The 70025-nt window shown below is 52.8% G+C and overlaps 2 protein-coding genes and 1 non-coding gene across 4 annotated transcripts in view; 1 reads left to right on the forward strand and 2 right to left on the reverse strand.

Annotated features, from left to right (window-relative positions):
* The first annotated feature begins 150 nt into the window (after window positions 1-150).
* Window positions 151-336, forward strand: LOC120390778. The gene has a single exon (XR_005591141.1). It is a non-coding gene; the product is annotated as a U2 spliceosomal RNA (small nuclear RNA).
* Window positions 337-21427: 21091 nt separating this feature from the next.
* CFAP45 (cilia and flagella associated protein 45) lies at window positions 21428-44912 on the reverse strand. 2 transcript variants are annotated; one of them, XM_039513041.1, is made up of 12 exons: window positions 44763-44912; window positions 44177-44302; window positions 35524-35666; window positions 30844-30988; window positions 28728-28898; window positions 27950-28128; window positions 27611-27740; window positions 27042-27188; window positions 26303-26416; window positions 24198-24391; window positions 23221-23445; window positions 21428-21640 (listed from the first exon to the last, which is right to left on the reverse strand). In XM_039513041.1, exons 1-12 carry the CDS (start codon window positions 44763-44765, stop codon window positions 21565-21567), a joined length of 1653 nt encoding a protein of 550 aa, XP_039368975.1. In that variant the 5' UTR covers window positions 44766-44912; the 3' UTR covers window positions 21428-21564. The 2 variants fall into 2 exon arrangements, with proteins under 2 accessions (XP_039368975.1, XP_039368976.1); XM_039513042.1 differs by having other exon boundaries at window positions 44177-44252; window positions 44763-44877.
* A 20173-nt stretch (window positions 44913-65085) lies between these two features.
* The window catches only part of TAGLN2 (transgelin 2), a 14610-nt gene continuing 9670 nt past the window's right edge, over window positions 65086-70025 (reverse strand). The window contains exons 2-5 of the mRNA XM_039512973.1: window positions 68081-68273; window positions 67502-67676; window positions 66767-66869; window positions 65086-66279 (exon numbers count right to left, since the gene is read on the reverse strand). Of these exons, the coding sequence (XP_039368907.1) occupies window positions 66138-66279; window positions 66767-66869; window positions 67502-67676; window positions 68081-68257 (597 nt within the window). The 5' untranslated portion in view covers window positions 68258-68273 and the 3' untranslated portion in view covers window positions 65086-66137. The remainder of the gene's footprint in view (window positions 66280-66766; window positions 66870-67501; window positions 67677-68080; window positions 68274-70025) is intronic.

Genomic DNA, 70025 nt, shown 5'->3' on the forward strand with positions numbered 1-70025 from the left:
TCTCTCATTAGACTGACCTAACATTTGGTAAAGCAACCCCCATCCTTTCATGTATTTATACCTGCTCCTGTATTTTTTACTTCATACATCTGATGAAGTGGGTTCTAGCCCATGAAAGTTTATGCCCAAATAAATTTGTTAGTCTCTAAGGTGCCACTCGGCCTTCTGGCTAAGATAAGTGTAGTGTCTGTTCTTATCAGCTTAATATCTGATAGGTCCTTTATTTGAGGACTGTATATTAAATTGATTTTTGAAACAAGGGGAGGTGGTGGAATCTCCTTCCTTAGACATTTTTAAGGTCAGGTTTGACAAAGCCCTGGCTGGGATGATTTAGTTGGGGTTTGGTCCTGCTTTGAGCAGCATGTTAGACTAGATGACCTCCTGAGGTCCCTTCCAACCCTGATATTCTATGTACATTGGCCAATCCGGACAGTCTCTACGCAAAAGAATAAATGGACACGGATCTGACATCAGGAATCATTACATTAAAAAAACAGTAGGAGAACACTTCAGTCTCTCAATAACAGACCTCAAAGTGGCAATTCTTCAACAAAAAAACTTCAAAAACAGATTCCAACCTGAAGCTGCAGAACTGGAATTAATTTGCAAACTAGATACCATCAGATTTGGCCTGAATAAAGACTGGGAGTGGTTAAGTCATTACAAAACCTAAACTTAATTTCCCCAATACTAATTTCTCCCAATTATTATTTACACTTTCTTGTCAACTGTCTGTAACGGGCTACTCTCTTACCACTTCAAAAGTTATTTTTCCTCCCTTGGTATCCTGCTGTTAATTGATTTCTCTCATTAGACTGACCTAACATTTGGTAAAGCAACCCCCATCCTTTCATGTATTTATACCTGCTCCTGTATTTTTTACTTCATACATCTGATGAAGTGGGTTCTAGCCCATGAAAGTTTATGCCCAAATAAATTTGTTAGTCTCTAAGGTGCCACAAGGACTTTTTTTTATGATAACATAACTATCAGTGATGCCTGGTGCCATTGCCTGCTCAATGCTGAAGGTACCAAATGCCTAGATACTGATGACTGGGCACAAGGCATAGGTACTGATAGCTGGGTAGAACACAATGGTACCGAGGGCTGGGCCAGACTTGACAGTGCCCATCCTGAGGGTCTATGCTTGCCCTCCTTGCTTAAAGATGGTACCAAGGTCTTATCAGAGCCGCGTCCTTTTCCCTTGGCACCCCAGGACTTCATGGTCCTGCCAGTACAGAGGAGGAGTCCTTCGACTCAACAGTACCCAGCTGAGAAGTCAAAGCTTTGGAGACTGTAGATCTCACCAGCGACCTGGTCTTTTTTAGAGCTGGCTCCTTAAGGTGAGAATCCACACTCCTCTTTTTGGAAGCTTTCCTTGATGCTTCCAAAGTCTCCCCTTTCTTAGTAGAAGGTTGCAGTGAAGTAGAGGGGGTGCTCGATCTATCCAGAGACAAATGTGGTTTGCGTGGCAGGGTCTCTCCTGACCTGGCTCAGATGCTGGTCGAATGGAGCACTCCATCATAAACAGTCTGAGCTTAATCTTGCAGTTCTTCCTTGCCCTGAATTGAGACGGCCGCTTCTGGGGGATGTAGGACCCTCCCAAGCGACAGATGCACTTAGAGTGGCCATTGCTCACCAGTACGGCCTTTTGGCAGGAGAGGCAAGGTTTGAAGCCTGGAGAGCCAGGGATGCCCTGCCAGAAGAAAACAAGTCCCCGAGAGGGAAAGAGAAGAGAAAATTATCCTCTCCCTACTCTATTAACTAACCATAATAACACTCAACCTAACTAACTACTCCACAGGCACTGGGTTTCTCGGGGCCCCGGGGTGCTCAATCCCCTGCCCTGCCCTAGGCCCTGCCCCCAGACGCCCCCTTCCCCCAAGCCCCTGCCCTGCCCTGCCTCTTCCCACCCAGTTCCGCCCCAGGCCCCACACCCACCTCATCCCTTTTCCCAAGCCCCCACCGCCGCCTCACCTCTTCCCACCCAGTTCTGCCCTCTCCCCTAAGCGTGCCCCATCCCCATTCCCCCCTCGCCCCACCCCAGCCAAGCCAAGAGGTGCCGGGGCTCTGAACTGCCAGGCTCAAAGGTGCTGGGGCTCTGACCTGCCAAGTCCAGAGGTGCCGGGGCTATAAACTGCCAAGCCCAGAGGTGGTGGTGCTATGAATGACCAGGCCCAGAGCCAGCGTCCCCCCTCTCCTGTGTGCAGGGGGGCGGGGAGCATCTCTCCCTCCCACTCAGCCCCAGGGGTCTGGTTACAGGTAGGCAGATATCCTGAGCCCAGCAGCCCCTCCCTCCTGCCAGCCAAGTTATTTGCATTTTCGCTGACCATTTCCATCCCAGCCAATTGGTTCCCTGGATTCAAATTCAAATCCTCGGCCATTACAGGAGCAGGGCCCAGATCCTGTCCCAAAGAGACACAGTCACTCCCCAACAGGACCTCACAGCCGATATCCTGGAGAGCCCCAACTACCAGCCAGCCCGATCCTTCCTGTGTCTGCACAGGGATCTGGGCCATAGGTAGGGTGAGGGCCTTTATCCCGGGGACCTTCACCCAGGTCACTCAGCCCCTCAGCGTCTGCGGCTGCACCACCACAGTTCTCTCTGTCCCTGGGTCTTGCCACCCCAGGCAGGTCCCCCCATTGACCACCACCTTCCACTCCCCCTGGGAGTCCGAGGGGCCTGAGCCCAGGAGACTCCACGTAGACATATAGGCCGGGGCCAGGATTGGGAGCCTGTCCACCACCCCACCCATCTGGCTGACAGCGTCTATGGCCTTGGGACCCAGCAAGGGAGCTAGATACCGGGGCTTTTCCGCAGGGTCCTCTGGGTTCAAATTGCCAGCCTGCTCAAAGGCAGTGTGGTGGGCATCCACATCCCCTCCCTCCTTAACCGGGGCAGTAATTTAGTGTCAAGGTTCCCTGCGGAACTGGCAGCCCAGGGTCTATCCCCACTCATCCCTGGGAAGTCCCCTATGCCTCTCCGTTCCAACATTGCCAGTCCAGGCTGCTGCTTCTCCTGCTGCTCTTTCTCGGGCTCTCACTGTCTCTCACAGTCCTTTCGCTCTCTCGGACTCAGCTCCAATCCCATCCATCTCCGATCCCTGCAAGAAGGGTGCAGTACATCCCACCACTACCACCAGTTGTCACAGAGTCCCCGGGTGATGCTTTGGAACTGCTCCCCACAAAGCCAGTCAGGACTTTGGGGAGCATCCTCTCCCTTGGAGCAGACTGTCTTCCGGGCAAGAAGCTCACACGGCTTCACCTTCCTGGGTCTGACCTTGGAGCATTCTGCATATGCCCCTCCGTGCACTTCCCACAGCGAGTCCGCCCAGGCGGGGTCTTGGGGAAGCCAGAGGGTCCTGCACTCCCACTTCACAGTCAGACATGATTCTCAGCCAGCCAGTAAAACAGAGGTTTATTAGATGACAAGAACACAGTCTAAAACAGAGCTTGTAGTTACAGAAAACGGGACCCCTCAGCCAGGTCCATTCTGGGGCCCAGCGAGCCAGACAACCCCATCTGCCCTCACTTCCCATCCCCAGCCAGCTCCAAACTGAACCCCCCTCCAGCCCCTCCTCTCTGGCCTTTGTCCCAACATCATGGGGCTTTTCTAACTCCCATAGAAAGAGCTAGACATCAAAGGGCAGGTCCACACTCGAAAATGACATCGGTGCAGCTGCAGTGATGTAGCTGTGCCCAGGGCCAACCTTAATGAAAATGGTGCCCTGGGCGAAGTTGTATTTTGGCACTCCTGGCCCCACGGGCACACCCCTCATTGTCCCTGAACCCCAGAGCTCCCCCCCATTGCCCCTGATCCCCACGGCTCCCCCCATCACCCCCAGGCCCCACTGCCTCCCCCCAGTGCTTAATTGGTATTTAAAGAGATGCCAGGGCTGAGCCCCCCTACAAACTCGGCACTGGCTGGGCAGCTGGTGCTGCCCGAGTGCCCAGCCCTGAGTTTGGGGGGGGGGGTGATGGGGGGAGTGTGTGTTGTATGTTGTAGGGTAACCATATGTCCCGTTTTGGCCGGGACAGTCCCTTTTTTAAGCCCTGTCCAGGCTGTTCCGACTTTTTGGGGAAAAGTGGGCATTTGTCCCGTTTGCTCTTGCCAATTTGATCAGTTGGAAAGAGCACACGGGAGAAATCCCCACCTTTAAAAACCAGGGGGGTGTGGAGGAACATGTGTGGGGGCGAGCGGCGATGCCAGCCCTGTGCAGGGCAGAAGGCAGGACTCCGGCAGGGGGCAGGCAGGGCTGAGGTGAGCAGCAATGCCATCCCCAGCCTTGGGGAAATATGGGCACCCGAATCCGGCCTGCACCCTGCGCAGGGACGGAGGCTCAGGTGAGCAGCTTGAGCCAGCCCCGCGTGGGCGGGGGTGCTCGGATGAGTGGTCACCCTTGTGCATTGGGAGTCTGTGTGTGTGTTGGGGGGAGTGTGTGTGAGAGAGAGTGTGTGTGTTGGGGGGGTGTTAGGGGAGTGTGTGTGTGTGTTAGGGGGAGTGTGTGTGAGGGAGAGAGTGTGTGTGTGTTGGGAATATGCATGTGTGTGTGTGTTGTGTGTGTGTGTGTTAGGGGAGTGTGTGTGTGTTGGGGGAGTGTGTGTGTCACAGTGAGTGTGTCAGCACGCCATCTGTTTAAGAAGAGCGTTAGGAGCCTGAACAGCAGCGCCGGCAGCTCCCACTCCAGGTACAGAGGCACCAGCACAGACACGCTCCCCCTCGCCCCCACCCCAGCTCAGCAGAGCCCGGGTACACAGGTGGGAGGGAGGGGGACACCCTGACATCAGCAAACCTCCTCCCCAGCACACAGGAGCCAGGCTCCAGGTCCTGAGCTTGGCCAGGGCAGCTCCATGGGTGGGAGCAGAGGGGGGGCAGGAGCAGCATGGGGGAGAGGCTCCCCCATTTCAGCGGAGTTACCTGGCTGCTCCAGCTTGCCCTCTCCCCCTTGCTCAGTCCGTCCACCCTCTCCAGATGCTGCCACACCTGGCTGGCTGCCCCTAAGCCCCGCTGTCGGCAGGTCAGGTGGGTGGGATGGATCAGAACGGCGCCCTCTTGAATATCCACCCTGGGCTGCCCAGCCCGCCCACTCCTAGGGCCGGCCCTGGCTGCGCCGCTGTAGCACGTCTGGGGAGGATGCGTTAAGCCGATGGGAGAGAGAAACCTTCCCACCAACGCAGTGCTGTCTACACGGCGGGTTAGGGTCGCTATAACTACATTGCTCGGGGGTGAATTTGTCACACCCCTCAGTACTATGTTACCGCAGTGTGTGTGTAGTGTAGACCTTACCAGCGACTCCTATTGACTTCAAGGGAATTAAAGCAAGCATCCTGAGAAATTACTCTAAAAAGCTATAGCACAGATACAATTTTCTATTGGATGTTATAGGATGATGCAAAACACCTATGGAAAAGTGACTCTGTGACCTTTAAAAGTTTTAACTTCAGTAAAATATGACTCTGTTTTAACTTAGATCCATCAAATTATTGTACTGTAGCTAAACCCAAGGACAGTTAACCGTAGGGAAAGACGATTGCTTCTACATTAAGATAAATACAGTATTTCTATACTAAGACAATCTTTATGCAACTCTCAGACCAGGGAGACATGATTCATAGTTACATGGAAGTGCTCAGTTCTGTTTATTCAGTAATTTGTTCTTAAGCTAATGCTGATGTTTTAAGTGGTAGCTGGTAAACATGGTAAATAATTAAGTTACATTAAAAAAGGGTGATTAAATAATGAATGTAGACTGTATTTGTGATTTGGGTACATTGTAACGTAACCACCACTAACAATCGGTAGATCTACATGTATGATTAAGCCCCTTCCCTCCCACCCCTTACACCCCCAATAGAGAAGTCAAACTATGCCTATGCCTAGGGTGCAATTTGCTTGTTAATTACAGTCTTGTGCTTGGTGCTCAGGGCCTGACTCGGGTGGCCCCACATGTGCTGATGTTCCCAGCACACCCATGCAGTTTAGTTAGTGCCTCCATGGCCTTGGCTTCTCCTTGTCAAGGCTCAGGGCGCTTGTATTTAATGCCCATGTTGGTTTATTTAAGCATTGCAGAATTCACCTGATGGCCACCAAAGCCTGGCGCTGCAGCTGAGTGCAGCCCTCCGTCCCCGCTCCCATGGCCTTCCAAGATGGCATCTGATTGTTAATCTCTGCAGCCACCCTCAGCTACAGCAGCTTCCCTCCATGATGGGCCCCACTGCAGTCCTGAGAGCCCCCTTCCCCCTCATTTTGCTTCCTCCCTGTTTCTGGGCTAGGACAATAGGGATCCCTCTTCAGTGCTGGCTTGGGGGGGGGCGGTGATCAGGGCTGACCTAACCCTAGGCTAAGAATGCCTGTCATTTAACCCTCAGAGTGCTGTACAGGGGTAAATGAGAGTTGATCAGGGGCTGTGTCATCTGTCATTCTGTAGCTGTGGGGTTAATCACAGAATCTCAGCTCCTCCACAATAACTCCAGCCCTCCTGGTCACAAAACCCCCTTAGAAATGTGAGCAGAATGAGACCAAGCAGCAGGGTCAGCCTGAGTCTGCAGAGAGCCTGAAACAAAAGAGGTGAAAAGAGCCCTGTTCATTTAAATGGGGGGTTGGCTCTGAAACCTAAGGATAATTAAATGACAGTTGTTAACTGCTTCACAGCTGAACATTTAGCAGAAACATCCAGCTAGCGTGCTTATCCCACAAGCCTAACCCACTCCTCTGGGAACCAACCCCCCAAGGGTCCCTTCCCAGCTACCAAGCTCCATCTCCAGCTTAGCCTGTCTGCCATTTCCACGCTGCAGTTCTGAGTCTGGGATACAAAGATCCTCAGCATGTTGAAAGCTGAGCATGTGGGGAGATAAATTGACCCCATTTGCATCGCAAGATAAACCGCGGGGGTGCAGCCTTTGTTTGTACCTCCGATCCAGTAAAAACCTCCTGCAGCTGCTGCAGAATCTCCCCCAGCAGGGGCCCCTGAATCCAAGGATTTGGCTCCAGCCCTGAGACCCTGCTGCCACACAGCACTGGGCATTAACTAACTGGCCATGAATTCCAGCCCCTGCCAATCCAGGCCATGGCAGCACCATCCACCCGCCTTGTCAGCTGCAGGGAGACCAGCCTCCTGCTCAGTAAAAGCGTCTGCCCTGGGCATTGGGCACAGCCTGGGTCTGTGGTTTCCCAGATGGGCCCCACGCCCAGGTTGTGAGTGATGCGGAACCAGCCCCTTCAGTGCTGCCCAGCCTGTTCCTCCAGCCAGACTCAGCTGCAGCCTGGTTATTAACACTCTGCTGGGCCACCTGCTGCTCCAGTTACTGACCCAGCATGGAGCTCATTTTTCTGATTTAACCCTTAGAGGGCTGGATCCACGTGAAGGCTCTGAGCCAGCCACATGATCTGCAGCGTCTGTGATTTATCCAGCCCAGAATAGATCTGGTTTGATGAGAAGTGGCTTGTGGGGAAGCCAGAATGACTGTTGGGAGGCACGCCATGCCCAGCTCCGATGCCCTGGCAGCTCCTTGGCTCCACACTCCTCCTCACGGCTCACGCTCATGGGGCTTCACTCTCTGGGGGGCAGCTGACAATGTCTCATCACAGCGTTCTTCCTTGTTGCACCACAAGGCTGAGCAGCTTCTGGATCCTGAGCTCAGCAACAATCTGTCCTGGCCTCCTGCCCTCACCAGAACCCCCCATGGAGCCCCCCAGCAGCTGCAGACACAAAGAAATCCCCAAGGTCCTTGCAGCCAGGCCTGGGGGCACAGACCACCATGACCCAAGGTGCTCCAGAGCCAGGCACAGCATTGAGTTGCGTTACTGCAGAGCAATGGGCCCCCAACTTTTCATGTCATGTCCCCCTTACTCCTGTTCCCCCCAGGAGCTGGGGCCGGGAGTAGAACCGTGGCTGGGGGCAGGGCTGAGCGGGGTGGGGCTGGGGCCAGGGGCGGGGCTGTGAGCAGAGCCTGAGGGAGGGGCCGGAGTAGATCTAGGGGCAGAGCTGGGCTGGGTGGTGCTCCCTCCCCAACCCTGTGGGGCTGGCCCAAGCCCCCCTATACCCCACAAACTTTCCTCCATGCTCCCATAAGGGTGCATGCCCCACAAGGTGGGGACCACTGCCATAGAGCTTAGAGGCCGAGTGCTGGGCTGGGATCACACTGTGCTAGGCACTGTTCAGACATAGAACAAAGAGACGGTGCCTGCCCTGCCCCCGTACAATCCGTGTGTGACAGACCAACAATAGACTGAAGGCACTTTATTGAATTAAGTTAAATGTTATTGAGTTAGGCTTAATTCCTTGGGGGTCCATTGTGTTAACAATGCAGCTGGGGATGTGTTATTGTGCAATTCTATGCAGCTACCTTCTCTAGGACACTAATGTCATCTCTAGAGGGACAAGGTGGATGAGGTAATAGCTTTTATTGGACCAACTTCTGAAGTTTCAAGATACTCTATTACCTCACCCGCAGTCTCTGGGGGGATTAGGAATGTCAATGGGCTTAATGGAACAATACTGTGAAGCAGATTTCCTTGGAAGTACCCGGGGGTAAGGGGAATAATGGAAATCCCCACTTAGACTCCCTGTTGAAGCTATGCTGCGGGGAGGAAAACCCACTGTCTAATTCTCTGCTCCCTGACCTGGCTAAGGAGAGGACTAAACGCATGTGCTTGTTCCGAGCTGAAGCTGTGATGAGCTTGTGACCAGCAAGGGGAGCGCATGGATGGGGTGCGGAAGGGCTGGGGGCCCTCACATACCTGTAGGGTCTGTACTGCTTTTACTTTAAGAATCAAACAGGTTTGCACAGAAAGAGCTCTGTCATTACTTAGAATTGCTGACAATCGCTCAGTTCTTTGTCGGTCTCCGAAGAGGAAGCCAGCAGGTCTCCTTGGGCAGGCTGGCTCTGCTGGGAATAACACAGGACTTGGTTTACAATGGCGGCAATGGCGCCATGACACCAAGCCTACACTGGGAAGAGGCCCGTTACAGACCCATCCAAACGGCCGGGTCAGGCCCCTCACCCAGGGCAGTCCGGCGCCCAGGCTTTGCTGTGTGAGTGGTGCCCAGTCAGCAGGTCCTGCTCTCCTGTAGGGGCCTCATCGCCCAGCAGCAGGGCCAGTGGGTGCTGCCGGGCCGAGCAGGCTCTCGGGGGTTGTGTCCCAGGGGTCTGCCCCGCTCCCCAGCGCAGCGAGAGGTGCAGTGAGAGGCCAGGCCAGTCTTGGCCAGTCTTGGCAGGCCCCGCTCCCACTCCAGCCTTCTCCACCCGGCTGAGCCCGGTGAACGCAGTCACTCCAGGTGGGACCGGTGAGTGTGGCCGGGGGGCAGGGCACAGGGAGTGGGTCTCTGGGGGGTGTATGGGGGGCAGTGAGGGGGTGGTGGGCACTGGGCAGTGGAGGAGGTTTGTGTGTTCTGGGATGCTGGGCAGTTGGGGGGTGGGGGAGGTCTGTGTGTCTTGGGGTGCTGGGGAGTGGGGGGTCTGTGGGGTGCTATGCAGTAGTGGTGGGGAGGCTGTGGGGGGAACTGGGCATAGGGGTCTGTGGGGTCTAGTGGGGGAGCACTGTGCATAGTGGGTCTGCGGGGTCACTAGGCATAGGGGTCTGTGGGGGTTTCAGTGGGGGGTCACTAGGCATAGGGGTCTGTGTGGGGTCTCTGGGGGGGGTGGCAGTGTGTCATGGCTCACAGCGTGGGCCTGCCCCAAGGGGAAGGGACATGCTGGCACCACAGGATTGGACGGGCCAGTGTGTGTCTGGTGGCTGCCAGTTTGTAAATAGTGCCCTCGCTGTGCCATGCCCCATTGCCCCTGGCTGGCCCCTCTCTCCGGGGACCCCATCCCCCTGTGCCATGACCCATTGCCCCCAGGGGGCCCACAAATATGGTTGGTGCCGGGCCCACAAAAGGTTAATCCGGCCGTGTCTAGGGCCCATCTTGCTTAACCCTTTGCGATATATTGGGGGAACTTATCTAGCTAGATAGCGTGAGCCCTTCTCTGGCCCCTGTCACTGTTATGCTTGGGCACCTCACAGTCTTTAATGTGTTTATCCTCACAACCCCCTGGGAGGCAGGTCAGGGCTGTTATCCCCATTGCACAGCTGGGGAACTGAGGCACAAAGAGCCCATGGGCAAGCTCCACAAAGGGATTTGGGTACCTGCCTCTCTGTAGGCACCTAAATCCAACAGTTAGGTGCCAATGAGATCCTGCAGAACCCTCGCTCAGCTGCCACCCAGCCCTGGGGGGTGCCCACATTTCTATCGGTAAAGCCTCCTAGGCACCTACATTTCTGCCAGTGCCTGTGTGCAAAACCACCTATGTCCTGGTGCCACCCCACCTCTAATGAGCTGCTCCGCACCCTCGCTCGTGCCCCACTGGGATTAAGAACATAAGAGCGGCCACACTGGGTCAGACCAAAGGTCCATCAAGCCCAGTATCCTGTCCTCTGACAGTGGCCAGTGCCAGGTGCCCCAGAGGGAGTGAACAGAACAGGTAATCATCAAGTGATCCATGCCCTGTCACCCAATCCCAGCTTCTGGCAAACAGAAGCTAGGGACACCATCCCTGCCCATCCTGGCTAATAGCCATTGATGGACCTATCTTCCATGAATCTATCTAGCTCCCTTGTGAACCCCGTTATAGTATTGGCCTTCACAACACCCTCTGGCAAGGAGTTCCACAGGTTGACAGTGTGTTGCGTGAAAAAATACTTTCTTGTGTTTGCTTTAAACCTGCTGCCTATTAATTTCATTTGTGGCCCCTTGTTTTTGTATTATGAGATGGAGTAAATAACACTTCCTTATTTACTTTCTCTATACCACTCATGATTTTACAGATCTCTATCATATCCCCCCTTAGTTGCCTCTTTTCCAAGCTGAAAAGTCCCAGTCTTATTAATCTCTCCTCATACGGAAGCCGTTCTATACCCCTAATCATTTTTGTTGCCCTTTTCTGAACCTTTTCCAATGCCAATATATCTTTTTTGAGATGGGACGACCACACCTGCACGCAGTATTCAAGGTGTGGGTGTACCAGGGATTTCTATAAAGGCAGTATGATATTTTCTGCTCAATGGTTTGAGCATTGGCCTGCTAAACCCAGGGTTGTGTGAGTTCAGTCCTTGAGGGGGGCCACCTAGGGTTCTGGGGCAAAATCAGTACTTGGTCCTGCTAGTGAAGGCAGGGGGCTGGACTCAATGACCTTTCAGGGTCCCTTTCAGTTCTAGGAGATAGGTATATCTCCATGTATTATTATTTGTATTATCTATCCCTTTCTTGATGATTCCCAACATTCTGTTCGCTTTTTTGGCTGCCGCTGCACATTGAGTGGATGTTTTCAGAGAACTATCCACAACGACTCCAAGATGTCTTTCTTGAGTGGTAACAGCTAATTTAGATCCCATCATTGTATATGTATAGTTAGGATTATGTTTTCCAATGTGCATTACTTTGCATTTATCAACATTGAATTTCATCTGCCATTTTGTTGCCCAGTCACCTAGTTTTGTAAGATCCTTTTGTAGCTCTTCGCAGTCTGCCTGGGATTTAACTATTTTGAGTAGTTTTGCATCATCTGCAAATTTTGCCACCTCACTGTTTCCCACTTTTCCCAGATTGTTTAAATATGTGAATATGTTAAATGGGACTGGGCCCAGTACAGATCCCTGGGGGGCACAACTATTTACCTCTCTCCATTCTAAAAACTGACCATTTATTCCTACCCTTTGTTTCCTATCTTTTAACCAGTTACCAATCCAGGAAAGAACCTTCCCTCTTATCCCATGACTGCTTATTTTGCTTAAGAGCCTTTGGTGAGGGACCTTGTCAAAGGCTGTCTGAAACTCTAAATACACTATATCCACTGGATCTCCTTTGTCCGCATGCTTGTTGACCCCCTCAAAGAATTCTAGTAGATTGGTGAGGCATATTTCCTTTTACAAAAACCATGTTGACAATTTCCCAACAAATTATGTTCATCTATGTGTCTGACAATTTTGTTCTTTACGATAGTTTCAACCAATTTGCCCGGTACTGAAGTGAAGCTTACTGGCCTGTAGTTACCAGGGTCACCTCTGGAGCCCTTTTAAAAATTGGTGTCACATTAGCTATCCTCCAGTCATGTGGTACAGAATCTGATTTAAATGATAGGTTACAGACTACAGTTAGTAGTTTTGTAATTTCACATTTCAGTTCCTTCAGAACTCTTGGGTAATACCATCAGGTCCTGGAGACTTATTATTATTTAGTTTGTCAATTTGTTCCAAAACCTCCTCTAATGCCACCTCAATTTGGGACAGTTCCTCAGATCTGTCACCCAAAAAGAATGGCTCAGGTTTGGGAATCTCCCTCACATCCTCAACAGCAGGGGTTCCCAAACTGGGGGTCGGGACCCCTCGGGTGGTCACGAGGTTATTACATGGGGGGGTCGTGAGCTGTCAGCCTCCACCCCAAGCCCCACATTGCCTCCAGCATTTATAATGGTGTTAAACATATTAAAAAGTGCTTTAATTTATAAGGGGGTGGGGGTCGCACTCAGAGGCTTGCTATGTGAAAGGGGTCGCCAGTACAAAAGTTTGGGAACCACTGCTCAACAGTGAAGACCGATACAAAGAATTCACTTAGTTTTTCCGCGATGACCTTATCGTCTTTGAGTGCTCTTTTAGCATCTGCATCGTCCAGTGGCCCCACTGGTTGTTTAGCAGGCTTCCTGCTTCTGATGTATTTAAAAATAATACTTTTTTTTACTTTTGAAGTCTTTCACTAGCTGTCCTTCAAATTCTTGGTTTTTCTAATTATATTTTTACACTTCATTTGCCAGAGTTTATGCTCTTTTCTATTTTCCTCGTTAGGGTTTATCTTCCACTTTTTAAAGGATGCCTTTTTGCCTCTCACCACTTCTTTTACTTTGTTGTTTAACCACGGTGGCTCTTTTTTGGTTCTCTTAGTATGTTTTTTAACTTGGGGTGTACATTGCAGTTGAGCCTCTATTATGGGGTCTTTCAAAAGTTTCCACGCAGCTTGCAGGGATTTCACTTTTGGTGCTGTACCTTTTAATTTCTGTTTCACTGACCTCCTCCTTTTTGTGTAGTTCCCCTTTCGGAAATTAAATGCTCCAGTGTTGGGCCGCTGTGGAGATTTCCCCGCCACAGGGATGTTACATTTAATTATGGTCACTATTACCAAGTGGTCCAGCTATAGTCACCTCTTGGGCCTGATCCTGTGCTCCACTTAGAACTAAATCAAGAACTGCCTCTTCTCTTGTGGGTTCCAGGACTAGCTGCTCCAAGCAGCAGGCATTTAAGGTGTCAAACCAGCTTCTCAAACCAGGCAACCCCTCCCCACCACATCTCGCCTGTAGGCCGGCTCTGAGCACACCTGACCCACATAAAAGACAGCCGTGGGCAGCAGAGTGGGAATGTTTCAGGCAAGCAGCCTGGGGTATGGCAGAATAGCCGGATACCCAGGGGTCAGGGCGCTCCCGTTTCAAATCCCCACCCCTCCAGGAGAGGGTTCACAGCTGTGAATCCCAAGAGGGCTCTGAACTCCTGTTGAGGGGAGGGGCTTAGGCCTCTTGATATTGGCAAACTTGGGCAGCTCCCTGCTCTCGTGCTGGTTTCTGTGAATCGCAGCCTGTACAGGGAGCCTGGCGGCTCAGGCAGGCAGGCACCTGAACGCCAGGCACTGCAACATCTAAGTCCCTCTGTGGATTTAGCCCTGAGTGACTCAGCGCAGGTGGTGCAGTGCGGCTGTGGCAGAGCAGGGATGCGAATGCAGCTCTCCCCATGGCGAGGGCCCTCTAACCACTGCACCCTCCTGCCTCCCCAGTGAGGGTAGATAGATTCATCCTTGGAGGTCTCTCCCTGTCACCCCAGTCTGTCTGTCCCCCCTCCCCGCCGCATGTGGGAGGCTGTGGCTGCTGGGGGAGTAGGAGGGGTCTGGACTGTAGTGCTGCTGCTAGCCGGATGACGCTCAGCTCTGCAGATCCTGGTGTCTGGGGCCTGGGCAGCCTGGCTGAGTCCGGGATGGATGGCGTGAGCTGGCTCAGCTGGTGTTGGGCATGGCAGAGGTTGGTTGGCTCCCTCAGGCACCCCGTGGCTATCTCAGATGGGGATCTGCACCCAGCCGCAGGTAGCGGCAGGGGTTTGGGAGGCTGCGTGTCTCCTCTCCTGAGGCTGTGATGGGAACCTCAGAGCTTTCCTATGGCTTTGTCTCATGGAGGCAGGACTCCTGTCACGTGGAAGCACATGGATAAATAAATCTAAGCTCAGTGGCAGAGGCAAGAATAGAACCCCAAGCCTTGGAGCCCAATTCCCCCTCAGCACCACTCAGCAATATGTCCCATGTCATGGGGTCTGCGGAGAGGCGCAGCGTCCTTTAGGGTGGCTGGATCCAGTAACCCAGTGTTCCTGTAAACCCTAAACCGAGATTCAGCGTCTTTGTCCCTTAGGTCTGGTCTCACCCACAGACAGCAGCACTATTCCCCCAGCTCAGCGCTGTCCTTGGGACCTGGGCTGGCAGAGGCCTCTCATTCCAGCCAGGAGTGTCCCTTCCCTGAGCAGCCGGATCCCCTGTTCCCAGGCCGACGGGAGCAGGAGTGGGTGCGAAATGCTCTTGACTCAGCGTGGGGACGCTGCAGCCAGTGCACTGGTATAACTGGCTGGGCTGGGCGCAGAGAATTGGCACCAGCATGACAGGTGCCTTAGGAGCACCAGAGAAAGGCAGCAATTACTCAGAGCAAACTGCCGAGCAGCAGATTCACTGCTTTTCTCTCTCCCCCGTGGGCAGGTCAGCCGTCAGCAGGGGTGGGGGAGCAGATCCACGGCTCTCCTGGGCTGCAGAAGGATAAGGCTAAAGAAGGGGTTCTCTGCACCCCAGCAGCAGGAGAGGACTGGAGCTGCAGCAGTAGGACACAGGCTGGCGGGCCAGCAGGCAAGGCACAGAGCCTGGGGGGAGCAGAGACTGGACAGCTGAGCAGAGGGGCCAGGAGCATGGGCTGGCAGCTCCCCAAAGGGCAGGGCCCAAGAATCAGCTGTTGCCCCCCTGGTGTTGCAGCCTGGGAATGGGGCAGGTGCAGGGTACACATAATGAGGCTGGGGGTGGAAGTTGCAGCCTAAGAGTGGCTTACAGGGCAAACAGCCTGGGCAAGAGCTGCGGGAGAGTCCCTATGAGGCAGCAGTGTGGGAACAGACCCCGCCCAGCGGGAACCTGCAGGCCAGGACGTAGGGGAACAGGGGGCTCCCTATGGGGCAGGGCTGGGCATATGGATGATTATGGGGGTGTGCGTGGGGGCAAGAACACAGTGTGCGCACTGTGGGGGCGCATATGAGTGAAGCCAGAAGTGGTGGCCACTCTAGAGGCCTGTCTGAGGAACAATGGTGGAGCCCCCCCTTCCCTTTGCTGCCTGAGCTGGGCCTGCTGCCGCAAGACGGTGCTTGTTTCCGGCTGGGGTTGCCAGTGCTGGTTGGATGTATTCCTGGAGATTTCATCACGCAACATAACCTTTAATTAAAGGTTCATCTTTACTCCTGGAGACTCCAGGACGATCCTGGAGACTGGCAGTCCTATTTCCGGATGCTGCTGTCTGCCTCCCCTAGGCCAGGGCGGGTTACCAAAGGCCCCAGCCAATTTGATGGCACCCCACAAAAGCACCAAAACTCTGGCCCCTATCCCTGCTCCTCCTCTTCCTCTGAGGCCCCACACCTTGGCCAGGCCAGAAGCCTGAGCCCAGCTGTGGTAGGATGACCATATTCGCCCACCCCACCATGAGGAGCTGGCCCAAGCCACTCACCCAAGCCCCTCCCCATGCCCTGAGCAGAGCTGGCCCACTGGGGTGACCAGATGTCTCGATTTTATAGGGAGAGTCCCAATTTTGGGGTCTTTTTGTTATATAGGCTCCTATGACCACCCACCTCTTGTCCCAATTTTTCACATTTGCTGTCTGGTCACCCTATGGCCCAAGCCCCCTTGCTTCCCTATGTGGGGTTGGCCCAAGCCCCACTGCTTGCCCCCCTTCAATCCCCACCGCTCACCCCACTCCCGCAACCAAGCCCTGCCACTCACCCCCCTGAACCCCTTTTTGGCAAAACTGGGCATTTGTCTCACTTGCTCTTGCCAACTGATTATCAAGTTGGCAAGAGGCCAAACTGGGGCCAAAATAGGACATATGGTCACCCTAGGCCAGTGGTCCCCAAACTCCTTTGGTCACCACCCCCCCTTACCCAGGCTGGATCCCCTGTTCCCAGGCCGAAGGGAGCAGGAGTGGGTGCGAAATGCTCTGGACTCAGTTTGGGGACGCTGCACCCAGTGCACTGGTATAATTGGCTGGGCTGGGTGCTCCCCTGGTCCAGAGCCGGGAGTGGGCCAGGAGTGAGGCTGTAGCTGCAGCTGGGGGCATGGTCAGGAGCGAAGCCATGGCTGGAGCTAGGCTGCGCTCCCTTCCCACTCCCCATGGAGGCTGACCCAGGCCCTGCCATGTTCCTCTGTGCCCCCTTAGGGGGCATGACACACATATTGGGGACCACTGCCCTAGGCTGTGGCAAGGGCCGCCCAGGGAGCCCAGGCAGCTGTGCGGAGCCCCAGATCCTCCACCTGCCCTGGACAGTGGTTCAGGGGGGCTAAGAGCATCCCCCGGCCCATGTCCCTGCCCTCCAGGGTGCACTGCCCTGGGCAGGTGGAGGGTTCAGGGCTGCCCAGGCAGCTCTTACCATGGCCCTGCTTCTGGCCAGGGCAGGGGCCTTGGGGGGGAAGGGGAAAAGCAGGGGATGAGGGGGGCAAATATTCTTTGTGCCCAGGGCCCAATAAATCTTAATCTGCCTCTGCCCATAGGCGTGTTGGGGCAGAGAAGACTCCATGCAGCTCAGCTAAAGATACAGAGCCTGAGACCCGCCCACTCTCGCAGTGCAGCCCCAAGGGCTCTGCATGTTCCCCTCAAAGACACTTCCCCTGCACCGCTGCTCCCAGACAAAGGGCAGGCCTGGCTGCAGTCCAGATTGCTTAGAGGAGTCCCTGCTGGCTGAGACATGTAGAGCATTCCCAGCTGCCCTGGCTATTCCAGCGTGAAAGAAAGTTTTGGAGATTCTCTCTCCCTCTCGCACCCCCTGAATGCAATCACACATCCGCATGCACACGTTTCCGTCCCTGCGTCAGTTTTAGAGGATAAATATTGAGGGGGAATAGTCACTTTTTGATGTTATTTTTTGTAACTGAAAGTTCATCAGAGGTTGCAAAATGAAATCAGCTTCTGAGAAACGGCACTGGTGAGGCCACATCTGGAGTATTGCATCCAGTTTTGGGCCCCCCACTGCAGAAAAGATGTAGACAAACTGGGGAGTCCAGCGGAGGGCAATGAAAATGATCAGGAGGCTGGGGCACATGACTTATGAGGAGAGTCTGAGGGAACTGGGATTGTTTAGTCTGCAGAAGAGAACGAGGGGGGTTTTGATAGCTGCTTTCAACTACCTGAAAGGGGGTTCCAAAGAGGATGGATTTAGGCTATTCTCAGCGGTAGCAGATGACAGAACAAGAAACAATGGTCTCAAGTTGTAGTGGGGGAGGTCTAGGTTAGATATTAGGAAACACTATTTCACTAGGAGGGTGCTGAAGCACTGGAATGGGTTACCAAGGGACGTGGTGGAATCTCCGTTTTTAAGGCCTGGCTTGACAAAGCCCTGGCTGGGATGATTTAGTTGGGGTAGGTCCTGCTTTGAGCAGCGGGGTTGGACTAGATACCTCCTGAGGTCTCTTCCAACCCTAATCTTCTCTGATTATATAAAGAATGTCCCTCTTTCAAAATGGCTCCTAGTTACCGTTGCTTCCAGCATGAGTGAAACCGGGCTGCATTCAGTAAAAACGGTAGCAGCATCCTGTGTTGCAAGGAAGCAGATTCAGGACCCCTGCAAAGAGTCAGCAAATGGAGGCAACGGACATTTCTGTTGAGGGCACCTGGCGTTTCGGCCTCATTGAGAACAATTAGAAGATGGCAGCCCAATTTGAAATGGGGCAGCCCAAGGCATTCTCTGACTGACTATAGGCCACCCTCTGCTGAAGGAGAAACTTTCACTCTGAGTAATGTCAAAAATGGCCATAGCCTCTAAAACATGGCTGGAAACATGGTCAATGTGCAGGATTTCAATGAGTCCTAAGTCTCTGGGAAGCTGGAAGAGTTAGAGTTATTCTGTTCAGATCATCACAGACAGAAAAGGTCTGACGTACGGTTCTCAGAATCTTAAAGGAGCCATTTTTAATTAGTTTTTATTCAAACTAGTTAACAGATGTCCTGGAGAAAACCCGTTCCACATTCAGAGCGTGTGCGGTCATGTTGAAGGCTAATTTGCACTTTTCACAGTAACAAAGTGGTTGAATCCCTGCTGTAGGTGCAAAACTCGGCCCAAACTGAGCTGTGGAGCCCAGACAGGCACCTCCATGATGCTGCACCTGTGCAACTTCAGGCTGGGTTTGGGTGGTGGGGATAGGGACCGCTGCTAAGGGTCCCTATCCTAATGTGCTGCTAATGGTCTTGCTGAGACATCCCCCTCAAAGAGCTGGCATTCGTCCACCTCCCCTTCCTCCAGTTTACACCAAGCCCCAGTGCAAAGCTCTGTAACCTGAGCTCTGCAGATGAATGTCACGACTTCCCTCCATTTTCTCCAAGCTGTACCATTTACAGAGTTCTCTACAAACTCCACCAGGATGCAGAAATAGCCTCCTGGAGAAAAGCCAGTGACAAGCCTCACACCACCTGCTTCCTCCCATTATCTTAGCAAACCATCGCTGTAGCACAACAGGCTAGTGCGGCTGGCTCTTAGTCAGTGGGCTGAGCCTATCCAGGGAGGTAGCTGTTTCCGCAGGGTTTTTTTGAGAATGCTTGGTGCATACGTCTCTGAGCGTCTGGCTCTGACTTCTCCGACAACATACAGGGCTGAGGGAATCTCCTGCTGAGGAATTAATTGATGCACAATTCCTGCTAGGGAGAATCTGCTCGTGAGAGGTCACGAGGTGGTACGGGGTCTGTGGCTATTTGAACATAAATGCTTCTGGAAAAGCACTTACAGTTCCTAAGGGACAGTGATACAACACCCAGCACCACAGAACATATTCTAAAGCCATGGACCTATCGACAGCACCTCTTCTATCATACACAGTCCCTACCCTCCTAGCCCAGACAACCTCAATGCTCTCCTCTGTGTGGCTGTCAGTCAGGCCTTATTCCCTGGGACATTTTGGGCTCTGGGAGGGATTGACCCTCGCTCTGGGGACACGTTGCCCCTGCTAAGCTATGCAAAGAGGCCTGGATCTCCCAGCTCTGCGCCACCACTGCAAAACCACTGGCACAGGGGGCGTTCAGGGACAGGAGACATGGCCTACAGAGTCCTGCACCCAAGCTAAGCTCTGCTGCCACAACGTTTAGAGAGCCTATTACTTAGGGCAGCCGTTAGGCTGCTCTAGCCTGCGCCAATCTGTCCCCATCTGCCTCAGCACAGGGGAGTCACACAACCTCTCCAAGGCTCCTGTGCTGATTGAGGCCCGCAAGACACTGTAGAGATTCACACGCTCTCAGCTCTGTTGTGTCCATCACTCTGCTCTGAATTATTCAGCAGAACAAACCCTGAGCTCCATGACCAACGCCATCCTCACCATAGGTCCAGAGAGAGAGAGAGAGAGTGGCCCACCAGCTGAGATCTCAGCCCCACCCTGATGCCATCTACAGGACTATGCTGTTCTGGGACATGGGGACAGAGCTGGACCTGCAGGAGCCAGAGGAGGGAGGCAAGCCAGCCTGTGCCTCCCTTTATCAAAGACCCTCTGATGATTTTTGCTCTCTTTCTCCTTCTTTCCCCCTCCTCCTCCCAGCCTGGGCCTCTCTGTAACAGCAAGGGTTTATCACCTCTGGGGTACAGGCAGATGCTGTTGTATGAGCTGTGAGGAGCAGCTGGAGAATCTTTTGTCCCAGGGACATGGGTGCCTAGAGCCTTCAGTTAGGCAAATCTTCCTGCCCCAACCCCCATCCTTTCATGTATTTATACTGCTCCTGTATTTTTTACTTCATACATCTGATGAAGTAGGTTCTAGCCCACAAAAGCTTATGTCCAAATACATTTGTTAGTCTCCAAGGTGCCACACAGGCTCCTCGTTTGTTTTTTTGCTGATACAGACTAACACGGCTACCACTGAAACCCAACCCCTCTGTCAGTAATTCTTCTGGAGTAAGTGCTCCATGGGGTATGCTGCTGTGCCTGAGACACTGGCTCTTGGCACTCCTGAGCAGCACAGCTGGGAGCACTCTGTCTGCACTCAGGGATTTTCTGCTGTTGCTGCACTTGGCGCCAGTCCGTTTCCCCATGCAGTGTGACTCCCTCCAGTACGTCCGTTCTCAGAATATACGTCAAGAGTTTGTTCCAAAAAACACTGACAGCAGAACAGAACTAGACTGCAAAGGAAAATCCGGTTTCAACTTTAACTCTAGTGCTGCTCTCAGCACCAATCCCTACAGCACTACAGAGCACACGGGGGCGGGGGGGGGAGGGGGGCTGTGCAGGGATTGTCAGCCATCCAAGTGGGAATCGGGAGCCAAGGACAGGATGTACTGGGAGAATGAGCCTGTTGAGAGTTCTTGATGGTATTCTGGCAGCTGCTCCACTGTTCATCCAGCTTTAATGACAAGGGTTGTTAAAGCCCAGGGAGCGCTGCTCGATGCTAGGGGATCTGGAACTGAGCTGAGAGCCATCAAGTCACAGTCAAGCCAAGGAAGGGACCCATCTGTGCTGTATCTAACTCTGTCCAAAGGATTGTTCGGGGTGACAGTCCTGCATGGATTTCTCCCTTGGAGCTGATGCCATCCGGAGGGCAGGGGCCCAGCGGGGTCCGGAGCCGCCGCCGTCCAGAGGGCAGGGGCCCAGCGGGGTCCGGAGCCGACGCCGTCCAGAGGGCAGGGGCCCAGCGGGGTCCGGAGCCGACGCCGTCCAGAGGGCAGGGGCCCAGCAGGATTTCCAGGGCTGCCTCAGGAGCGTATGGATTCTCTTGCCCTTCTCAGACATCAGAGCACGACTCCAGCCTTTCCCATTCTCTACTGATGGACATGGGGATATGGGAACAGATCAAGCCGGGATTTTTCCCGGCTGCCAATGACTGGCTGGTCTGGCTCTGGCCTCAAGCTGCAAGCCAGCTGAGGAGCCCCTTGTAACAGAGCTGAGGACTGTAGCACAGTGAAGAAAATGCCCATACACCTTGCCCACAGTAACCCAGGAAGCCTGCGGTTGGACCACCCATGTGCCAGTCCAGGCCCTAACACAAGCCCCTCCATGGAAGAGGAGGGGAGGTACCCACTAACGCGTCCCTCTCACCTGGTGAGCCACTCTCCACAGCCCATAGAGATGGGCCAAGCTGGAGAGGGGATGCTGTTCCCTCCTCCCCTGGTGGGGCTGGTTCAGGGACACAGCAAAGTGAAGGACACCAACACCTCCATAAATATCTCTATTCATAAAACACTCTCAGAAACTAACAAAATATACAATCTAGGCCCCTGGCAAGGCTGGGCTGCGATTCCTTGCCGTGCGGTGGAGCCAGGTTGGGCTGGGCTATGCTGCCTTGGAGACCCTCAGTGCACGGAGGCTGGCTCAGTAAGGGCTCGGCGCGCCACCTGGGCACAGTACTTCTCAGGCAGGCCGGCAGCTCTAGAAACAAAGAAAACAAGGGAAGGGATGTCACAGAAAGCCCCAAGGTCCTGCTGCAGAATGCTGGGGTATGGGCCTGGCCCACGGCCCGAGCTCTCTTCTCTCCCAGGTCCCACAGAGCCAGCTGGGAGGGCCACACTGGCACTACCAGCCTCCTCGCCATGATCACTGGGGCCTCGGGCTGGTGAGGCAGGGGGCCTCTTCATGGAATTTAAATCTGTCCCTCTGGCTGCTCCCCCTGGCGCCCCGCTGCCTGGTCGCCATGAAGATGGGGCTGGTTCTGTTTGACCAAGAGGCTGGGGGCTGGCACCAGCTGGAGGGAATCTGCTGCTTCTTCCATGGGGTGATCCATCCCCACGTGTGTATGGTGGAGGGATTTATTTGGGTTTAGACCCCAATGGGAGTTGGGCATCTGAGTGTTAAAGACAAGCACACTTCTGTAAGCTGCTTTCAGTTAAGTCTGCAGCTTTGGGGCAAGTAATTCAGACCCTGGGTCTGTGCTGGAGCAGACGGGCATGTCTGGCTCAGCAAGACAGGGTGCTGGGGTCCCGAGCTGGCAGGGAAATCAGGGGCAGAAGTAGTCTTGGCACATCAGTTGGCAGCTCCCAAAGGGGGTTCTGTGATCTAACCCGCCACATGGATATGGGGAGAGAAAGCAGGGATGGGGTTGTGACCCTAAACACCCCTGTATTCACACCCTACACCCATGGCAATGATTAAACTATCCTTGTGGGCTATCATTTGAAAAGCTACTAATACACAGGTCAATAATATAATTGTGGAATATATGTGACAAGTCCCTTGGGACTATGTTTTAAAGTCTGAATTTGAACAAAGTAGAAACAGGTCTGCCCAGGGCTGGCATACCAGTGAAGCAGGTGACTGGTGACAATGGGATGCAATTTACAATTGCGGTAAACAGAACCATTAAAGCTCACTAGGTGGTTGGAAAGTCAGCATGTTTAGACCACAAACTGCGTGTTCATTTGTCTAACCAGCCTCATCGTCAGGCAGAGACAATGAAGCTACATTTACATGAAAGGTAACAAAGCCATTCAGTGAACAAGGGGAAGATACCGCATGCCTGTCTGGTGTCCGGACTGTGAACTATGGCAGTAGAGCATTTATGGCATTCAGGGTTACAGTGAACAACCCCTTACTGGTCTGGATTGCACCCCAAAGCGTAACAGGGTATCCTGCTGGACTGTGCTGTGTGAGCAATGACCCTCTAAGCCAGTGGCTCTCAAACTTTTTTACTGGTGACCCCTTTCACATAGCAAGCCTCTGAGTGTGACCCTCCCTTATGAATTAAAGACACTTTTTTATATATTTAACACCATTATAAATGCTGGAGACAAAGGTTTGAGGTGGAGGTTGACAGCTCGTGACCCCCCCATGTAATAACCTCACAACCCCTGAGGGGTCCTGACCCCCAGTTTGAGAATCCCTGCTCTAAGCCCTTCCCACATCCCATGGCCTTGCCCAGCACTATGAATGGGCTGATGTCATGCCAAGCCAAGCCCAGCCCAGGAGCCCAGACTCCCCAGGCACAGGCCTCCTGCTTGGCCCTGTAACCTCACCTGAGCTCCTCCATCTTCTTCCTCTTGATCTCACTGATGCGCTCACTGCGCCGGCGTGCCTCTTCCTTCAGCCGCTTGCCCTCCTCAAAGGTAGCGATTCGCTCCTGCACCTGCTTCTGCTGGTGCTCGCGCACCTGGCGCCGCACCTGGTCGGCATGGTTCAGATGCAGGGCTGCGCGCCGCTCCTGCTCCTTCCGCTCCTTCTCAATCTGATCCCGCTGGGCTCTGCACAGAGACATTGGGCTGCATGACCCCTGTGCTTGAACTGCTGCCCGCCCCAGCAGCGGCATTGGAAGGGCAAATAACCCTCTGTTCGAGGCTCTGACCCATGCTGCAGTCATAAGTTCCTCCTGATGCATTCCAGTTTCACTTCCCCACTCTCGCGCTAAGCACCCTCCCATGCAGACAAGGGTTTCCTTGTTCCTGCTGCTGACTGCCCAGGCTGTGTCCCCCCCACTGTGGCTTCAAGGGGGAAGCTCCCCAGACAGATCTGTAATGGGCAGGCTCCCAGTGTGGTCCAAGGCTGATTGCAGTCTGAGCAGGCAGCTCACGCCCAGTGTTTTGGCTGATGTGCCCGCCCATCTCCTAGGCTGAGCAGCCAGAGAGCAGCATGAGCCTGGCATACAGAGGGAGATTTTCTACAGAACCCCGCTTCCCACTATGCTGCTCGAAGCTGGAGGGGCAGAAATGACACAGTGCGTGCTGGGTAGAATTTTCTGATCATGTGATCAAAGATCCACAAAACCATTGTCCATCTAAAGGAAATCCATGGTGTGAAAAGCCTCGGAAGGAAGCCCTGGGTGCTGAGGGGGCAGGAGATCAGCCCCAGTCCCTTCAGCACTGGACGGGGCAGAGGGAAGGTGCGCAACCGGGGCACTTTGCAGCATCACTGGGAACTTGGGCCCTGAACTACCTGGCTCTCCAGGGCTGGACCTCAGTTACTACATCAGTGACCCCACCAGTGCCACCTGTGCTACCTGAGGATCCTCTCGAACTCGTTGCGGTCCCGCTGCACCTGCACAGCCAGGCTGTGCTCCTTGTGGGCTATCTGCTCCAGCCGACTCTTCTTCAGCATGGCCTCAGTCTCCGCCTTCCTCTGCGCAGCTTCCTTCTCCTTCCGGCGCCACTCTCGCTCGGTGGCCTCTTGGTTCCGCTTGGCCCTCAGCGCATCCTGCCAGAAAGGGAGAGCACTGACTCCTGCTGCGAGCAGAGCAGGGACCCTCGCTGCGCTGTGTGCACAGCTCCACATGTCTGATGCAGGGCCGACAGCCCCTGTTGCTGCTCAGCACCTTGAGCTCCCTTTGTCTGGGCTACAGAGGAGCCAGCTGGGTTCTGTCCTGCCTCCTGCCCCCCAGCACAGTGTCCAGCTATGTGCATGCTCCTACTAGTGATGCAGGACGGATCCAGCTGGAGTTGTGAAGCATGGGCAGAGGCAGCAGTGCTGGACGTTACAGAAACCCTGTTAGACTTGGGATCTGAGCTGAATGGAGAGAAGAAAGATATAGAACAATGGGTTGGTGCCACCTATGAGTTATGCTGGCACCTAGCTCACAGCCTCAGGGTCCTCCAGAGCCAATGATAATCTGTAACAGGGGTAGTCAATAGGCGGACTGTGGGCCAAATCCAGACCCCTAGACGCTTTTGAACGGACTCTGAAATCTTTTTACTTACTTATTATCATTATTATTGTTATTTTTTTAAATTTTCCCTGAAGTGTGGACCTGGACCTAGAAATTTGGACCTTGACAAAAAATAATTGACTAGCCCAGGGGTCGGCAACCTCTCAGAAGTGGTGCGCCAAGTCTTCATTTATTCACTCTGATTTAAGGTTTCACGTGCCAGTCATACATTTTAACATTTTTAGAAGGTCTCTTTCTATAAGTCTATAATATATAACTAAACTATTGGTGTATGTAAAGTAAATAAGGTTTTTTAAATGTTTAAGAAGCTTCATTTAAAATTAAATTAAAATGCAGAGCCCCCAGACCGGTGGCAAGGACCCAGGCAGTGTGAGTGCCACTGAAAATCAGCTTGCGTGCCGCCTTCGGCACACGTGCCATAGGTTGCCTACCCCTGGACTAGCCCAATCTATAGGATGCTGCAGTCACTCATCTAATGCTGAGCCTCTGCAGCCACCTCCTGAGCAAGGCAAGCTGCTGGGAGTGCATAACACTAGGTTCTAGTGGGTCCACCATGGGGTTGGTGAGATCTCCACAGCTCTGGGCTGGGGCCACCTGAGAGACCTGCCTCCCACCCCATTACGGCAGCAAGACCTGGCTGTGCTCCTGGGGTGGCCTCTCCAGGATGAAGAACAGAGCTTTCTCAGCCACAGCCCAGGTTAGAGCCTTGTGATCACGGGTTTCTCATGTCTCCCTTGCTTTGCTGTGAGACCCCCCACGAGGTGTGCGAGGCAACAGCATCATTCCTGGTCCCTTGCCAAGGCGAGGGACGGGGTGAGACCTCCTCCCAGGGCAGGGGAAGGGAAGGCTGCTCTACACCATGGTGCCTCGACAGACCAACACAACTGGTTTAACAAGGTCCATTTCTCAGTGCATTTCACTGAAATAGCTCCCTCCTCAGAGCAGCGTGGGTGGAGTGAGGGGCTTTCACAGCTCCTGGCTGGACAGCCAGCGGAGAAGAGAAGCTCCAGCTTCTCCATCTTACCTCTGTCCCAGCAGCCTTTGCTAGCCCCTTGCCAGCTCCAGCAAGGAGGACAGACATCCTGTGTGAAGGGAAGCTGCTAATTCCTTGGAGCTGGGGAAGGAGTTTGCATCTAGCAGCATGTTCCCCTGAGCAAGTCTGTTGTAAAGAGAATGCAGGCCCCTTGCGTGGTCCCTCTGCCCACTGGCTCTGGAGAGTACAGATGTAATGTACTCTGACCAGGTATCCTGGCCAGGGGATGCGCCCCACCCATGCCCCCTACACCACTAGGGCTCTAGGGACTGGTCTAGCAAGAAGAACCATTCCCCTGCTACTCCCATTGGGTTTGTTGAGGTTTTGACTTGGCTGGGATGGAAACAGGGGAGTGAGAGGCAGGGAGGGAGATGGACTGGCATAGAGGCAGGCTTAGCGAGCATGTTACCTGCTCTGCTTGGTAATCCTGGGCCTTTTCCTGCAATGCCCTCAGACGCGCCGTCTCCATCTCCTTCTCCCGACGGATCCTCTCCTGTTCAGCCTCGAACTCTGCTTCCCGTGCCTGAGCCAGGTAAACAGCGCCGGGTCAATGAGCTGCACCCGAGCTGTTAACAGTAACCCTTCCCCATCACCACCACATGCAGGCGCACAGCATCATACACACCCGGTGTCTCTGTCTCTCGCTCACACACACATTTCTGATCAGAGAACTTCCCCCAAATAATTCCTAGAGCAGATATTTAGCTACACATCCAGACTTGTCAGTGATGGAGAATCCACCACGACCCTTAGTAAATTGTTCCCTTCTTGTCTGGACTCCTTACAGGAGCCAGCATCTAGCTAGCCAGACATTCTCCCTCTGTTCTCAGCTGAACTATGCTCACGCATCAGAAAATGTGGTTCATACAGATGTGTGTTTCTGCCTGCGGGATATGGACATGCCAGCATCCATCAGCACAGATGAATCTCGCTGATAGATTCACTAATGCCAGAAGGAACCATTATGATGATCTAGTCTCAACTCCTGCATAGCACTGGCCAGGGAACCTCACCCCCCACCCAATAATTTCTGCATCTGGCCTAGAACTCCTGGCTGAATTAGAGCAGAACCTTCACACTGACATGCAGCCTCAGTTTCCTGGGCAGGATTCCACCTGGTCTCTCGTCCCGCTGCCCACAGAACATACCATTTTCTGCTTCTGGTACTCCAGCACCCGCTGGTCAGCCATCCTCTCCTGGGCCAGCTGCTCCTCCTTACGCTGCTGGTTTTCATCATTGATACGTTTAATCTCAGCTTGAATTTTCATCTTCTGCTCATGTCTGTGCTCCATGTCCTGAGAAAGGTACAAGGCAAGGTGGCCATGAGAGAGGGACCCCAGGAAGATGGCCCCAGCACAGACCCTTTCCCAGCCCATTCTTGCTTTGGCATTTGCCTGGAGCCTTCTTGGTACCATGTATCAGGAGGGACAGAGGAGCCAGCTACTGGGCTGGGGTTGAAGAAGGACCCAGTTGCTAATTGCTCACTTTCCAAGTGGGCTCCTTGTCTGCTTCCCCTAGTCCTCAAACGTGAGATTAACTAGCTCTGGGCTGCCCCTTCCCCTGGCCCCAGGGGATACTAGAGAGCCGGGGTCTGAGTCTCCTCTCACATGCGCTGGGTTGGCAACAGAGCTCCTCCTCACTTACACTGCTGGGAGCGAGAGGAGAGTGGTTGGACGGGCTCAGAATCAATCTCTGACATCACCTGTTTCTCTCTTACCCTCAGGTCTTCCATCTGCAGCTGCTCCAGATAATCCAGCATCTCCTGGGCCTCCTGATCCCGCTGCTCCGCCTTCATAGCCCTCTCCTGCTGGTTCTTCTCGATCTGCTTGATGAGATGTTGCCTCCCTCTGGGAACAGGACACAACAATATCTCTGGCAGGGAGACATGAGTGGCCCATCATATTGTCCCCGGCACAAATGCCTGCAAAACCTGCCTTGAGGGCTGCTCTGCCAGCCAGGCCCCATGGCCATACAGGCAGGTTTCTCCTGGTTTCCATGGGAAGTGCTGGGGGAGGGGCTGCCCTATGACTAGCCCTGCCCAGTGCTGCAGAATCACCTGATCTGCTCCTGCTTCCTCTTCTGCTCCAGCTCCTCCTGCATCTTGGTGGCTTTCTGCCTCTCCACCTCCATCATCTGGTCCAGGCGCTTCTCCTCCTCCTCCAGCTCCTTTTCAATCAGCTGCTTCTCCAGCATCTGTGCATCGCGGATCGCCTGGCACTTTGCGTTCAGGATCATCTGTGGGGACAAAGAACCGCACTGGCGCAACCTTGCAGATGGGGGAGGGGCAGGGAGAGACAGTCCAAGAAGAAAGAAACAGAGACGGGAATAGAATTAGCTCTATTCCCAGCTATGCCACTGACTCACCACATGCGTTCGGGCAGGTCACTTAGCATTTCTGCACCTTGGTTTCCTCACATCTGAGTACAGCAAGGACTGCACGGCACAGGAGGCTGGTAATGACCCAAAGAGCTTCCCCCCTCAGGTAACCAGTGCATATTCAGCCCAGGTCAGTAGGGACCGTAAGTCCATGCTATCAGATGGCTGGCCAGTGGCACCATGTGGAATGAGTCTTGGTCCCACTCCTCGTAGACAGGTCATGATCTGCACCATTACAGCAGGCACCTTCCCTGACAGCCATCGCACAGGGGCCAAGAAGACTCAGCTTCCCTTTGCCTGTACAGGGTCCCTCCAGGGCAGGGCTGAGCTTGCCCTGCTTTGGATAAACCTGGCTCTGAGTGCCATGGGTCAGTGGGTACAGTGCTGACCTGCTTCACAGAAGGGCCCAGTTACTGGGGAGAGGGGCAGACTGCAGAGCAGAGAGCCCGAGACCCCACCTCACTGAGCTCCTTGACCTCATCTTCCTGCTCCATGCGCATCCTGTTGGCCCGCTGCAGCAGGTACTGGGCTCGCTCCTTGGCCTCCTCCTCCAGGTCGCTCAGCTTCTCCTTCTTCTTCTGCACTATCCCCTTCTGCTTCATGGTGTTCTTGCGCTCATTCACCCCGGCCTGGAGAGGAAAGGCGGGCTGCTGACAGAGGGATCCCCACACCACACTCCTGGCACTGGAGAGCCTGGCTGACTCTGCCATAGGAGCCCTTACTCCAGAGTTCTCCCACAAGCCAGAGTCTTCTGGCCCAGCACCACCATGACACCATATCTGGGTGGGGTTGACCTGCATGGGGGGTGCTTCAGGGAGGCAGCACTGCTGAGAGAGATGCTCAAATCCTATCATGTCCGAGACAGGATTGCTGCCTGGAACCATGGCCTCTGCAATATTCCCCCCCATCCTGTGCTCATGAGCCAGCGGCTTTGTACAGAAGGCTCCTTCCTACATGGGATCCCTGAGTTTGGTACCAGCCACCCACACCCATTAAATGGGCCACTCTCTCCACTGCCAGAACTGCCTGAGGTTGTAGCACTGCAGTCTCCCCACCCCCCACGGAGTGAGGATTCTCACTGGGATATCAACTGTAGCGGCTGGGCAATCCCTACACCCCTCCATCAGAGAGCCTGGGCTTGCTCCCTTGGGTCCCAACAAGTTCCATGTCTCTGCTGCTGGGAGCATTTGGGTGGAGAGCTCTTTCCAGAGCTCGGCCAATCGCTAGGAGCCACCAGGGGTCACTCTGGAGCACAATGACCCCTCTCCTCTGACGGGGAAGCAGTTTGGGGTTAGCAGCATAAACAATTTGCTGGCCCCCAGACATGAGCTTGCCCAGGGGCTTCCTCTGTAAAGCCCTACATGGTTTGGGGCCTGGCTGGTCAAGAACCCCACCCCATCCTTGTAGTCTGCACCCCACTGTGACACGCTGTAACTCGGGGGAACACCCTACACCCCCCACATTCATCTTTATAAAAATGCAAAATTTGTCACGGTCACGCTCTGGGGATCATAATGCATGCAGCATGCATGGTTGTTATAATGATGTTATAGTAATTGTTACAGTAATGTTATAGTAAGGTTATAGATTATAATTTCATATATATAGTTACGAGGCTGAAGATGTATCCTCATGGCCTCTCCAAGAGCAGAGAGGCAGTTCACGCCTTGTCAGGGCATGGATGGGACAAGCCCAGCCCAGCCTCACAGGAACAATGGCCACTGGCTTAGGCAGCAACAAAAGAATCTGTTAGACCCTCGAGGGAGTCACCTCCTTCCTTTGGGCAGTTTGGAAATGCAATGAAGTAATGCTGACTCTGATCAAAGGGGAGAGCCTGACTGAAAAGTAACTAGCCAGCCTGTGGTGAGAAGCATCTATGTTTTTAAGGACATTGAAAATATTAAGATCAAGTTAGAATGTGTTTTGCTTTTATTTCATTTGACCAAATCTGACTTGTTATGCTTTGACTTACAATCACTTAAAATCTATCTTTATAGTTAGTAAATCTGTTTGTTTATCCTACCTGAAGCAGTGTGTTTGGTTTGCAGTGTCAGAGGCTCCCCTTGGGATAACAAGCCTGGTACATATCAATTTATTTGTTAAACTGATGAACTTATATAAGTTTGCAGCATCCAGTGGGCATAACTGGACACTGCAAGACGGAGGTTCCTAGGGTTGTGTCTGGGACCAGAGATATTGGCTAGTGTCATTCGCTTGCAAGTAGCTGGGAGCAGCTTACATGCTAGAGGCTGTGTGTGAACAGCCCAGGAGTGGGGTTCTCACAGCAGAGCAGGATAAGGCTGGCTCCCAGAGTCAAGGATTGGAGTGGCCTAGCAGATCACTGGTCCAGACAACACCAGAGGGGAACGTCACAGTCACCTCCCCATCTCTCTAGCTCAATGGCCTCTGCAGGCAAGAGCTGGACCCAGCACACCAGGAATGCCTGGGGTGGCTGCCATAGCCCCTTCAGTGAGCCTTTCCCCACAAAGTCAACCCTACATGGCCATTTCAAACAGCATCCTGGAATCTGCCTACAAACCAGCTGACAAAAAGGAAGCGACAGGAGACACATACTATAACAGCTTCCTTCTCTGCCTTGAGGGCTGCTATGCTGGCCTCGCGCTCCTCCTTGGTCAGGACTCGGGATGCTGTCTTAATGCGGTGGAAATCCTCTGGGCTCATAATGAGGGATTCTCCCGATGGGTCCTCTGCAGGAACACTGGCAGAACAAGTGAGCAGGGCACAGAGAGCAGAGTCACTGACATTGATTCTCCCTACCCCCCACCTCGCAGACACTTCCCCATAACCACATGTCAGCCTGGGAAATGCCTGGTGGTTTCCTGTGCAGAGATCGGACCCTGTGGTGCTGCCTGCAATAGAGGTTACCAGATCCATGGAAGGACCGTGTGAGTGACTGAGCGAGTCAGCAGACACACACAAGAGGGCCCAGATCCATAAAGGGCACTGCCACGCTGAGCATGGCAATGCCTAAGATCTGGCACCCTGCCACCCAGTGGAATCCACAAAGCCTGAATTAGGCTCCTGGGCTCTCTACACAATATATGGGGAGAGACAGGTGCCTGGGAATGAGATCCGCCAAAGCCAGCATGCTAGGTGGGAGCTGTCTAAACTAGCTAATCACAGATACTGACAAGAGGGGTGTGTTCTAAGCCCCACCCCTCTCTGGGACTTAGACTCCTTAGCCCGGGCTAGCGGGAAGCACCTATTTCTGCTTGGGATCCACATCTGGGTTCCCTCTCCTGGAGTCACGTGCCTAAGCCACTTCTTCCAAGAAGAGTGGCACGGGCCCCACTCCATACAAAATGGGAGGGGAAGAAGGCCTCCCTTGCAATCTTTAGCCATCCTGTGCCAGAGGTGGAGAAGGGATTTGGGTGTAAAGTCATTGGCACTGCCTTTGGCCCGATGCCTATTTCATTATTTATACAAAGTGGAACACCTTCCCCAGGAGATATGGAGAGCCCTGCCCCAGAACACTCAATAGCCCTGTGATTAGGGCACTCACCTGAGAGGTGGGAAACCCCTGTTCAAATCTGTTCTCCTCAACAGGCAAAAAGTGGAATTGAATCAAGGTCTCCCACACCCCAGGTGGGTACATAATCGCTGCACTAACGGGTATAGGGGAGTTCCTCCTTGTCCCCTCTCCCTGGCCAGTTAGGCATGCTCAGAGCACACCGATCAGAGCAGGTCCTGCAGGCAAGCTAGGTTTGAGGATCACATTAGGAAATAGACAGGTGCCCAAACACCTATGGGAGTGGTGGCCATGGCCAGAGGCAAAAACTTAGGTGCCTTGGGGACTTTTACAATGAACACTGTAGGTGTCTACAGGGTTAGGCAGCAGCAGAGCAGGGATTTGGTGAACTGCCTTGGTACCCAAAACTGGACCTTTGTGTATATGGGTCAAATTGCTTGGGCCTAATCTAGTGTGGGGAGTAGGCAATGGTGCTTCAGGAGGAGCACTGTCAGGTTTGTAGGGAAGGGAGAGCCCCAAAGCCTAGTGAGAGTAGCATGATGCTATCACACACTGGGCAAACTGACCTCACTCCAAGACATCTCCAGTGATACTGTATAAGTGCAGAAAATCAAAGACTCCCCTTCATGCAACTCTAGGGCAAGCATCCAAACCATCGAACACATCATAATGCAGAACCCCAAATATGGATTTAAAGGTGAACTGGGTGATATCCACAACGTCAGAGGGGAGGCCTTGAAATGGCTTATCGACCTGTAAGTGCATCTACAGAATGTTGCTCTGCAGATGCCATACATGCACATGAAAGAGAGGGGCAGTACTGTACAAAGACAATCATGACTAAGCCCAAGCCCAAAGCCTATAGGCCAGCTTTCCTCCAGGGACTGGATCTGATCCATATGGAGGTTGGATAGAACCTCATTGTACCAAACAGCACAAGGTGCATCTGTAACAGCATGATGCCAACAGGTCATTTCCTGTGGACTCCCCATGAGTTTAACTGGAATCACAAAAACACTATGGCTATGGCTACACTGGCGAGTTGCAGCGCTGGAAAGCCTCCACCAGCGCTGCAATTAGTAAGTGGCCACACCTTCCAGCGCTGCAACTCCCTGGCTGCAGCGCTGGCCATACACCTCACTCAGCATGGGGAATAAGGATTCCAGCGCTGGTGCTGCAGCACTGGTCATCAAGTGTGGCCACACACCAGCGCTGTGATTGGCCTCCAGGGAATAAGGTGTATCCCAGAATGCTTTTATAAATTACTCTCTTTGTTTTGTTATGCAGCCTCTCTTTGTTTTGTTGTGAACGAGCTCCGATCGGAGCTCCGTTCTGTACTTGGCTGTAAACAATCAAATGAGAGGCAGGCAGGCAGAGTGAATGAAACAGAACGGAGCCGATGGAGCTCCGTTTGAACTGCTTATCTATAAAAACAAACACTGATCACAGCAAACAGGAGCTATCTATACCTGGCTGTGAACGATCAAATGAGAGGCAGGGGAAACAGTGTTGGATGCAGGCTGTTAGGGTTCGCAAACATTTTGTGATTTTTCCAATCTCTCTCTTCCCCGCTCCCTGTCACAGTACACCACAGGGAGTGAGTGAAACAGGGGGCAGTCCGTGTTGGAGGCAGGCTGTTTGCAATTAGAGTTAAGACTAAGGGCTCATGAACATTTTGTGATTTTTCCAATCCAGGAAGCTAACACAGAGTGTTGGCTCCAAAAATCCCCTCTCTATCTTCCCCGCTCCCTGTCACAGTACACCCCCCTCCATCCCCCTCTTTTGAAAAGCACGTTGGTGCACTTGAATGCTGGGATAGCTGCCCATAATGCAGCACTCCCAACAGCGCTGCAAATGCGGCCACACACCAGCGCTGGTAGCTGTGAGTGTGGCCACACACCAGCGCTGCTCCTACACAGCTGGATGACCAGCGCTGCAAACTACCAGCGCTGCAAACCGTACGTGTAGCCATACCCTATGTGTGGAGCTATTTAGCCCCTGGTAAAAGAAGTTCAAACATTTCAGAGTCAGACTTGAATTTCCCAACTTTTTGCGAAAGCAGCTCAACTGTCATCCTGGTGCTTTCACCAGTTTCAGTGGGACATGATCATCTTCACTGCCTGTCCTCAGCAGGTCAGCCCCGCTGTGCACTGTCAAACAGCTGTTGTCCTGCACCCCAGTGATGTTTGCATTTCAGAAATGGATGATGTAATCCCTGTGCCTAGTTTGTATGGCAGTTTGTTGAGATTGCAAAGTGTATTGAGTCTCTAGGGATAGAAAGATATGAGGGAAATATAAGGACACTGTCCTAACCAGGAAACAGAAAACACCTGCATGCTACACACATTGCTGACAAATGACCCTTAAAGGGTTAATATCTTTATATAAGGCAGTATAGTTTCCTGTAATGAGCACAGAATGCGGAAACAGAAGCAACTGAATTCTTGTCTCAGTCCTGCAGTTGACTCACTGTGTGACCTAGGGGAAGCTGACTGTGCCCCCATTTTCCCAGTTGTAAAATGTGATAATATGGGTCTAAGAAACAAATGACTCTGTGTGTATTACTCAGATACCATGGTGATGGGCGCGGTATAAGAACATGAATAGAAGAGAGTATGTAAGGCACTTTGAAGATGTTCAGTGCTAAGTATTTAATAATTATTATTAATATTATTATATGTTGCCTTTCATCCACCCACATAGTGATACCTGCTTAATGATTTCTTCAAAGACGACAGCAGCAGACTGGATTCCAAAAACACTTCAAAGAATGGTTAATAGTAATTATAATATCATTGCTGTACTTTGAACCTTTCATCCTAGAGGATCCAGAATAGCCACCTTGTCAAATGACACATTAACCAGAGGTGCCTCAGTGTTTGGGTGCCCAGCCTGAGACATCTTGGGCCTGATTTTCAGGCACTCTCATTGACTTGTTGGAGTGCTGGCTGCTCAGCATCTCTAGAAGTCAGCTCCCAGGGGTCTCAAACTGGGTGCCCAAAAAATTGGAGTGCTCGACATCAGTAGCCACCCTTGAAAACATTAACCAGAGTGCCTTGGATCACTTCACCTACCACAAAAGTGAACCCACCTCTGGAGTGAGACGTGATGGCTGTTTAACAATGCACAGTAACACTACACAACAGCTTAAGCCAGGAGGTGAAGAAGAATCCTGCAAGCAGTTAAAACAGCAGGGAAAATTTAGGGAGGCGGAAATAATTGTGTGAACTGGTATTTGGCCAGGACAATAGCCCTGTTCTTGCAAAGTGCTGTGGGTTCTTTAATGAGTATTCATGGCCCTTCTTTTACATTTCAGTCCTGCTTAGAAAACATTCCTGGAGCAATCCACAGCCCTGTCTGCTGGGTGTTGACAATGTACTATTTTCTGTACTTAAGCTGCCTTTCATACATACAGGGACATATGGGGCAGTGTTTGCTTATGTCCTGAAGGTGCTCTGTGCTGCTCCTGTCCTGCATATACTATTGACTGAACAAGAGGGGCCTGTAATGTGGCCACTGAGGGAAGGAGTTTTATAGAACACGGTGCTACCAGTGCTCTCTGACCAGCTCTCAAGAGGAGTCACTCCCCTCCACGATGCCTAACTCACTTCACACCTCAAACCAGGCATTCCAGGGCATTGCTACTTGCTTCATCTTCAGGAGGCTACACAGTAAGGGCTAGCCTAGCACTGTAGCGCTTTCATGGGACAGGCCCATGGGGTCCCTGACACAACCTCAAAGCAGAGGCTCAGGTGCTGGCTTACATGAGATCACGGATGAGGTCCCTGGTGATGAGGCGGATGGTCTCAGGTTTGTGGCCCCAGCCACAGGCAGAGGGTGATTTCTGGACAGTCTGCACATCCCGTAGGATCACTAGGGGGCTGCCAGAGCATGATCGCTGCAGGTTCTGAAAGAACGAAAGAAAGAGAAATGGGGTCTTCTCAGGGTTGCTCATTACTCCCCACGCAAAACACATCTTTGGAATCCTGATGTGACTCTCCCCTGGCTCCTGTGCATGGCTGTACCATTGTGAGAGCACTGACCCCAAGCACTAACTTACCACAGAACATTCATGACCCTTTCTGGCAAACATCCTGACAGACTGCTGGGTCAGGGAACAGGAGCTGAAGCCTTTCACCTGGTTCTAATCCAGGCCAAACACCAGCCCCTTTCTAGCCCTAGTCACCAGAACCTGAAGGATATTCTCTCCTAACAGCTGTTTAGATGCCAGCATCAGCCCTGGTCCATGAACAATTGCTTGAACTGAGCTGACATTGTTCACAATCCACCTGCCTAATGCTCCAGGAATAGCTGTACTTACTTTGGGGGGGCTGGTGGCCTATCCTCTCTAGTTCTGTATGGGGCCTGGCAGAAGCTAAAAGCAGAAAGGAGTGAGAACGAGTTGGCCCAGCTCTCCCGAGGGCAGGCAGTGAGTAGCAAGGGTAGTGGGAGATCCTTTGGAGGTTTGGATTCTGTAGGAGCCAAGCACCCAGCCCCTGTCACAGGCACGGGATCCTGCAGAATAGATTAATTCAGCCCTAGAAATGAACCTTTCAAAGAATAACTTTCCCTAAAGCTGGTCCTGTTCCCATTCATTTGAGCTGACATTGCCACCTAGTGAACAATCCAGCACACTCCAGCCTGAAGGCACTTGTGCTGTCTTCTGATACAAAAACAAGTATCAGTGCAAGAGGTAGTTAATGCACCATGGAGGCAAAAAGTTCAAATGCACAAATCCAAGAAACTGAAAGGTGATGCTCTCCAGAACAGTGTTAACTGAGCCATATGGCACATAATGACTCCTGGAGATCAGAGATGGACTGTGGTGCTGGGACGGACCCAGTGCAGAATGGTCCCAGGGGTGGTGAATGCAACGTACTGAATAGTGCTGCATCTGCAGTACCTCAAAGCTCTTTGCAAACCCAGACTAATTCATCCTCATGAGGCAAAGCAAACATTATTACGCCCATTTTACAGATGGGGGAAACAGACCCAGAGAGGTCAGACTGGGTCCTGTGACACACACCTAGAAATAGATGTGCAATGTGGCTAAGATAATGCTGCTCTGGGGATTGTAACTTTGGATCGTCCTGACTTGTCTGTGTCTGAATTCTCAAGATTAATATAATCTACCTGTCAATATAGTGTCTAAGTGGTGAATGATGAAATAATAGTGTTAGCGCTGAATTACGTACCCTTTAACCCAAAGAAAACAGTGTCATTTATTCCTATCTGTGACTGAGTCAGCCAGCCCTCTAGTTCCCATGGAACTCATTGGGGTGGCTGTGTTTACTCTGTGCTGTCACACATATCGAGGAACTCAATTAATGCTACAGTGATTACTACAATAAACTCCCCACTGATAAACAATATCAGCCTGGAGGCTTGTGTGATATCAGATCAAAAATCTGTCTAGGGCTCTTCTGGCACTAGTCTGGCCTTTAATACAGCAAGTCCCAGACTTCAGGCCAATGTTCATTCCCCAGATAAAGCTGGACTCCACCTCCTTGTGGACCAGCCTCTTGAGAAGCCTGAAGTTTGAAAGGGCAGTTACTGTTCATTTACCCACATTTAATACCTCTGCTCTCCTAACACAGAAATGGCCAAAAGGGTTTTACTCAGTCTTCTCTTAAAGAATCATCTTGGGAGTGAGGCCCAAATAGAAAGTTTTAGACCAAACCAGCCATTTTGGACCAGGGCGGTAGAAGCAGGGGAGCCTCGTCTCTTTAAATAGCCCCCAGAGCCCTGGGGTTGGGGTAGGGGGGCGCCTCCAGCAGCTATTTAAAGGGTCAGGACTCCAGTTGCCTCTGCCGCCCCGGTCCTTTAAATAGCCGCTGGAGCCCTGTCGCTTCCCCAGGGCTCCCGCAGCTATTTAAAGGGCCGGGGCAGTAGAAGCAGGGGAGCCGCAAGCCATTTAAATAGCCCCCAGAACCAGGGCCAGCTCCAGACACCAGCCTACCACGCACGTGCTTGGGGCAGCACCTTGGGACGGGGCGGCGCTCGGGGTTTGTTTTTGTTTTGGCCGGACAGCGCGGGGCTTGGGCGGAGCGGCACTCGGCAGGCTTCAGCGGCACGGCGCTCGGGGGAGGCGGGGACTTGGGCGACGCGACGCTCGGGGCGGGACTTGGGCGGCACGGTGCGGTGCTCGGGAGGCTTAGGCGGTGCGGCACTCGGGGGGGCGGGGAGTTGGGCGGCGCAGTGTGGCGCTGGGGCGGGGCTTGGGCGGAGCGGCACTCAGCAGGCTTCAGCGGCACGGCGCTCGGGGGAGTGGGGACTTGGGCGGCGTGACGCGACACTCGGGGGGCGGGGACTTGGGTGGCGTGGTGTGGTGCTCAGGAGGGGCGGGGGGCTTAGGCAGTGTGGCGTTCAGAGGGCGGGGGGCTTAGGCGGCGCGGCGCTAGGGGGCCGGGGCTTGGGCAGCGCGACGCTTGGGGGGGTGCTCTTTTTTTTTTGCTTGGGGTGGCAAAAATGTTAGAGCCGGCCCTGCCCAGAACCCTGGGGTAGCGGGGGGCGCCGGGGGCTATTTAAAGGGCCCTTGACTCCAGCTGCCTCTGTGCCCTGGTCCTTTAAATAGCCGCCAGAGCCCCACCACTTCCCCAGGGCTCCGGAGGCTATTTAAAGGACCAGAGTGGTAGAAGCAGGGGAGCCTGGGGCCTTTTAAATAGCTCCCAGAGCCCCAGGCTGCTGCTGCTACCCCAGTGGCAGAGGGGGGAGGAGATACTTGTGGGTTCTGAGGGGGGCAGTCGGGGGCAGGATGTGGGTTGGCGTCGGGGGGGAAGAGACAGGCATGTGGGGATTGTACTCATCGCACGGTTCCCTACTGGGTCTTCGGCAGCACTTCGGCGGCGGGTCCTTCACTCACTCCGGATGAAGGACCTGCCGCCAAAATGCCGCCGAAAACCCAGAGCGAGTGGACCCAGTAGGGAACCGGTTTTTAGGATTTTGGGAGCTCATCCCGGGGGGGCCATCAGAAGGCAAGAAGCAGGGTCTGGGGTCGGATAAGGGTCGGGGGCTGGGCCATGCCTGGCTGTTTGGGGAGGCACAGCCTCCCCTAACTACTCTCCATACAATTTCAGAAACCCGATGCGGCCCTCAGGCCAAAAAGTTTGCCTGCCCCGGTCTAGGCTTACTTGGTCCTGCCTCAGCACTGGGGACTGGATTTGATGACTTCTCAAGGCCCCTTCCAGCCCAGTGCTACTATGATTCTATACAGTGGTTCTCAAACTTTTGTACTGGTGACTCCTTTTACATAGCAAGCCTCTGAGTGTGACCCTCCCCTTATACATTAAAAACACTTTTTTATATATTTGGGGTGGAGGCTGCCAGCTCATGATCCCCCATGTAATAACCTTGCGACCCCCTGAGGGGTCCCAACCCTTAGTTTGAGAACCCCTGTGCGATGAATATTTAATTATTGAGAATATTCAATAATTTAATTATAAGAGAACTATTTCAACAGGAGAGATGGAGGAACCCACATCAGAACATCCCATAGTTCAATGGCTAAGACACTTGAGAGGGGAAATCCCTCCTCCTCATATCCTTAGACTGGTCCCTCCCAGCCCCCTTTCAAATCCTTTCTCCACATCAGACAAAGCAGGGAATTGAACTTGGGTCTCCTACATCTTAGGTGAATGCTCCAATTACCGGGCTAAAAGTTACAAGGGAGGAGGCAGCAGCAGCACCACCACTATTTAGGAGCCTAAACCACTTGACTCCAGGAGACAGATTCCCATTTGTGCATTGCTGAACAGAGGGCTTGGCTACACTTGAGAGTTGCAGCGCTGGGAGTTACAGAGCTGGTCGTACAGCTGTGTAGGGAAAGCGCTGGCGTGTGGCCACACTCACAGCTACCAGCGCTGCAGTGTGGCCACATTTGCAGCATTTGCAGCGCTGTTGGGAGTGATGCATTATGGGCAGCTATCCCAGCGTTCAAGTGGCAGCAACGTGCTTTTCAAAAGAGGGGGGTGGGGTGTAGTGTGACAGAGAGAGGGGGAGAGAGAGAGAGATAGTGGATTTTTGGAGCCGACACTGTGTATCAGCTCCCTGCCTTGCAAAATCAGAAAGTTTTCCCAACCCCTTACTCTTAATTGCAAACAGCCTGCAGACCAGATAAGCAGCTGCTCCAACAGACTCCCTTTCTCTGCCCCGCCCCCGCTGTTTCTCTCCTCAAAAGCAAACACTCAACCCCTGTGGATGAGGCAGGCAGGGGGATATCTCATTTGATTGTTCACAGTCAGTTACAGATTGATCACAGCAAACAGGAGCTGTGTTTGTTTTTTAGATAAGCAGCTCCCGGAGCCCAGGAGCCCTGAGTTCACAACAAAACAAAGAGAGACTGCATAACAAAACAAAGAGAGTAATTTAGTTAAAAGCATTCTGGGATATCTCCTAATACCCTGGAGGCCAATAACAGTGCTGGTGTGTGGCCACACCTGACGAGCAGCGCTGCATCACCAGCGCTGCACTCGTTACACCTCAAGCCAGGGAGTTGCAGCGCTGGATGTGCCTTGCAGGTGTGGACAGTTACTAAGGTGCAGCGCTGGAAAGACTCCACCAGCGCTGCAATTCTCAAGTGTAGCCAACCCCAGAGTTAGGTACTTCCTTGCTGCCTGGACTTCCATGAGAGCGGTGGGGCTTAGGACACACCCTTCTTGTGACTTGTCAGCATCTCCCACTAGTTAGGTTAGGTGGCTCCTCGCCTAGCAGGTTGGGAGCCTGGGGGCCTAACTCAGGCTTTGTGGATACCATTGTTCTCCAGTGTTTCTAGGCACCTAACAATTAGGCATTGCAACACCTAAGTACCTTTGGGGATATGAGTCTAAATGCCAAAGTCTGGGGTTGTGGATCTGGGCCAAAGGGCCTTATCCCAAAGTAAAAACCCCATGAAGACAACTCAGATGAATCAGTTACCCTGAGCTTTAAAAAAAACAAAGACAAAAAACACCCCACGCCTTTTTTTAAATCAGTGAAAACAAGGCTTTAGAAGCAAGAAAGCCCAGAAACATAACAAGACTTAGGCGTTGCAATACCTACATTTTAGGCATCCAGGAAATCACTGGACAAACCCATGGGACCTACAAAGCCTAAGTTAGCTGCTGGGACTCCCTGTACCACAAACAGGGAGAGACAGAAGCCTGAGAATGCAAGCCACAAAAGTGAGCACGGTTTAGGTGGCGAGTCACCTAAGCTAACCAATGGCTGATGTCAATGAGAGGGGTGTGTCCTAAGCCCCGCCTCTTTCAGGGTTAGGTGCCTAAAAGCCCTGGCTGCAGGGAAGCATGTGACCCAGAGCTGCACACCCCTCTCCTAGAGTCATAGAATCATAGAATCTCAGGGTTGGAAGGGACCTCAGGAGGTATCTAGTCCAACCCCCTGCTCAAAGCAGGATCAAACCCAGCTAAATCATCCCAGCCAAGGCTTTGTCAAGCCTGACCTTAAAAACCTCTAAGGAAGGAGATTCCACCACCTCCCTAGGTAACCCATTCCAGTTCTTCACCACCCTACTAGTGAAAAAGTTTTTCCTAATATCCAACCTAAACCTCCCCCTCTGCAACTTGAGACCATTACTCTTTGTTCTGTCATCTTCTACCACTGAGAACAGTCTAGATCCATCCTCTTTGGAACCCCCTTTCAGATAGTTGAAAGCAGCTATCAAATCCCCCCTCATTCTTCTCTTCTGCAGACTAAACAATCCCAGTTCCCTCAGCCTCTCCTCATAAGTCATGTGCTCCAGCCCCCTAATCATTTTTGTTGCCCTCCGCTGGACTCTCTCCAATTTATCCACATCCTTCTTGTAGTGTGGGGCCCAAAACTGGACACAGTACTCCAAATAAGACCTCACCAGTGCTGAGTAGAGGGGAATGATCACATCCCTCGATCTGCTGGAAATGCCCCTACTTATACAACCCAAAATGCCATTAGCCTTCTTGGCAACAAGGGCACACTGTTGACTCGTATTCAGCTTTTCGTCCACCGTAACCCCTAGGTCCTTTTCTGCAGAACTGCTGCCCAGCCATTCGGTCCCTAGTCTGTAGCAGTGCATGGGATTCTTCCGTCCTAAGTGCAGGACTCTGCAATTGTCCTTGTTGAACCTCATCATATTTCTTTTGGCCCAATCCTCTAATTTGTCTAGGTCCCTCTGTATCCTATCCCTACCCTCCAGCGTATCAACCACTCCTCCCAGTTTAGTATTATCTGCAAACTTGCTAAGGGTGCAGTCCACACCATCCTCCAGATCGTTAATGAAGATATTGAATAAAACCGGCCCCAGCACCGACCCTTGGGGCACTCCACTTGATACTGGCTGCCAACTAGACATGGAACCATTGCTCACTACCCGTTGATCCTGACCATCTAGCCAGTTTTCTATCCACCTTACTGTCCATTCATCCAGCCCATACTTATTTAACTTGCTGGCAAGAATACTGTGGGAGACTGTATCAAAAGCTTTGCTAAAGTCCAGAAATAGCACATCCACTGCTTTCCCCTCATCCACAGAGCCGGTTATCTCATCATAGAAGGCAATTAGATTAGTCAGGCATGACTTGCCCTTGGTGAATCCATGCTGACTGTTCCTGATCACTTTCCCCTCCTTTAAGTGGTTCAGAATTGATTCCTTGAGGACCTGTTCCATGATTTTTCCAGGGACTGAGGTGAGACTGACTGGCCTGTAGTTCCCTGGGTCTTCCTTCTTCCCTTTTTTAAAGATGGGCACTACATTAGCCTTTTTCCAGTCATCCGGGACCTCCCCCGATGGCCATGATTTTTCAAAGATAATGGCCAATGGCTCTGCAATCTCATCGGCCAACTCCTTTAGCACCCTCAAGTCAAGTGGCTTAGTTCAACCTGAACTATTTCTTGTGAATTAGGCACCCACCTAACTCCATATAAAATAAAGCCTGGTAGTATTAGAACTTTTAGCACAGTGGTTAGCACACTCACCCAGGCGGCAGTGAGAGACTCAGGTTCAGTTCCTCCCTCTATCTGTTGGGGGCAGGACAGGGAAGGATTGGAACAGGGGTCTTCTACCTCTCAGGAAAGTGCCCAACCACGGGGCTATGTGATAGTCTGATGTGGAGATTTCTCAGTCTTGCCTGTTGAAGCCATTCCACTTTGGGTTAACTAATTAAATAATCATTACACCAGAGAAAAACTGAATGAGAATGATTGTATAGCCCCTAGCGGCTAGGACATCCACCAGGAAGGCTGGAAATCCAGGATCCCAACCCCCTACTCCAATGACTCTTCAATCATTTATCCTAAGTGGAACAGCTTCAACAAGAGAGGGGAATTAAACCTATATCTCCATGTCCCAGATGAGCATTCTCAACAGTGTGCTAAAAATTGTAAGATCACCACTGCTACCTCCTCATCCTTGATTTCGAATGATGTCTGATGTGGCAGGCATGCTCTAAGCACACCTACTGGATCAGGCATCGTAGGTGGAGGAACAACTATCTTCCCCTGGTTTTTTGTTTGCAATGGGGCTCAGGCATCCAGACACCTAGAGTGAGGCAGCAGTGTGCATGCCCAGAGGCAGGTACACTCATAGGCATCTAGGAAATCTTTACAGTGAAAACAGGTGTCAAGGGAGTTTAGACGTCTACAGGGCTAACCAGCAGCTCAGCAGGTGTTTTGTAGATCAGAGTGGTGCCCAAAATTGGGGCACAGGCACCTAAATCCAGGGTTTAGGCACCTAAATCCCTTTGCGACTCTGGGCCCAAGAAATTAGAATACAGTTGGATTTAATTAGGAACAAGTGATTCTTTCAAAGCCAGACTGCAGTGGAGCCATGAGTGCAAGCTATGGGCCACCTGTGGGCTGACTACCCCTGCCTATAATGACAGCACAGGCTATAAAAGCCTCTTTCTAAGAGCCCTCAAACAGTCCCTTTCCTAAGTCTCATCAGTAAAGGAGCTGGAAAGGTGCTTTAGTGGAGCTCCTTTCTACCCAAGGAAAGAAGGGAGTTAACGGGGGTATGTTCATTTTCGTTTCTTTCTAGGGTGGTTATACATGATGGTTGTGCTTTTGAAATATTGTTTGCATTGTGTAGGGCAGGGGTAGGCAACCTGCAGCACATGAGCTGATTTTCAGTGGCACTCACACTGCCTGGGTCCTGGCCACCTGTCCAGGGGCTCTGCATTTTAATTTAATTCTAAATGAAGTTTCTTAAACATTTTAAAAACCTTATTTACTTGACATACAACAATAGTTTAGTTCTATATTATAGACTTATAGAAAGACACCATCTAAAAACGTTAAAATGTATGACTGGCACGCGAAACCTTAAATCTGAGTGAATAAATGAAGACTCGGCACACCACATCTGAAAGGTTGCTGACCCCTGGTGTGGGGTACCAATACCGCACAGACTGAAGGGGTGAGGCCGTTGCCTATACAAGCTCCTTTCCTCACCTTGGCAATTCCAAACAGGCTCTCGTCCACCTCTGAGTTCAGGGCCTTGGTTCTGTAACGAGGGCGGGTCCTGGACCTGTTGGATGCACTGGATGAAGCGCTCACTGAGCCAGACGTGCTGGCCGGCTGGGGAGCAGTGAGAGAACCCAAGCCCTGGTTAGTGACAGCCGCTCCCAGCGCGGGAGCTTTCAGCCTAGCTGCGGACGTGCCCCTGCGCTCGGAGCGGGCCTGGAACAAGGGGGTCGCCCAACGTCCACGCACCGTCCAGCCCGGGCACCTCCGCGGGAGCAGTGGGGGCCGGGAGGGTGACACCACCCAGCGGGGGCGGGACACGCGGGCACAGGAAGCGGAGCGTGCGGGAGCGCTGGGCTGAAGGCTCCGCCTGGGAGAGCCCCGGGGTCCGGGCAGGGCCCACCCCGCGGACGTCGCCTGAGCTCGGGCTGCGGGGCGAACCCGCCGCCGGGGAAGAGGCAGGACAGGCCCTGAGGCCTGCGCGGCCCGGGGCACTAAGGGTCAGAGGAACGGTCCCTCCCAGCGCGCTGCGGGGGGAGCCGGCCGGGATGGCGGGGCCGGGCCGGGCTCTCACCATTACTCCTTGCGGCCGCCCCTCTCCCGGCTCCGCGCAGGCACTTCCCCCGGCTGTTGACTGGTCGCCATGGCAACCGCAGAGCCCGCGACTTCTCCTAGGCAACCGGAGTCACGGGATGGAACGTTGCGGGTCAGCCGGAAGTGACCAACCCAGCCCCTCTCCCCGCCCCTCCCCCAGCCTCAGCCCACCGGCGGGGGGAGGGGGAGCTGCACTTCAGAGAGACCGGTACCATGGAGGCGTCGGAGGAGCTGAGGCTAGAACGGCCCGCTCGGGGGCGGGGGGGAGGGGGTGAGTCCAATCCAGGCGGGAGCCGCGGCCGTGCTGCGCGGGGGGCTGCCAATCCCTGCCCTGAGCCTGGCGCTGCCCTGAGCCTGAGTGCCATGGCCGTGGCCCTACGCATACGAAAGTTTTGCAGCCACTGGGGATCGTCCCAGACCTGCAACACTATGTGGTCCCACCAGTCTGTGCTTGTTTCCCGGGCCCAGAATCGGCATTTCATGGCATGAACCAGGCACTGTGCCACCATGCTCTCCCACTCGCCACATGCCGTGCTTCTAGGAATGTCCGTGTCCATGTCCTCAGCAGTATAGTAACTGCGTTGTCGTTGCTGCCTCGCCCGGTTTTGCAGTACTGTACATACTGCTGGATAATGCATGAGGTATTTACAATGGTCAAAACTGCAGCAGCGATGTGAGCGGGCTCCATGCTTGCCACGCTATGGCGCCTGCATGGGTAATCCTGCAAAAAGTACGCAAAACAAGCTGTTTGGTTCAAGATGGCCGATAAAAGGCGGTAAATGGTTGCCGTCTGTAGCTTCCACGGGAACCCATGACCAACAACATGGAAAAAGTGGCAGAAGCTGTGTGGCTCTGTTCACGATGGCCGAAAAAAGGTGAGAAATGGTTAGATGAAAGAGTAGCTAGAAAGATGCGAGGTGGATTCATAGTACTAGGAGACAGACGGTGCACCATGCTGCACCGTCTGCTGGTAGTATGACATCTGCCGTAGCTTTCACGGAGGGCACACACCTGGAAACACCCGCAAGAATGTGTTTGCCCCATCATGCACTGGGAGCTTAACCCACAATTCCAGTGGGCAGCAGAGACTGTGGGAACTGTGGGATAGCTTCCCACAGTGCACCACTCTGACATTTGATGCTAGCCTTGGTACTGTGGACACACTCTGCCGAATTCACGCACTTTAGTGGGAACAACACCAAATGTATAAAGTCACTTCTGAAAATTCGAATAAAATAAGTTCAAATTAATTTTGTACTGTAGACGTATCCATAGATTGGTGAGGTGTGATTTCCCATTACAAAAGCCATATTGACTGTTCCCCAACATATTGTGGTTATCTGTGCATCTTATAATTCTGTACTTTACTATAGTTTCAGCCAATCTGCCTGGTACTGAAGTTAGACTTATGGGCTTTTAATTGCCAGGATCTCCTCGGAGCCTTTTCTAATACTTGGCGTTGCATTAGCTATCCTCCAGTCATCTGGTACAGAGGCTAATTTAAGTGATAGGTTACATGGTAGTTCTGCAATTTCATATTTGAGTTCCTTCAGAACTCTTGGGTGAATATCATATTGTCGCTTCTCTGACACAGCCTTGTCTTCCTTCGCGTGCACCTTTAGCACCTTGTACATCCCATGGAACCACTGATTGTTTGGCAGGCTTCCTGCTTCTGATGTACTTAATTTTTTATTCTTTGCTATCAGTTTGTGTGTCTTTTGCCTATGAAATTCCCCACAATCCTGATATATTTGTTTGATACTGACATTGCAATTCCCATTAATTCTGGCCCAAAAAGTTAGTTCTGGTAGTTTTGTTCCCAGTGGAACTTGCATTTCACTAGAAGTTATCCGTAGTTCGCATATAGATGCTATAATAGATGTGCTATGTGCAATTCATAGTGCCTGGGCTTGAATTAAAGCTCATTTTTTAAATTCTGATTTTGATGCTGACCCAAAACCTTGGCAGCCATAGTCAATAACTGCTCAGATTAAGGCTTTATATACCCTCAGCAGTGTTTTCTTATCCACCCTCCGGTTAGTCCCAGCAAGACTCTTATATAGGTTAATCTTTCCTGTATATTTATCTTTAACATCAGCTATAGGATCGTTCCAAAGTAATTTAGTATCAAATATTACCCCCATATAAATTTAAACCTTTTAATAATATTTGTTCTCCATACAGGTGCAGTTTACATTCCTTTATAACTTTCCTTTCTTGTAAAGATCAGTCCTTTGCTTTTAGCAATGGAGACCTTCAAACCCCAGGCATTCTTGTAACACTTTGATTCTCTTTTCTGCCATGCCAACAGAGCACAATCAATCATCTGTTAACAGAATGACACCTACCTCAGTACTTATTCATTTTGGGAGATCATTTATCATGATATTAAATATCAGGCTGGTAACACTTCCCTGTGGGGTACCATTTTCAATATTATGTACTGTAACAAAGTTCCTCCTCAATCTTTGCTGCTTCCTCAATCTTGGTGGGTCCTGCGCTTATTAGTGGATTTGTTCACCTCAGAGATTCACCATGTGGGTCAGGGAACAGCCCAGAGACCTTCCCCTCTGGTAGGATCCACAGTCCAGGTCTATTCCTCCTGTGTCTGGTCAGGAGTTGGGAGGTTTGTGGGGAACCTGGGCCCACCCTCTACTCTGGGTTCTAGCCCAGGGCCCTGTGAACTGCAGCTGTCTATAGTGCCTCCTGGAACAGCTACATGACAGCTACAACTCCCTGGGCTACTTCCCCATGGCCTCCTCCCAACACTTTCTTTATCCTCACCACAGGACCTTCCTCCTGGTGTCTGATAATGCTCATACTCTTCAATCATCCAGCAATACACCTTCCTACTCCTAGTGCCCCTTACTCCCAGCTCCTCGCATGCACACTACAAACTGAAGTGAGGTCCTTTTTAAACTCAGGTGCCCTGATTAGCCAGCCTGTCCTAATTGATTCTAGCAGTTTCTTCTTAATTGGCTCCAGGTGTCCTAATTAGCCTGCCTGCCTGAGTTGCTTTCAGCAAGTTCCTGCTTGTTCTGGAACTGCCCCTGTTACCTTACCCAGGGAAAAGGGATCTACTTAATCTGGGACTAATATCTGCCTTCAAACACTCTCCTGTAGCCATCTGGCCTGACCCTGTCACAGTACATTAGATATAACTTTCCCAACTCTGACTTGCATGGTCCTTTTACTCAAAAAGTTTCTAATCCACCCAGACCTGAAGAAGAGCTCTGTGTAGCTCGAAAGCTTCTCTCTTTCATCAACAGAAGTTGGTCCAACAAACGATATTACCTCACCCACCTTGTCCCTCTAATCTACCCACACATTCTTCCCTGAATCTGTAGACCAGGGGTGGCCAACCTGTGGCTCCGGAGCCTCATGCGGCTTTTCGGAGGTTAATATGCGGCTCCTTGCATAGACGCTGACTCTGAGGCAGGAGCTACAGACACTAACTTTCCAATGTGCTGTGGGGTGCTCACTGGTCAACGCCCTGCTCTGCCCCAGGTCCTGCCACCACTACACCCCTTCTCCCAAGGCCCCTGCACCTTTCCCCGAGCCTGCCATGCCCTTGCTCTTCCCCCCTCCTCACAAGATTGTGGCAGGAGGAAGGTGTGGGGAGGGAGGAGGAGGAGGCACTGATTGGTGGGGCTGCCGGTGGGTGGGAGGCGCCGGGGGCTGGAGTGGGGTAGCAGATGGGGGGGCGGGTGCTGACATATTACTGTGGCTGTTTGTCAATGCTCATTGGTAAATTCTGGTTCCTTCTCAGGCTCACGTTGGCCACCCCTGTTCTAGACCATCTATTTTGTACAACAGCATGTCATGCGCCTTTTCAATATCTAGAAAGACCACTCTCGTGAAACCTTTACCTAATTAAACAATGGGATCAATGGTACACCTTCCTCTGCTATAACCATTCTGCTCCTTATCTATTATGCCATTGTTTTCCAAATAGGCAACCGATCTTTCATTCACTATTTTCTCTCTGTAATTTTACCCAGACAGGACGTGCGGGTAATTGCTCTATAGGCATCCACTTTTGTGGCTACTTTGCCTGGTTTTCGCATTGGAATTACTGCTGCATGTTTCCATTACTCCTTTTTTTCCATATGATGTTATAGAATTCCAAGACAGCCCTCAAACTGCTTTCAAAGAGAGATTTAAACATTGTTGCATGTATTATCTTTACCTGGGGATGTAGTCTTGTGGCTATGAGTAGCTTTCTCAAGTTCCTGCATACAAAACTATTGATTCAGTATAGTACTTCATGTTTACTACCCAAAGGGTTTCATCTCCGCTGCCACACCAGGCAGGGTTCCCCTTCTGTCCAGGCCCCGGGCCTGCAGGCAAGGGGCAACCGTGATGGGGTGGGGGTGGGGAGGAATGGGGAAACAAGGGGAGGAGGCCCTGACCCAAATAATCAGGGATAATGGAAAAGAGGGGACAGTGATTTCACTCCAGAGAATACCCTCCCCCACTCAGCATGTTCCCCAGTGAGTCACTGGCCATCCCACTTCCACCCCAAGCCTGAACTCCTTTCTCTCTCCTTGAGCAGGGGGTCACATTACAAACACCTCCGTGTATTTACAGTGAAAGCTGTAAAGCGGTGTCTTTCCCTGTGTCAGGTGCCAGCATCTGTTTGTGTTCGGCCTGGCCAAGGGAAAGCTCGCCTGCACGGTGCCCTTGCAGCCCCCAGCCTCTGCACAGGGCTGAACTGTGTCCTCACGGTGTGGGTGTGGTGTGGAACAGGGCCCCTGCGCTTCAGGCATTTTGGGCTGTGAAATTAACTTCCAGAGTGCAAAAGCCCTGGCAGGAACCAGCCTCTGAGCAGCTTTGGTTACCAAGATGCCTGGCTGCTTGCTGAGGGCTCCCTAGGCTGCATGCAATGCTGCCTTCGTTCTGCAGGACACATTTGAAAATGTGTGTCCACTTGAGAAGAGAGGCTAGAATGGGTGGCTCCTACAGGAGATTCCCCTTCACCTCAGTGGTTGAGACGAGCAGGGGGGGCTCTGTGTTTTTTGCCACCCCAAGCATGGCAGTCAGGCAGCCTTTGGCGGCGTTTCTGCGGGAGGTCCACCGGTCATGCGGCTTCGGCAGTGGTTCTGCGGGTGATCTGCCGGTCCCACGCCTTTGATGTACCCACCGCTGAATTGCCACCGAAGCTGCGGGACCGGTGGACCTCCTGCAGCAACGCCGCCGAAGGCTGCCTGACTGCCGCCCTTACAGCGACTGGCACGCCGCGCCCACCGGCTTGCCTCCCCAGGCACGCGCTTGCTGTGCTGGTGCCAGAAGCCACCCCTGGAGAAGAGGGTTGTGGATTCTCTCCCACACCAGCCATTCTGTGATGTGAGAGCCTGTATAGAAAGCTACAGCAAGAGCTGAAGGGTGGCAAACACAGGTTTCTTGGGAGAGCAGCAATGCCAGGTTAACAAGAATGCCATGGCGCTGGGCCCACACTCAGGAACAACATTCATTCATAAAACCGGTTACCCCAATAACTGGTGTGGCAAAGTACCTGCTTCTCCTCAGCTGGCTCAGTCCCTTTTTGCCTTGGAGACAGAGGCTTGGGCAAAGCAAAGTCCTTCCCGGTCACGCAGGGTCTGGCTGATCGTCCTCTCAGTCAGTCCCTTGCTGTTTTTCTCCCCTTCTGGGGACAGAGTGCAGTCTTCCTTGCTGGAAGAGGGCAGAGTCTTGCTGCACCTACTCGCTGGCAGCTTCTCTGCTTCTCCCACTCCCACTGTTTCCCTGCCAGGGAGGGTTTATGAAGATCGCCAGCAATTGGGGCCAGCTGAACCTAATTAGTTCCCTGGTAACCCCTGTTCCAGCTGAACCTAATTTCTCATGGCTCTCTCTCCTCAATGGATAGGGAGAGGCCTTTTAACCCCCCTGGGACTAATTCCTACCCCTCCCTTTGTAGCCATTTGGCCTGGGTTTGCCACATATCCTCCCCCCCCCGCCCCCGCTCAACACTACGGGGTTGGGCTACTTGGGTCAGAAAGCAGTGCACCCTCGACAGGCCATCTGCATTGCCATGTTGGGTTCCAGACCTATGTCGTACTTTGAAGTGGAAGGGTTGAAGCGACAGAAACCATCTTGTTACTCTCGCATTTTTGTCCTTGTTTTGGTGCATCCACTGCAAAGGGGCATGGTCCGTGACCAGGGTAAACCTCCGCCCAAGTAGATAGTAGCAGAGGCTTTCTATGGCCCATTTTACTGCCAGGCATTCCTTCTCCACTATGGCGTATTTCCGTTCCCTGGGTAGGAGCTTCCTACTGAGGAAGAGGATGGGGTGTTCATTATCTCCAACCATTTGTGAAAGCACCGCCCCCAGCCCTACTTCAGAGGCGTCTGTTTGTAGGATAAATTCCTTCCCCCGGTCCGGGGCCATTAGTATGGGGTCTGTGCAGAGGGCCGTCCTCAAATCTGCAAAAGCGGCTTCGGCTGCAGCAGACCATTTTACTATGTCTGGGCCCTGAGCTTTGGTTGGGTCTGTTAACGGGCATGCCCTGGTGGCGAAGTGGGGAATGAACAGTCTATAGTACTCCACTAGTCCCAGGAATGCTCTGACCTGTTTTTTCCGGAGTGGTCGGGGCCAATTCTGTATAGCTTCTAACTTGTTGAGTTGGGGCTTCACCACGCCCCTCCCCACTATATGCCCAAGGTACTTGGCCTCAGCTAACCCAAATCGAACATTTGGAGGGATTTGCAGTCAGTCCTGCCTTCCTCAGGGTGTCTAGGACTGCTTCTACGTTCTCCATGTGCATCTCCCAGTCGGGGCTATATATGATGATGTCATCGAGATAGGCTGCCGTGTACTTTCCATGGGGTCGTAACAGTTTGTCCATTAGCCGTTGGAAGGTAGCGGGAGCCCCATGCAACCCAAAGGGGAGAACAGTGTACTGATATAGTCCCTCTGGAGTTGCAAAGGCCGTCTTCTCCTTGTCGGCCTTGGCCAGGGGGATCTGCCAATAGCCCTTGGTAAGGTCAAGGGTAGACATAAACCGTGCCTTTCCCAATCGGTCAGTCAGCTCATCTATCCTGGGTAATAGGGTATGCATCAAATCGGGACACCTCATTCAGCTTGTGGAAGTCATTGCAGAACCTCATACTGCCGTCCGGCTTAGGCACTAAAACCACAGGACTGGACCATTGACTATGAGATTCTTCGATGACTCCTAAGGCCAGCATCTTCCTGACCTCTCTCCTAATCTCTTCTCTCTTGGCCTCCGGGATCCGGTATGGTTTGATGTTCACCTTCACTCCAGGCTCTGTGAAGATGTGATGGTGAACCTCAGTCGTCCTGCCTGGCTTTTCCGAGAACACATCCTGGTTGCGTTTGATCAGGCTGATCACTTCTGATCGTTGTTCCGGAGTCAACTCCGAGGATATTCCCACCAGGTCGGGCTGGTTGCTTTTAGGGGATGGTGCCCCCAGCGCAACCACCGGAGCTTCTTTATCCTGCCAAGGTTTCAGCAGATTTATATGGTAGATCTGCTCCAGCTTCCGGTGACCTGGCTGTCGGACCTTATAGTCGACTTCTCCTATAGCTTCTATTACCTCATATGGCCCCTGCCACCTGGCCAGGAGCTTGCTCTCCGCTGTGGGTATAAGCACCATCACCTGGTCCCCTACCTGGAACTTCCGGGTCATTGCTCGACGATTGTAGTACGTCTGTTGTGCCCCTTGGGCCTTCTCCAGGTGTTCGCGCACAAGGGGAGCGACTCGGGCTATTCTGTCTTTCATCTGCAGCACATGTTCCACAACGTTTCTCCCCAGGTTCGGCTGTTCTTCCCAGTCTTCTTTAGCCAGGTCCAGTATGCCCCTGGGGTGGCGACCATATAACAGCTCGAAGGGGGAGAATCCAGTGGAAGCATGAGGAACTTCCCGTACAGCAAACAGTACATAAGGCAGCAGGGCGTCCCAGTCTTTCCCGTCACGACTAATCACTTTCCGTAACATGTTTTTCAATGTCCTATTAAAACGTTCAACAAGGCCGTTGGTCTGGGGATGGTAGACCGATGTTCTAAGGGTCCGAATGTGGAGCATGGTACATAGGTCCTTCATCAGTTTAGACACAAAGGGGGTCCCTTGGTCCGTCAGGATCTCCTTAGGTATTCCTACTCTGGAAAAAATTTGGACTAATTCTTTGGCTATGGTCTTGGACATGGTATTCCGTAGGGGTATGGCCTCAGGGTACCGGGTGGCATAATCTAGCACTACCAGAATGTACTGATGGCCCCGGGCTGACTTCTCTAATGGCCCTACTATGTCCATAGTTATTCGCTCAAATGGAACCTCGATAATTGGCAGAGGTACCAGAAGGGCCCTTAAGTATGGTCAGGGCCCATGTATTTGGCATTCCGGACAGGAGGTACAATATCACCGGACTGCCGCATAAATGCCAGGCCAAAAAAAGCTCTGTAGAATCCGATCAAGGGTCTTATCTACCCCTAGATGGGCCTCGAACAGATGACTGTGGGCCAGATCCATTACCGCCCTCTGATGCTTCCGGGGGACCAAGAGTTGTTCTATAACTTGCTCTTGGACCCGGACTACGTTATATAGCAGATCTTTCTTAATCATGTAATATGGCCCTGGGCCCTTAACTCTCCCCTCCACTGGGACCCCATTTACCTCGACTACTTCCTTATGAATATTGTGGTATATGGGATCATTGGCCTGATCCTGACCAAAATTCCTGCATGCAGTCCCCATTTGTCCAAATTCTGGGGGGTCTACCTCTGTCTCCCCCTCAGGGAAAGCCCCTGGGGAACCAGGTCCAACGATAGGGTTATTGATGGCCGACCCAGTCCCGCTGTCAGCTGAGCCCCTTCTTTCCCCTGCCAGCGTAGACTTCTGGTACTGGGTCTGGATCCTCATCCCCCTCCTTTTATCCATCCTCCGAGTCTTCCTGGGCTTCCCCAGTGGGGAGAACAAATTCTGGCTAAACTCATGGAAGGCTGGGGGAGGGTCATCTATCTGAACCACACCTTGGGTCCCAGGGTCATTATTTTCTTCTACCTCATCCCCAGGGAGTAGGCCATCAAACCCCGGGAAATCTCATCCGATAAGGACAGGGTAAGGGAGTTTCGGAACTACTCCCACCGTCAACTTAGTGGGGTTTCCGAGCACCTCTATGCTTACGGGGATGGTTGGATAATAGTTGACATCCCCATGCACACAGGATATTCCCGAGCGTTTGGCCCGGGATAGTTGGTCCTGCCTGACCAGCTTCCCCGAGACTAATGTGATTGCACTTCCCGAGTCTATTAATGCTGTGGTCTCTATACCGTTCATCTTAACAGGTCTAGTGTATCTATGAGGGACCATCGCAACCCCGACCAGACTTCTTAGATCACAAAGTCCCCTATATCTCCCAGTTCACATTGCATAGGCTCTCCTAAGACTTGGGCATTGGGCAGCAATATGCCCCAGTTCGCCACAGGCATAGCATCGGTACCCCACTTGGGGCAGCCCCCTATTTTTCGGGCTGCTGGGATTTATCCCCCAAGTCTTTCTCCCCCGGTCCTCCAGTCTCTCTAGGACTGCTGGCTGCTCTCCCGCCTCCTTCCTCCCCTCCACTGTCCGGCCTGGCGCTAGGGCAGACCGGGGCCAAGGCGCAGAGACTGGTCTTCATTCTGGCACCTCCCTTCCTCGGTGGTCCAAGAAAGTTCTTGGGCTGCTAAGTGTCTCTCTATGAGAGCAACTAGTTCATCATAAGAGGAGGGATCATTTTGGCAGACCCACCCTCATATGTCTGGCGGCAACCCCCTCATGTACCTGTCCAATACCAGGATTTCCACTACCTTCTCTGGCCCATGGGTCTCGGGGCGGAGCCACTTCCGAGCAATGTGTATCAAGTCAAATAGCTGGGACCTTGGTGCTTTGTCATCCCGGTATTTCCACTCATGGAAGCGCTGGGCCCTTATGGCCGGCATCACGCCTGTCCTCGCCAGGATTTCCACCTTCAGCTGCGGGTAATCCATAGCTGCTTCTGTGGTCAAGTCAAAGTAGGCCTTCTGGGCCTCCCCACACAGGAATGGGGCCAGAGGCCTGCCCACTGGTCTGGGGCCAGGCCTCCCGCAGTGCCGTCCTCTCAAATGCGAGGAGATATGTCTCTATATCGTCATCTGTTGTCATCTTCTGTAAATAGTTGCTTGCCCATAGCAGCCGGGTCCCCTGGGCCCCGTGCGTCAGCGTAGCCAGGGCTTTCAGTTGGTTCACTACCTCATTCAGGGTGGCTTGATCTTGGGCCGCCTGGTTCATCAGCAGCTGGTTTGTTTCCTGTTGGACACGTACTGACTCTTGCTGGGCCGCCACCTGTACTCTGGTAGCCTCTTGCTGGGCCGCAGTGGCCTGTAACAACACCTTCACTACATCCTCCATTTTTTTTTTATGATTTACCTTGCCCTGAGATGGCTTGCCACAGAGCCTCACTCACTATCACATCCCACTTCTGACACCACGTGTGGCAAAGTACCTGCTTCCCCTCAGCTGGCTCAGTTCCTTTTTGCCTTGGAGACAGAGGCTTGGGCAAAGCAAAGTCCTTCCCGGTCACGCAGGGTCTGGCTGATCCTCCTCTCAGTTAGTCCCTTGCTGTTTTTCTCCCCTCCTGGGGACAGAGTGCAGTCTTCCTTGCTGGAAGAGGGCAGAGTCTTGCTGTGCCTGCTCACTGGCAGCTTCTCTCACTCCCCCCCTGTTTCCCTGCCAGGGAGGGTTTAAAAAGGTTGCCAGCAATTGGTTCCAGCTGAACCTAATTTCTCATGGCTCTCTCTCCTCAATGGATAGGGAGAGGCCTTTTAACCCCCCCTGGGACTAATTCCTACCCCTCCCTTTGTAGCCATTTGGCCTGGGTTTGCCACACTGGCTAATTGACAATGAAGATGCTTGTTAAGAGCCAGAGCTGTTCAGTCAATTGCCTTTGTAAGTTTCACTATCAATCCAATTCCTGCTTAAATCACTGAGACTTGCACTATTTCAGTATTGTAACTTCTGTTCACCATTTATTACACTTGCCTACATTGTAACTTCTGTTTCCTGTTTGCCATCCACTACACCTGTCTATATTGTAACTTCTGTGCACTGTTTGCCATATTGTAATTCAAACCCCATTTTAAAACGCTCACTCCATTTTGTAAAAGCTTCCTCCAACCTTCATTTTTGCAAATCCTGCTGTAATCTTATTCGTTTAGTTTAGATGTGTGACTGAGGTATGGATGGATGATGGAATCAACCTGCAGCCCCAGCCTGTCCTGATGAAATAGAGTTCAAACATCACCGGCTGAAGATGCAGACATTATTGGTGGAGAATGCAAAGGGGGAGCGAGAATAGAATCCACAGTTATTATAAAAACTGGTGTGCACACCACCAGCTTTAGTAAGCCTGGCACTACAGAAAAAAGATTGTAAACTTTCAGTTAATTAACCACAAACTCTGAAGGAAATAGGAGTTTAGGGTTGAATCTTATTCAAATAGTAAAATACTATGCATTGAGAATTTTTATGATTAAAAGATATGCGCATCCTCAGTCATAGCAGGGCTGAAAAAAAGGGGAGAGGTTTAGCATCCCTCTCTCCACCCCGGACTGCTGGGGGGAATAATTGGAGGTGGGTATACCCCCGGTCGTAGTAAGGCCGGGCAACAGGAGGAGGACCTAGAGATCCTCGCTCCAAACTGAAAAACCCCTAGGTGCATACACCCTCAGCCATAGCAAGACTGAGTTAAAGAGGAGAACTTAGTTTTTCTCGCTCTGATCCTGGGAAGGATTTTTATAGTTGGTGTATGAACCCTCAGTGGTAGTAGGCTGAGTGATACAGAGGGAGGCTTAGTGTCTCTCCCTCTGGCCCAGAGAGGGTTAAGTTGCTCCTTCAGGAGTTAAATAGGAAAAATTGCTCTTTCAGGAGTTGTAAGTTGCTCCTTCAGGAGTTAGAAAGGTAAAATTGCTCTTCCAGGAGTTAAAAAGGGAAACTGCTCTTTCAGAAGCTGTAAGCTGCTCTTTTAGGAATTAGGGGTTATAGTGCTTGATATTTATCAATTTGGTTTTGTTGTGGTTGGTTGTTGCTAAGAAAACACTGTCTAAAAATATCCTTAAAAAAACCCCCAAAACAACAAATTGGCTAGGTACTTATTAATATATAAACCCTCAACTCCAATGAAAAAGGAAGCAGCCACAGTTTGGCTTCTATGGAAAACCTGTAATGAGGTATTCCTTCAATTGGCTGAATGTAAAAATAAAAACAAGAAACTGCACCAAGATTTACAAGCCTCTGCTCCAAAAGCAGAGAAATGAAAAGGTGTGTAATACCCAAACCCAGTTAGATGCCCTTAAGGTTGGGTACCGAGAGTTAAAACAGCACTCTCACATCTTACAGCAGCAGTAACATCAGGAGATTTGAGATTCCAGAAGGGGCAGACTTTTGGGACCCCTCTGGAGATTGGGAAGGGGGATATTTGGGTAGATTCCTCCTCCCAGGGCCAGAATGTCATTGCAACAGTAACCACAGCACCTGCTTCTGCCTTAGGCCTCCAGGCCATGGCAAAGTGGCTGGGGATTTTAAAATACAAAAATTTAAACTCAAAGAAATGCACCACTTAATTAGCATTTGTGCAGCCCCAAGTACCGAACACACTGTGGCAGAGACTGAGCAGGGTCTGCCATGTGGGAGCACTGTGCTAATTTGTTTCTAGGCTTCTATATTTCAGACTCTGAACCAGAACATCAGGAGGGCTGGTACCAGCTGAAGAGTTATAAAATACCATGGTTATAGTGTTGCGAAAAAGTCTGTGTCCAGTGTTCTGTGTTGCATGTTCTGTGTCTGTCTCTAGCGGTGTCCTGTGCTAGCATTGGGTCCAGAAAAAGAGAAATACTACACTAGACATGGCAAATGTCTTTTCCTCTCTCCGCTTCCCCCATGTCCATCCAACTTATCAATCACCACTTGTGTCCAAAAGACTTTGGTCCCCAGTGCATCAGCTTTATTTTTTGTTAGGTTACATTTGCTTGTATTCTTAATTCCACACTTTCCTCTATGCTCCCTGGTTCTACTTCCCCAAGCCCTAAAGGAACAAAGAATCCTGTGGCACCTTATAGACTAACAGACGTTTTGCAGCATGAGCTTTCGTGGGTGAATACCCACTTCTTCGGATGCAAGTGGTGGAAATTTCCAGGGGCAGGTTTATATATGCAAGCAAGAAGCAAGCTAGAGATAACGAGGTTAGTTCAATCAGGGAGGATGAGGCCCTGTTCTAGCAGTTGAGGTGTGAAAACCAAGGGAGGAGAAACTGGTTCTGTAATTGGCAAGCCATTCACAGTCTTTGTTTAATCCTGAGCTGATGGTGTCAAATTTGCAGATGAACTGGAGCTCAGCAGTTTCTCTTTGAAGTCTGGTAGTTCTTGGGCCCCCATAACCTGTAAGACCTTGGCCCATAATTGTAGGGCCCCATCTTTCAGGTCCCCGGAAACCTCTTGAGAACAACTGTTAAAAATAGGGGATTCTGCAACATTTTAGCAACTAAATGTTAGTTTAAGTCCAAATCAGCTTAACCTTGCATGACAACTGTGGTCCTCCTACGAAGTCTTATTTGTTGTGTGTGCTTAAGGAGGTCCTGACCTCAGTAACTTTTATTGTTTGATGGCTATTGCAGCATCAAACTTGGGCCTCATTTTATTTGTCAATGTACCCAATTATTGTAATGGTTTTATTGTATTCCCAATTATTATAACTATAATTGTTTGCATTTGTGTTTAGGTTATATCTGGTGTTTAGTCAATTGTAATGGTTTTAATTATATTCTTGCAACAAATCACCTGTGCCCTACAATAACAACTACTACTGTAATAATCATAAATCAAGGGGCAGAGTGTAGTAGGAGCAGCCCACCTGATCAGCAGTTCTAAATATAATTTTTCCTCCCATCATTGTCCTATTAGTAATCCTAACTGTTATGTTGGTTCTGCCTTAAAACAATTACATAAAGTGGGACCCATTCAATACCCCTGGATTGAAGGGCCAAAAGGGGGACAATGTAGAACTGATGAATGAAATTGTTTTTAATTGTTCACTTTATTAATGTAACTTCATAAGTAAAGTTTTATGAATGAAACAACATTCATTCAAAAAACCGGTTACCCCAATAACTGACTAATTGACAATGAAGATGCTTGTTTAAGAGCCAGAGCTGTTCAGTCAACTGCCTTTGTAAGTTTCACTATCAATCCAATTCCTGCTTAAATCACTGAGACTTGCACTGTTTCAGTATTGTAACTTCTGTTCACCATTTATTACACTTGCCTACATTGTAACTTCTGTTTCCTGATTGCCATCCACTACACCTGTCTATATTGTAACTTCTGTTCAGTTTGCCATATTGTAATTCAAACCCCATTTTAAAACGCTCACTCCATTTTGTAAAAGCTTCCTCCAACCTTCATTTTTGCAAATCCTGCTATACTCTTATTAGTTTAGTTTAGATGTGTGACTTGGGGCATGTATGGATGATGAAATCAACCTCCAGCCCCAGCCTGTCCTGATGAAATAGAGTTCAAACCCCACCGGCTGAAAATGCAGACAAGAGCCCTAACAAAGTAAGAAGAGTCCACCCTAAAAAGCAAAGGTACAATAGAAGGAAGATCAAAGCCAGGTCCCAGGCTGAAAGTCACGCCTGCAATTGACGGGTGATCAATCACCAAACCCAGAGGCAGGGTGACACAGCAAGACCTATAGACTCTGGATTCAAACTAAAGCCTACAAAAAGGATGGGTGAGATTTAAAACTTTGGAGGGTAACAGTCTGCTGCCAACATGGAAGGGCATCGGTGCCTGCCCAACAGAGACCAGCTCATCCTTGTGCCCAGCTTTCCTGGCCAGTTCGCCGCCGCAGTCTACAAACCCAAGCTGCAAACTCCAGCTATCTTCAGGACTGGTAACTATGCAGCAGCTGCAGAACATCTGATGGGTGTGTGTGTGTGTGAATGTGTGTGTATAGGTATTAGGTATAATATGTGTGTGTAAGGATTAAGATATTAGTTATTGGTCATAAATCAAATTATCATAATAAATGTGGCCTCTTTGTCTTGCCCCCTGAAAAGATCCTGTGTAGTTTTGTCTGTACAACAGCACAAGATGCTGCTAAAGAAGCCAAAGAAATGTCAGCCCAAGCCAGGAAAATTCCCTGCCAATCCTTGTCCTGGTTCAGCAGGGTTTGTGACTTCCCCCACCCCGATTGTAGCTAGCTTCTTAAAAGGCCAAATGTCTCAAATCAGCAAGCGCAGCATCCCCGGAAAGGCAGCTCAGCCTGAAGCACTGGCTGTACAGAGATAGCACCGCCTCTGGCCAGTGCAGTGGTGCTGTGCTGAGGTGGAATGGTTATGCAGCGTAGCTATTGGGTGAACTCCTGGGCTCTGAGACCCTCCCACACCGTGGGTCCCAGAGCCCCTAGGTCAAACATCATCACTGCAATTTTATAGCTCTGCAGGCCTGAGTCAGCTGACCCGGGCCAGCTATAGCCTTGCAGTGGGTCTTTTATTGCAGTGTAGAGGTAGCCAGGGGGATCACAGGGTAATGCCAGACCCAGCACAAGTGAAAACAGGGGCTCATCCCACTGCCCCTTGCCAAGAGACAGAGCTGGTTCTTGACTGCAGGGGATGAGGAAACCTGACAGCCCTATGGAGCTGGGAATATCAGCCTTGGGAGAATGCTGGGTCACGGTGTGTACACACATGAACACACACATGTAAGCTGGAGCTGTGTCCTTTTATATCCTCCCTCGGCTCCCCACCCCCACATTCTGCACTGGGAATGTCTCATTCGCTCTGATACGCTCGAGTGCCTCTGATCTGAGGGCCCGCCCCGGACGCAGCCCCTTGACAATGATTTTCCACTACGTGAATGAAGGGAAATGACTCACTGGGATATTGTGTCACCTCCTTGTGCTGCTCCCAGCCCCACACCCAGCCTGAATGTTGGTTCACAGCTGACCAGTGGCTCTCTAGACAGGATTAGGAGCTGGTCTCCTTGTCTGGCCAGTGCGCATAGGTGAGCTGACGTGCACCAATGACAGTAGAGCAAACAGACACACCCTGACACCCACCACACACACACACACACACACACACACCCTGAGTGCAAACACCCTGCCCTGTCCTCACGCTCCCCCCACCATGTTGTTCATCCTGCCCTCCTGCTCTGCCTCCCCGCACAGCCCTACACTCTTCCTGTCAGCTGGTTCTGGAGTTGCGGGGGTCTCACTTCAGCCAGGGGAGCCTGCAAGGAGGGGTCAGCGCTGTGCCTGTCCTGCTGCTGTGACCCTGCAGGTTTCTGTTCCCTTCCACCATTGCCCCTCATCTCAGCTGGGTCTCTCCTCCCTGCTCCCTCTCCAGGGCTGGAGTAAGGGCCCGTCAGTCTCAGGACAGGCCTGCACCCCAGTTCCGTAGGGCTGGCATGATGGCAGGTGGGGTGTGAGTGTTACTGAGTGAAATCGGCACAGCCCCCACGTGGACTTAGTTAGACTAGGCTAAAGAGACCTTCTACTGGCCGAGCGTATGATGCAGATGAATAGCACCAGCATATGGCCCTTCACCACAGGACAGCTGCATCCACACCAGAGACCGACCCGGTCCAGTGGTGCTGGGTTCAAAGTTATAAAAACGGTACAAACCCTGCCGCACCCCTTGCCATCACCAGGGCTGGCGCTTCCACTAGGCAACTAGGGCGACAGGATTTTCGGGGTGGCATTTTGCCACCCTCAGTGGAAATTCAGCAGTGGGGGGTCCTTCTGCTCCGGGTCTTTGGTGGAGGGTCCTTCACTCACTCCGGAACCCGCTGCTGAAGTGCCCCGAAGCTGCGGAGTGGAAGGACCCCCCACCGCCAAATGCTCAGAGGATGAGCGCTGCCGCCTAGTGCGGCAAAAACCCTGGCGCTGCTTCTGGCCATCCCCCTTGTCTGCTGCAGGATGGGGCCGTGTCTGAGCCTGCCCCCCCACCCACCCAGCACACTCACACATGCGAGTACAGTCAGCCAGCCCAGATGCTGCAGCACAAGCCCCATGTTGGCACATGAGTCCCTGGAGTCAAGACTCAAAGTGAAGGGAGAAGCTGCCCCACCCCCAGGCCTGGCTCTCTACTCCCCTGCATCTCACACTGGGGCTTGGGGCTCACCCCCACCCCCTGGGCCACACCCCTGCTCCATTGAGCCCTCCACCCACACCGAGTGCAGGTATTCACACCCATGCAAAGCACTGCCAGGGCAGCAGGGTGGTGCTTTGCAGGCCCTTGGCACTGATATAAATGACAACGGGGCAGGGCATCAGGCCAGCATGCTCACATCCTGCCTGACCCACAGCTCAGCGACAGGCCTGCCTGGTGCAGGTGGTGCTGGTTGCCAGGCCGCTGCAGCCAGAGTGTTGTGGTTTAACAGTGCTGACCCAGAGCAGGCCTTCTCCATGGCTGGCCTCTTCCTCAGCACCATGCCCTGGGACCAGGCTACACCCCTCCTAGGGGTGGCCTTGCCCAGGCACCTACAGAGAGAACCTTCCTTCAGGGGTTCCTGCTCAGGCAGATTTTGGCTAATGGCTGCAGGGTGCCTGGCCCAGGCTGATCAGTTGTTCAGGCAACACAGCAGCAACAGAGTGTAAATATTTGTTCTGGGAGGTGGCTCCATGTTCAGCCTGAGCCTGTGGTTTGAGAGGGCTGCAAATGCCTTTGGTATCAGAATCTACAATTAGCTAGCACAAAGCGTGCCAGCACGAGGGTGCAGTGCCTGATGCTAGGAGGGTGCCTTTGCCCCTCTGGCTGTGCTTTCCCCAGATCCAGTTTATGGTGAGGGGCACATAGCCAGGTTGACTTGTCATCCCCTCCAGGTGTGGCCACTACAGCTCCTCAGGGGGTGGGGTGCCTGCAGCCCAGGGTGTTGAAGGCATGTTCACTGCTGCTTGTAAAGGCCCCAGAATGTGCCCAGTGGGTCTGAGCAAGGGGCACCCTGCCCACTCTCTCAGGGGAGTGAAGTGTGTGCCCATGGCATGTCCCATGGGAATTTGGTGCGTTCACTGTGCCGGGTTGAGGGAACAGGGATGTTCCAGCACGGCCAGGTGCTGCCAAGCGTTACTTTGCAGTGTGCATACTGACAGATTGAATCAAGGCAAATGCTCTTCTGGGAGAGGTACAACTTAGCAAACCACTTTGCTTCCTAGAATTCAGACCTCCACACCCAGCCTGTAGAAGATAGAGAACCCAGGCTGCCAGCCTGTGCCAGGGTCCCCCTGGTACCCACTCCTGTTCATCAGAGGGTGGAAGGAGTGAGGCACAACTCCCCCCACCTTGCTTCAAGTTGACTCTTTTTAGACTGACTCCGCTCCTGAGCCTGCAAGCAGGACCAGGCACCCCCACCACCCCAGTCTTAAAGCAATAGCTTGCAGTTCCCACACAGTGCTTGATACCCTACAGCATGGCTGGGGTGAGGCCCAGCACCCACCTGTCTTTTGGGAGGCCTGAGCCTCAGTGGGTAGGTGGGGGCAGGCTCCACTGCCTGTGGCTGAGTAGGGCCGAGGGGCTGCCTGCTGGGTGTAGGGTTAAGAGCCTATGTGGGCCCAGTTTGTTCTCACCAAGTGCTAGGAACTCAGGGCTCCCAGACAGATGACAGGAGAGGCAGCCCTGCTGGTGCTGTTGCAGCCCTCAGCTCCAGGCAGTACATGTGCTGATGGCAGGGAGCTGGGCCTGCCCTGGCTACAATACAAGCCTTGTTCCCACCAGAGCTGGGGTGTGGGCAGCAGCTCTGCTAATATCCTTAACCTTCCGCTCCCCAACAATGGCTGGGGCTGCCCTTCCCAGCAGAGCCCTGCCCACGCTGGCCAGGCCCTTGCCAGGGTCACTGTGGCCTCCATTGTACAGAGTGACAGAGACATGACCTGCAGAGCTGGGAGGTGCTACATCTCCTGCTGCCCTGGCTAGGAGATTAACTAGTGAACCAGATTCTACCCTACCCGAGCCCAAGCTGCTGCTTTTGGCAGTGCAGAGCAGGCTGCTCCCAGCTCCACCGTAGAGCCAGAGCAACCAGCTGTACTGCCCACGGTGGCCCTACTGGGTCTGCTCTGAGCAGCCCATCCTGACTGCAGCAGCACTAACTCTGCAGCTTCTCTCACAGCTGGGCAACCCCCCAACCACCACAGAGCAGTGACCCAAGGGCAGAAGAGCTGCCACACACTGCCAGAGCGAGGTGACTGGCTCCTCCTAAGCCAGCTGCCCACTGTAAAGGGCAATGAGACCCAGTCACTGTAGATGTGCCACCTCACACCCCTAGGTCAAAGCAGCCCAGCAGGGAGAAGCAGAAACAGCTCCAGGTACTTTAGCTGTGCTGGGGCATCAGCTCTGCTCCCAGTTTCTACACCTGGTGCTGAGCAACCCACCCAGCTGAACAGCCCATGAGGAGTCCAAGGACTCCAGCCAGACACCCACCAAGAGAATCCTGCCACTTCAGGGAGCCTACAATCACCCTCCCCCAGCCCTGTGCCCTGCTGCTTCAAGGGACCCTGTGCCCAGCAGAGCTGCTGCCAGCAGGCTGAGGTGGGGGTGACTCCTGGCAGGAGCACCATTATCCAGGGGCCCCCCCAATAGGGGCTTCCAAAACTGAGGGCCCTGTTTCATCCCCTCCCAGGACTCTGGGGGTCCAGACCAACATGAACCATGCTCAGCTTGCTGCTGTCTGGCCATTCTTGTAACAGCTCCTGCTGCATGCTCAATTACCCCCCCCCCCCCACACCCACCCACTTCGTCCTCGTATAGAGGTGACAGGCCATGGCAAAGCCAAGGCAGAGGTCCCAGCCCTGACCTGCCACCCTACCCCCTTGGTCCAGCTGCTTGAAGGCACAGGCTGTTCTGCATGGACGTGCCTGACCCTTCCCGGACTGCCCCTCAGAGGGGAGGCCCAGCTGGGGTAAGGGCCTAGTGCCAGCAGGCTGCTCCCACCAGTGAAGGTCTGGCCTCACTCCCTGTCAGGAGGCCTCTGGTGCCATCCTAGACAGGGGAAGTTGGGCATAGGTGCAGCCAGCTGGTCTCCACCAATTCATGCTCCCTCCAGCACAGAGGGACCCAAGCCTGAACCCAGCCCAGGCACTAACCCTTTCGGTGCTCTCCTTTCCTGCAGGCTGTGCAGGGCTGGCTGTTCGCTTGCACGGTCATTTCACTCTTTGCTGCCCCAGTGTCCGTGAGAATCGCCAGCTGAGCCAACCCTGCATGAGCTGCTCAGACCCCTGTGCCCCTCCCCCACTGCTTTGTGCTGGGCTTCCCATCTCTCACACACACCGACTCCAGGTTATAAACACGATTTGGGTGACCTTTATTTTGATTGGTGACCTCAGAGATACATTCCACAGTCAGAGTAATCAGAGCACAGGTGACAGCTACGGCCCAGCTCCAGAGCTGGGCATGCAGCACTGCTGGGCCAGCTAGGGTTAGGGTCAAGCCACATGTCAGCCAGGAACAATAGGGCCCCTGCTGTTGTAACACTGGGGCTAGCTCCAGGTGCAATGCACTTCCTAGCTCCTCCACCCCTGGTGAGAGCACAGCACACAGCTGCTCCTACCCCCCAGGGTGGACCATCAGCTGGCTGACAATGCCCTGTCCCAAGTCCTGGGGTGACAGGGCAGGGTATTGCAGCCCTTTCTTCACAGCCCCAGCTGGGCAGCAGTCTGCCTGCATCCCAGCTACTGGTGCCTGGGACATCATGTTACGTTTCCTTACTAGCACAGGAGAGTTACTCAGACAATACAGACAGCTCCGCAGCACAAGCACAGGATTAGAGACAAGACACTTGCTAACAGGTCTTACAGCTGAGCAGCTAGATGGAGCCCTGCAAGGGAGATTTTTGGTCCTAAGGCTATTGACAGATCAGCAAGAGCCACTGGCCTGGGTACCTGGAATGCAAGAAGTGGGTTTGCTGCTTTAGACAGAGCCCCAAGCAGGAGAGATCTGGCTGGCTGTTAGCAGCCATGGCTTTGGCACTTGGCTTTGATGGAAGGGTGGGATGGGGCAGCCTTGATTGGTCCCAATATCAGTCTAGACAGTCATTTGGTCCGTATGGAAATGGAGTTTGGTCTCTACAGAACTAGGGTGTAAGTTTAGGGGAGTTCTGGGTCTTGCACCCAGTGTGCAATATTGGGGACAAGGGCCCCCCCAAGGTGCTGGAATGGGGAATTTTGAATGAAGACTTTCAGGGCACAAGGCCCTGGCAGGTTTCACTGTGGCAGTTTGCAGGGGGTGTTCAAGGCACCACTCCCCAATATTCTAGACTGTAGACAAATATATTAAACCCTAGAGAGGAGGGGGAAGGGATGGAGGAGAGGGAGTGCTGCCACGCTGGGCTGATCAGAGGATCTGGCGTGGCATCCCATAGCCTGTCATGCCTGCTTGCGATGCACCCCGGTTGGTGCCCATCTGCAGCCCAATCACATTCTGACCCTCCTTCAGCTTGTCTTTAGAGAAGTCACGGCGGTTCTCCTGGGATTTCCTGGGGGTGAGGAACACATGAGTCAGACTGGAGGGGTCATAGGGAGAGCACCTAATGGCTAGGCAGCATTGTGTGCTGAAGAGGAGTGGCTCACACTGCACTGTGGAAGGGAAGCTGAGTGGGGCCCAGTGACAGGATCTTCCAGGACAGTCAGGCTGGATGAGCTGACACCCTGTCCCTCTGTAGAGTGACTGAGGCCTAAGTCCCCAGTCACAGACTGAGCCCCAGAATCCCTCTTGCAGGTGGGGGGGAGGGGGCAGCAGAGCACTGGGAGGGGCTTGTATTGCTTCTATCCATCCTGCTGGGAGAGGTGGCTCCTGCCTGGAGAGTGGAATCCCACTTCTAGTGGCTCCAAGTCAGCTAGAGACAGGGAGCCCCAAAGCTGACTGCTCCCAGGGCTGGGCCACGCCCGCTTGGCCGGGCCACCCACCACTGTGGCCTGAGGGGCTGGTTTTCTGTTACTCTCAGAAGTTCAAGAGCCACTTACTTGGGGAACCAGTTGGGGTCTCCAACAAACAACCCATCTTGCTTTGTGACAGCCAAGCCCCCCAGGTTCATCAGGGTCCTCTGCACACAGGCCATGTTCTTTCCTGGCAGGGCAGAGAGCCCGTGAGTGATGTGCTGTGGTTTGACCCAGGCAGCACTTGGAGGGGGTCAGGAACCCAACCCACCAGTGCAGCCTGCTGCTCATCTCAGCTCACCCCAAGCTCTCTGGCCCACATGATGGGCCACCTGTACAGCCCTGGCCAGGGTTCGAGATAAGCAGCCATTCCAGAGAATGGTGGCAATACCATCCCCCTCTCCTGCGTTCAAGCACAGCCTTTGGATGTGCCAGGCTGGCTGTGATCGGCAGGAGCATCCGCTGACCTCTGCTAGTAGGTGTAGAGCCTGCTGGGAAAGGGTCAAATGAGCTCTGCTAACTCAGAGGCAGGAGACCCACTGCCCCACCCAGATACAAGGGAGGCGGGAGAAGATCTAGTACATGGGCTGAGTCACCCTGAGGAGGATCCCCAGGATAAGGAGAGCCTGGGGAGGCAGCCTTCTGCTCATGAAGGGGGCGAGTTTGGATTTCTGCACAGCACAAGGGCTGGATCTAGGGCAGGCTGCCCAACTCAGAGGTTCCCTGCTCATCCCCATGCTAGAGGTGAAGCCTCCCACATGATCCAGGGCAGTATTGTGCCAAGCCAACCCTTCCCCCCCCTCCCCCCCCAGCTCTCCCTACCTTCCCAGAGGTCCACAGTCTGGAAGATGTCAGTGGGGGCAATGCCATAGTGCTCAGCAGCCCGCAGGAACTGGGAGATCTGTTCCATCTGCTTGAAGGCCTTGTTTGAGGGATCAGTGTTGGCAACAGGCCCCTGGCCCTTTGGGTAAAGGCTGTTGATGAGTTTGCAGAGCACCTGGGCAGGAGGGAGGACATGGATAAACCCAGGACTCAGTGTTCTGAGCTGGTCTCAATAGCAGTCTCCACAGCACCCTGTATCTAGGCACAGGTCCATCTGCAGGGGTTACTTCAGGGCAGAGTTCCCCGTTAGCTCAGCATAGCCAGCGTGTGCCTGGAAGTGCTCCAGCCCTGCTGGGGAAGGCTCAAGAGGCAGTAGGGAGGACCTGGTGCCTCTGGTCTATAGAGCTGTGCTGTCCCCGCACAGAGACCCTGGAGGATGCTTGTATCTCACAGCCCCATCAAGGAGGAGGAGTTGCCTGGGGCTCTAGCTCTCTGGAGGGGAAGAGACACCCCAGCTCATGCAAGAAAGCCCAAGCTGCTGGGGCACAAGGGGGATCCTACCACCCCAGTGATACTTACTGTGCCATCTTTCAACCACTCCTGGAATTTCTCTTTCCCGGGCTCAGGCGGCTGGATGCCCCCACACTGTGCCAGGATCCACTGGGTGAGGATCTGCTCCAGCTCTGGATCATACTGCTTGTCAATCCTCTGCTGAACCTCCCAGCTGAGTCCGTAGGCTGGTCCCCTGTTTGCCATGGCAATGATGCAGTGTCTGCAGGGCCAACAGACAGGGCAGGTGAGTGAGATGCCCTCTACAGTCTGAGCCATGACACGGCAGCACAGGCGGGGGAGCCAGGATCCATCAGCCAGACTCAACTGGCACCAAGGGCCCAGCCCCTTTGGCCACCCCAGGGCAGAGTTGACCCTGGCTGGCTGTGGATTAGAGGCTGCCCAGGGAACACCCCCTGCCCCCGCTCTCAGTTTGGGGGTCTCTACTACAGTGGGGCACACATGCCAAAGGCCAGGGACAGACCTCTCTGGCTTGCAGGAGGCAGCTCTGTTCTGCAGTCCCAAAGCTAGGCCTCCCCAGAGCAGGAGCAGCATGTGCTGGGCTGGTCACAGTCAGAGGGGTTGCAGCAGCCTCCCTGCAAGCCAGCTCCACAAGCAGTGGGCACCCAGGCCAGTCAAGGAAGGATCTGCATTTGCACCACTCTGCACAGGCAGAGCTAGAAAGCCCTGTCCACTCCCCAGCACAGGTGCACATGCTCTAGGCCCATTTCCTGGTGGGGAGGAGAGCCCTGGACCTGTGATCACAGTGCTGGGCATCTCCTATCCAGCTCAAAGACTTCAAGCCAGCAGGGAGGCGATCCTGGGTTCAGCTGATTGAGCTCTTGAGATCCCCAGCCCAGCATTCTGCATGCACCCCCACACCCTGTTCTCTCCAGAGGGGAGAGCACAGCAGTGCTCCTCCTTCCCCTGCAGCTCCGAGCCCCAGTAAGTGCTGGCCTATATGAAGTTGTGCTGATGCCAGGTTGTGTCACCCTTCCCCAGGGTCTGCAAGGGACACACACCATGACAAGGCTGGCCCCACCTGGTGTGCCTTCCAGATAGAGGGAGCCCCCTATGTCCCATGGCTGGGAGCAGACAGGAGTAAGAGCTGGGACCACCCCACCCATGGAAATCCTGCATCTAGGCAGATCGGGGGCTGAGCCTGCAGAGGGAAGCCCAGCACCCAGGTTCCACCTGCAGACCAGTCACTGCACACAGAGAAACACTCCATGGAGCAACCCACCCGTCCCTCTGCCCACACAGGACCCCCAGCCCAAGGGACTGCCTTTGCTGGACCCCATCACAGCACAGCACTGGGTCACTGAGCACCCCGCAGTGCCCATCACCAGCCCAACAGGCCCCTGCTGCAAAGCGAATCTCTCCAAAGACTCCAGCAGCCTGCTCCCCACAGCATGGGACACACCAGCGCCAGCAGCGAGGAGGAGGCTCTTGTACAGTTCCCTGGGCTGCTGAGCCAGTCTACAGGGAGGCCCCACCCTACAGCTGACTGTCGGGGGCATTGATTGGAGACTGCCTCCTGGCAAGGTGCAAGGCAGAGGGATGTGCTCCTGGCACTCACCACAGCCCCTCCCCCAGTCCAGGGCTGCCTTTTTGGAAGGCCCTTACCCTAGGGTAAGGAAGCGCTGCTGGAATTTCCTTTGCTTTAGAGGGACGGTGAGACCTCACCCGCTGTGTGGCAAGGATGGGCTCCAGACATGGCTTCCCCCTCCCCACACCCACTTCCTGCTTCTTCTATTCCAAGACTGGATCCCTTCAGCTTTTGGGGCACTGTAGGGTCAGCACCAGTCAGGGGCACCTCTGCATTGGGCCCAGCAGAGCATCATTCAGATTCAGCATGTCAGCACCTCCCCACCCCACACACACCTGGGGGGAAGCCCGCTCTACGCAGTCAGGGCAGTTGGATTTCAGGGCAGGAGAGGAGATGAGAACATGGTGGGTCAGGATTGTAAAAGAA

This window comes from Mauremys reevesii, linkage group 24 (genome assembly GCF_016161935.1).
Source record: "Mauremys reevesii isolate NIE-2019 linkage group 24, ASM1616193v1, whole genome shotgun sequence".
Lineage (NCBI taxonomy): Eukaryota > Metazoa > Chordata > Testudines > Geoemydidae > Mauremys > Mauremys reevesii.

Excerpts from the sequence above, each read along its gene's own strand:
- CFAP45 (XM_039513041.1), bottom strand. Across the intron at positions 35,667-44,176 it reads GCCTGTTTGGAATTGCCAAG|AACCTGCAGCGATCATGCTC; the intron begins GTGAGGAAAGGA and ends TCGTTCTTTCAG. Across the intron at positions 21,641-23,220 it reads AAGAAGATGGAGGAGCTCAG|AGCTGCCGGCCTGCCTGAGA; the intron begins GTGAGGTTACAG and ends CTTTGTTTCTAG.